This window comes from Delphinus delphis, chromosome 2 (assembly GCF_949987515.2).
Source record: "Delphinus delphis chromosome 2, mDelDel1.2, whole genome shotgun sequence".
Classification (NCBI taxonomy): Eukaryota; Metazoa; Chordata; class Mammalia; order Artiodactyla; family Delphinidae; genus Delphinus; species Delphinus delphis.
The window spans coordinates 63,150,859-63,222,947 of NC_082684.1; the positions used below are offsets into that span (position 1 = coordinate 63,150,859).

At 37.1% G+C, this 72,089-nt stretch overlaps 1 protein-coding gene across 1 annotated transcript; it reads right to left on the reverse strand.

Moving 5' to 3' along the window:
* Nucleotides 1-14,295: 14,295 nt before the first annotated feature.
* BRMS1L (BRMS1 like transcriptional repressor) lies at nucleotides 14,296-56,629 on the reverse strand. The gene is made up of 10 exons (XM_060004670.1): nucleotides 55,907-56,629; nucleotides 49,685-49,775; nucleotides 45,760-45,887; nucleotides 43,894-43,973; nucleotides 24,906-25,002; nucleotides 23,767-23,850; nucleotides 22,797-22,861; nucleotides 21,689-21,728; nucleotides 19,458-19,584; nucleotides 14,296-18,075 (listed from the first exon to the last, which is right to left on the reverse strand). The coding sequence occupies exons 1-10, from the start codon at nucleotides 56,046-56,048 to the stop codon at nucleotides 17,958-17,960; spliced, it is 972 nt and encodes a 323-aa protein (XP_059860653.1). The 5' UTR covers nucleotides 56,049-56,629; the 3' UTR covers nucleotides 14,296-17,957.
* Nucleotides 56,630-72,089: the final 15,460 nt, after the last annotated feature.

Sequence of the window (72,089 nt, forward strand, 5' to 3'; positions counted from 1 at the left end):
ATTCTATCAAACACTTAGAGAAGAGCTAACACCTGTGCTTCTCAAACTTTTCCAAAATATAGCAGAGGGAGGAACACTCCCAAACTCATTCTACAAGACCACCTTCACCCTTATACCAAAAGTAGACAAAGATGTCACAAAGAAAGAAAACTACAAGCCAATATCACTGATGAACATAGATGAAAAAAACCTCAACAAAATACTACCAAACAGAATCCAACAGCACATTAAAAGGATCATACACCATGATAAAGGGGGGTTTATCTCAGTAATGCAAGCATTCTTCAATATACGCAAATCAATCAATGTGATAAACCACATAACAAATTGAAAGAGAAAAACCATATGATCATCTCAATAGATGCAGAAAAAGCTTTTGACAAAATTCAACACCCATTTATGATAAAAACCCTCCAGAGAGTAGGCATCAAGGGAACTTACCACAACATAATAAAGGTCATATATGACAAACCCACAGCAAACATCGTTCTCAATGGTGAAAAACAAACCATTCTCCCTAAGATCAGGAACAAGACAAGGTTTTCCACTTTCACCACTATTATTCAACATACTTTTGGAAGTTTTAACCACAGCAATCAGAGAAGAAAAAGAAATAAAAGGAATCCAAATCGGAAAAGAAGAAGTAAAGATGTCACTGTTTGCAGCTGACATGATACTATATATAGAGAATCCTAAAGATGCTACTAGAAAACTACTAGAGCTAATCAATGCATTTGGTAAAGTTGCAGGATACAAAATTAATGCACAGAAATCTCTGGCATTCCTATACACTAATGATGATAAATCTGAAAGAGAAATTAAGGAAACACTCCCATTTACCACTGCAACAAAAAGAAAAAAATACCAAGGAATAAACCTACCTAAGGAGACAAAAGACCTATATGCAGAAAACTATAAGACACTGATGAAAGAAATTACAGATGATACAAACAGATGGAGAGATATACCATGTTCATGGACTGGAAGAATCAACATTGCGAAAATGACTCTACTACCCAAAGCAATCTACAGATTCAAGGCAATCCCTATCAAACTACGATTGGCATTTTTCACAGAACTAGAACAAAAAATTTCACAATTTGCATGGAAACACAAAAGACTCCGAATAGTCAAAGCAATCTTGAGAACGAAAAACGGAGCTGGAGGAATCAGGCTCCCTGACTTCAAACTATACTACAAAGCTATAGTAACCATGACAGTACAGTAGTGGCACAAAAACAGAAATATTGATCAATGCAACAGGATAGAAAGCCCAGAGATAAACCCACACACATATCGTCACCCTATTTTTGATAAAGGAGGCAAGAATATGCAATGGAGAAAAGACAGCCTCTTCAATAAGTGGTGCTGGGAAAACTGGACAGCTACGTGTAAAAGAATGAAATTAGAACACTCCCTAACACCATACGCACAAAAATAAACTCAAAATGGATTAAAGACCTAAATGTACAGCAGACACTATAAAACTCTTAGAGGAAAACATAGGGAGAACACTCTTTGACATAAATCAAAGCAAGATCCTTTTTGACCCACCTCCTAGAGAAATGGAAATGAAAACAAAAATAAACAAATGGGACCTAATGAAACTTAAAAGCTTTTGCACAGCAAAGGAAAACATAAACAAGACCAAAAGACAACCCTCAGAATGGGAGAAAATATTTGCAAATGAAGCAACTGACAAAGGATTAATCTCCAAAATTTACAAGCAGCTCATGCAGCTCAATATCAAAAAAAAACACAACCGAATCCAAAAATGGGCAGTAGACCTAAATAGACATTTCTCCAAAGAAGATATACAGATTGCCAACAAACACATGAAAGGATGCTCAACATAACTAATCATTAGAGAAATATAAATCAAAACAACAATGAGGTATCACCTCACACCAGTCAGAAATGCCATCATCAAAAAATCTATGAACAATAAATGCTGGAGAGGGTGTGTAGAAAAGGAACCCTCTTGCACTGCTGGTGGGAACGTAAATTGATACAGCCACTATGGAGAACAGTATGGAGGTTCCTTAAAAAACTAAAAATAGAACTACCATATGACCCAGCAATCCCACTACTGGGCATATACCCTGAGAAAACCATAATTCAAAAAGAGTCATGTACCACAATGTTCATTGCAGCTCTATTTACAATAACCAGGACATGGAGACAACCTAAGTGTCCATCGACAGATGAATGGATAAAGAAGATGTGACACCTATATACAGTGGAATATTATTCAGCCATAAAAAGAAATGAAATGGAGTTATTTGTAGTGAGGACGATGGACCTAGAGTCTGTCATACAGAGTGAAATCAGAAAGAGAAAAACAAATAATGGATGCTAATACATATATATGGAATCTAAAAAAAAAAAATGGTTCTGAAGAACCTAGGGGCAGGACAGGAATAAAGACGCAGAGGTAGAGAATGGACTTGAGGACACAAGGAGTGGGAAGGGTAAGCTGGGAAGAAGTGAGAGAGTGGCATGGACATATATACACTACCGAATGTAAAATAGATAGCTAGTGGGAAGCAGCCACACAGCACAGGGAGATCAGTTCGGTGCTTTGTGTCCACCTACAGCGGTGGGATAGGGTGAGTGGGAGGGAGACACAAGAGGGAAGAGATATGGGGACATATGTATATTTATAGTTGATTCACTTTGATATAAAGCAGAAACTAACACACCATTGTAAAGTAATTATACTCCAATAATGATGTTTAAAAAAATAGAATAATGCTTTAATAATGCTACCTACTAATCCAACTAAATTCTATAGTCTATCAGGCTTAAAGAATTATATTGGGCTTTTAAAGCTCCTTTCTGCTGAGAAACTCAGGCTGCTTTTTTTATAAAAAATAAATTTATTTATTTATTTATTATTTATTTGTGGCTGCGTTGGGTCTTTGTTGCCGCACATGGGCTTCCCTAGTTGCACCGAACAGGGGATACTCTTCGTTGTGGTGTGCGAGCTTCTCACTGCGGTGGCTTTTTTTGTTGCAGAGCATGGTCTCTAGGCATGCAGACTTCAGTAATTGTGGCGCGTGGGCTCAGTAGTTGTGGTGCAAGGGCTGAGTTGCTCCGCGGCACGTGGGATCTTCCTGGACCAGGGCTCTAACCCACGTCCCCTGCGTTGACAGGCAGATTCTTAACCACTGCACCACCTGGGAAATCACCTCAGACTGCTTTTATATATAATGGCTTTAAATGTCACAATGGTGCCATAAATTTCATCAAAAGACCGTAGTATTCCCAAATAAAGCCAATTCCCCACCCCCCACCCCCAAATGTTAACATCTACTGGAATCAGGCAAACTCCTTGCTTTGTAACTAAAGAAACCCTGTGGATATTTTTTCAGTAAATAAGGTTTAAAGGTTAAGAGAGGGTGTTCAGCTGTGCAGATATAAAACAACTGAATTTTGGCAGAGGAGGTTCATAATTTCCAGATAATTTAAGGTAAACTATTTCCACAAAAAACACACACAACTTTTTAAACTTTTAAAAACTCACATGTGTTCATTTTCAAAAAATTAAAAGAAATAGACAAGAATATGAACCCATAATCCCACTGTCCAGGATAACCTCTGTTAACATATTGCTGTACACCTGTTGATCTGGGTATTTTCTGATTGCCCCTCAGGATCCATTCTCAATCCTGCCCACCCTGCTCTGTGCTATATAGGCTGATCTACATGGACTGCATCAAAGGACCCCTTTGCAGTCTGACTTCTGGTTGAGCTCAGTGAATGAAGGACACTAGTAAGAGAGTAGAGGGAGGAAGGAAAAAGAGGCCAAGATATTCATTTTCCAGGAACCACACTGTCGAGTTGCTATGGGAAGACTACATCCCTTTAGGAAAAGTCACAAATCCTGTCAAAAGGCCATCTCCACCGAACAGCCCCTTCCTCTGGCTCTTTTAGGCAGGCCTGGAGGTGGTAAGAACATCCCACCCTCCATACCCTTATAAGTTCCAGGTTCTGTACTATTGTTCATTGTTTCTCTATGTTCTGCCTACACCTTGTAAATAACCCCTATACTGAACTCTGCTCAAATTACTCAAATTCAGTGTGCCATCTGTGTCCTGCTGCTACCTTAACTAAAACCCCTGTCCAGGTTTTTAGGTATCAATTATATACAAACACACACATACAAATACACATTCATGTTTTTATAAAATACCTGCATAATTCGCCAGTGACAGTATAGCTCTATCAAAATCTATATGAATTACTATTATTCAAATTTTACATTGTTTCCATTTTTCTATCTGAACATTGATGCAATAAATATCTATGTACTTACATATATCTTGACCCTTTATTATCCTAAGATACATTCTTAGCAGCAGTATTTCTGGGACAAAGGGTATGTGCATATTTAAGGCTTTTGATATTACCAAATAGTCCATCATACAGGCCATAATGATATTCACCTGCCCATGCAGCATACAAGAAGCCCAAATGCCCATTATCTCACCCACTCACTAACACTCTACCAAAACATTCTTGCAGAAAGAAAATTAACCTCTTCAATTCTATTGTATTCATACCACTTAGTACTGTGCGATGAAGCTATACCCAAAGCCACCAAGTTGCTAGCTGGATAACAATTCAAACATCGGCTCTAAATTCCAATTTCAGAAATCATAAAATACTGTTTTCTGACTTCTCCTCTTTTTCCTGCATGCCCCTCCATCACCCAGGTTTAAATCTTTTTTATTGTAAAGTAAAATGTGAAGACAGAAAAAGCACATATACACAATATACAATGCACATATATAACTCAAGAAATTATTATAAGGCAAACATACCTTAGTCGAGAAGTAGAATCTTTCCAGCAGCTCCAGAAGCTTCTTCCACGTGTCCCATCCCAGTCACCACTCTTCTTCGTCCCACATGAATAACGACCATTTAGCTTTTATAATAATCACTTCTTTGCTTTTTAAATATAGTTTTGTCAACACACCATCAGTTATTCTTGCCTAGTTTTAATAAAATTGTATGTCTTTTAAGTATGTCTTATTCGATAAGTTCTCCCTCTATCCCTTTCATTTCCTTACACTTTTTCAGTTGAAGAAACTGGGCCATTTGGCTGGAGAGTCTCCCACAGACTGAATTTTGCTGATTGCATATTCTTGGTACAATCCAAAATTTTCTTCTGTTCTCTGAATTTCTGCAAATTGTCAGTTGCATCCAGAAACTGGATCAGACTCAGGTTCAAGACTATAAGAGGCATGTGATTTCTGATTATCTCATTATTTTGTGATCTTAGCAGCCAATGATGTTTAATGCTTATAGCCATTCATTAGAAATTGCCAAATGGCAATATTCAAATTCTATTACTTTAATTTAATTGTTAGATTACCTTTATAATAATCTACTCTGTTGTTACCAAGTAGTGCAGTTCATACAGGAAAGGCAAGGTAAATGTTGTTGTCTTTCTCTTTATTCACCAGTTTTCAAGATAATGAATTGCTTCCTTATTCTCCAAAGGTTAAACACACACATGCACACACAAAATCATTATGAGCTTTTCAATGTAAACATTTTTATGGGCTTCAGTCCATTGTAATTATTATCATATTTGAGCTCAAATTGTCCCATTTTTTACCACTAGGAGCCCTTTAAAGCCAGCCCCTGAATCCTTTTGATGTGACTCTAGCAGTATTTGATAGTTTTCTCTCTCTGGTAATATAGGATGTTCTAGGCTTCTCTTGTTTATTTCTTGCCAAGTCCTCGATTTGACCATTTCTCCCAAAAGCCCTGGTTTCTTTTAATGAGAAACTGTAATGAGAATTATACATTGTATCACAATCTAAGCACAAAGGATGCACCCTGTTTCTGGGTTGATCATTGTTTTTAGGCTGTTCGGTGGACAGAACTAGGAAATATATGTGAAATATTTGTTGCATCCATATTGATAATTCCAATTCCACCTCAAGGTTTTATGTAACCTCTTTCCTATTGTATCTCCTTTCTTCCAGATGAGAATTCTGGTTCTCAAGAATGCAGAGGATGATAGAATTAATATATTCCCCAATTACTCAGTTTATCTCATACTACACACACAACAGTCTCAGAATAATAATATTAATATTACCACCAATATAACTACTTGAAAACATTTTAAAAATTCATATACTCTTCTTATTCTTAAAACAGTTATACTCTACTTTGTCAGGCCATTACATACTACACACACTCTCTCCCTCTTATCCAGTGCTGGGGACACCTCATATCAGCTCAGCAGAGCCAGTTGTTAAATTTTCAGGAACTTTGTAAGCTGGATGTTAAACATATCCATTATTAAAAATTAAACTATATAAACTTACAATTAAATCATACTGAGAGAAAAGGTAGAAAATAAACAAAACTCATCATCTCCTAATTATTTTACTACATGTCATTACTACCTATGCTTTTAAGGTTATTTACATGGATTACATCTGCATGGTGGAAACACCATATTACTCTATCATGGTGAGAGGCTGCACAACTCTTCTCAACCCCGCCTTCAGTGACATCACATTTGGTAGCCTGAAGTCGACCATGGTGGGAGTATGTACGTCACAGAGATTGACAAATCCTATAAACTAGGGCTTTATTGTTTTTTACAATTGTCTAGACTTAAGAAACTGAAGGAGGAAATGGTAATAATGCAAATTAAACTTAAAAGTGTATTGCGTCTATAGCCATTACGTTTTTGAATAGCACCCCAAAAATGAGAAAATACTTGAAAACTATTATCCAGTTCATCGAAGAGGTCACTTGCATCATTGACAAATGAGTGAACTCATGATACACATCTTCATTGTTTCACATTTGTCTTACTCCTTAATATAAAATTTTACAGAGTTCCCTCTTGAGTTGTTTCCATGTGATGCTCAAAAATATGGTGGCTTGTTTTCTGAGATTTTCTTGGTTTTGTTACCACACACCACCTCGGTCTGAACCTTCTCTTTCCTTCATCTCTATCGTTTCCATGCTGCTCATCTTTGATTATATTCCCAGAAGTTTCTCCTCAGTGGGATCCCTGACCCAAAAGGGCTCCTGTCAGGTCTGTTTGGAGAGTTCATGGGGCGGGGCTTCTCCAGCTCCTTCAGTCCGTCTTCCTTCAGGGCCCTTGGTATTGGAGAGAGCAGAACCTCAGCAAGTGTCAGCTGCTCTCCTCAAAGTGGCCCACGTTGCTTTCCAGTGAATACCTGTTGGCTACTTTAAGGGTCTCCTCTTCCCTGTTGCTTCCTTCTTCCTCCTACACAGATGCTGTTTGTGTTTTGTGGCTGATGGTGGTTTGGCCTCACCTACCTATAGTTTGGGGTCCGTAAGGAAACTTCTCCATTTAGTTTTGTCGTAAATGGAGTCCATGAGTTTTTAGTTTTGCTATCTGGTTCCTCTGAACGCTTTTATGTGGAGAATAAAAGACATTGAAAAACCATGCTGCTGTCATCATCATCTCTCCAGAATTTTCCATCTAAAATTAATTTTTGTATTAATGTAGAAGTTCAACTTCCATATTTTCCCATATGGGTAACTATTTTTCCACAGCCACTATTGAAAAGTCCACCCTTTCTTCATGGCTCTGCAATCCTCCCTCAGTCATGTATTAAGCATTCATAGATGTCCAAGTGGGATGAGTGTGCTCCTACACTCTGCGTTTTGTTCCCCTGATCTCATCGTCTATTCCTGTGCTGATACCTCACTGTTTAATGACAAAATCTTTATTAAAATTCTAGTATCTGGTGAGAAGATAACTCAGCTTATTCTTCTTTGGAAGTGTTTTGGGTGCTATTGTCCTTTGTTCTTCCATATCCATTTCCAAATCAAGTTTGTCAGGTTCCTTGAAAAACCCCGTTATTTTCTACATTTCATTTAAGTATTTAAAAATTTAAATGCCTCTTTCATACATTATAAGGGTAAATGTTGCTTCAAGATACTTTTGTTTTAGGTGCATGTGTGTGGTATGTGTGTGCGTACACGTGTATGTATTAGGACATGTGTCCCTGTCAAAAGGAAAGCCACTGCCCTGGGTCATCCAGAAGGTTACCTTGGCACTGGTTCCCGCTCAGGCTTCCTCTTTTCCATTAGGTGTTGATGGCCTTCTTATCCCTTGCCAGACAGTCTGGGAGTTTTTAAATTGAGACAGGAAATCATAGGAAATAAAGAAATGTTAGTAATGTCTTTACTCTTAGGAAAACAGTTTGAAGACAAACAGTCTGAACTCTTGGGCCGCCCAAATCTTGGAATTCTAACAGGGACACCTCAAAGCGCCCTCTGCTGGCAGCCAGTATTAATCACCGCTAGAGTCAATAATTACAAATAATTACTAATGCAGACTTTACTTGTACATAACTACATTTTAAACTCGTGATCACATATAAGGAGTTATATTTATATTTACTATGATGTTCTCCAACTGACAAAATGGAATTCAAGCATATAAGCTAAAATAGCTCTAACTTATACAGAATCTACAGTTAAAAGACATTCTTTTTGAATGACACAGATAGATCCTTAAAAATAATGTCCTTAAAGACAATACACACACACACACACACACACACACATATACACACACACACACATACACACACACACAGAGCACAATTAGTGCCTCTCTCTGAGGGGTAAGGTTACAGGTATCTCACTATCTAAGTTAGATATATTCTATAATGGAAGTGCAAAAAAGAGACATTTTTTTCTTTACAAGTTTTCAAGTATTACAAACAAATCTAAATGCTACTTGAAAATGAAATGAACTAGTCATCTAAAATTATTGAGAATAACTGTTAGTTAAAAATTACTATTTTTGAAATTCTCTATTATGAACAGCTATCAGGAATAAATGTATACGTCAGAAATCTGTGCTTCTAACTTTACATTTTTCCCTGGTCAAAAATAAACAACCCATGACTAATCTCTTTCATTCTTCATGTAAAATTTCTGAGTGCCTAAGAGAGATGGCGATAACAAATGATAAAAATAAATTCTATGTAATTATGAAAATTAAAGTTGTATTTACTGTGGTTGATAAAGTCATTTATTAGTATACTACAATCTTAAAAATAGAGTTGAATAGTTTAAAATAGTTAATAAAATTAAGTGGAGAGATAAAATTATATCTTAAAATTCAGGTCATCCATATTAATAATTTCTAAACTGATAATTACTCCTGTGTCAGCATGGTATTGGAAGATATTTAAAATATCATTTATCTTGCTCAAAAAACTTAACTATTTTGTGTATTTACCCACTAATACATACAGTACCTGTTTATTTTAACTTTAATCTAGAAAGATTATAGAAAGTCTATGCTTCCCAATTTTCAAAGCTCTAATAATCGTATGCCTATATACTGAGGTCACTAAAACATCACCCTAACTTTGGGTATAACTCAATGTTTCAATGACAATGTTTATACCCTAAGAGAAGGAACTATGAAGCAATCTAGTTCTAGATCTTTATATAAAAGATCAGTGAAGTAATTCATTTTCCAGTGTGAATATTTATTAATTTGCTATTTATAAATATTCTTTATTGAATTATCAGCTAGGCCATTCCTGATTAATAACAGTCTAGAGATTCTATTGATTATAAGTAGATTATTGGGTAAAACACAACCATACAAAACTATTTTAAGAATGCTGAGGATAAAATTGGAGAAGTGGGGAGCAAAGCTTACAACAGGGTTATTGATTTAACAGACAAACTATTTACTGCCACATCCCTTCAGAGCACTTCGATCTGTACAAAAAGTTCTGTTTCCTTTTTTTAATTCCACACTCTGTTTCTGTAGTAACTCTAAAGCATATAATCCGTTGCAATGTTCCTAAGCCTTTTACATGGTGAATTCTTTTCAGTCAATAAACAGTAATAACAATATAATGCTTGTTTCGAACTTTATCTTCTTCCTGAATATCCCTTAATTAGTACGCAACAGAATTAAATGTGACTGCAGTCTCACTATACGATTTTGAATAATTAAAAGAAAAAATACAAATTCCAAACTAAGCACCTAAGTCTTGTAAGAATTTACTGCCACCTTCAGGTTTTAATCAAAATGCAATCGTAGTACAGCTTTTACATTTCCAGGAGACAGTCCCTGGTTAATGTAGTTAAAATATTAACATTATTTTCTGGTTTGGGAAGCAAAGTGCTATCTAAGTTAGACTGCAGTACAAATGTCTTTCATGAAATACCCTTTCACCTTGTCTTTCATGATTCTTCTACAATGTAATTGAAAATGAAAGCCTACAGTATTTTATCAGTCACTATAATTACATACAGGGAGCTCCCAGAACACTGTCCAGAATATACCTAGGTATCTTCAGACTAAATCTAATTTAAAAAGCTCTTCAAGCAAAACAGTTTTAAAGGTTCCATGTGTCAGTGCCCTCCAGCCAAAGACGACCAGGAACACACCTATAGTTAAACAAGTTGGGTTTCTTGCTCACTGCAACGAGGGAGCGCACACACCATGGGGGCTGTGGGTGTCTGAGAAAGAAGGTGTGAGAAAGGACTTAGAAGATTTGGACTTATAGTGGGAGATGTGGGGTTGTGTTCATGGAAGTGGGGCTTGGCTCTGGATGGGATACTGTCAGGAACTGGGGGCACTTCTGTGATTGGGCACTTTAATAAATCTTATTTATAAGGCAGGAGGAATGAAACAAGGCCAAAGCCACCATGGATAAAACAGCAGCAGCTGTTCATATTAGCCAGGATAGGGGAAGCTTTCAGATTTTTGTGGTTGGCAGGCTGACCTTGGTTTTGTCTATACTTACACAAGATTATGAGGGGGAGCAGGGTCTTGGTTTTTTCGTCTCACTTCATCGCGGGCACAGAGTGGCCTTGTTTGATGTTGATGTTCTATGCGATTGTTTATGCTCAACAGAACACAAAGGCCAGTGCCAGACAGTTCCCAGTTGTCAGGGGCTGCTTTTCTTTCTCAGGGGAACGTTTGCAATTCTACCAATACCTTTAGTGTTATTCCTTGAATTTGTGGTGAAACCATAAAAGTTTATTATGTTTTTTTAAGATGGAAATCAATAGAATTTGAAGCCCTGGTGTTCATGATACATGTTGTAAGCTAAAAAAAAAAAAAATTAGGAGGGTATTTATTAGAAGACTCATGTAACATGAGGAAGATTGGGTGCAGGTGGACTGTGGGTTAGCTGGAAGCAGGAAGTTAAATGCCAAGAACAGTCTCTCATCTCTTCAGCTCTCCATGTCATCTTTCTCCACAGGGCAGGAAACTTAATTGCCTATTGCTTAATTGTCTTCCCACTTACATTTAAAAAGGGAGACTGACTCTCTTTCCACAGATATAATTTGAAAGATCCCAGGGGAGGGTTCCAGCTGGGGCAGCCTGAGTTACAGACCCACCTAATCTAAACAACTGTGACCAAGAACGGCAGAGCATGAGAGAGATGGATGCTCCCATTGGAACCACATGGTTGGGGAAGAAACAGTTTCTGGAAAAAGTAGAACTGGAGTGCTGGGCAAAAGAGCTGAAGTTCAGCCAGGAGTGAAAAAATCAGTTCTGGGTTTTAGAAATAAAATACCTGCTATAGGCAGTACTCTTTACAATAGTCAAGACATGGAAGCAACCTAAATGTCCATCGACAGATGACTGTATAAAGAAGATATGGTACATATATACAATGGAATATTACTCAGCCATAAAAAAGAACAAAATAATGCCATTTGCAGCAACATGGATGGACCCAGAGAGTATCATACTAAGTGAAGTAAGTCAGACAGAGAAAGACAAATATCATATATCACTTATATGTGGAATCTTAAAAAAAAAAGATACAAATGAACTCATTTACAAAACAGAAATAGACTCACAGACATAGAAAACAAACTTATGGTTACCAAAGGGGAAAATGGGGAGAGGGGGATAAATTAGGAGTTTGGGATTAACAGATACACACTACTATGTATAAAATAAACAACAAGGACCTACTGTATAGCACAGAGAACAATACTCAGTATCTTGTAATAACCTGTAATGGAAAAGAATCTGAAAAAGAATATATATATATTTTTTAATTTTTAAAGGTGATTAATAAAAAGTCTTGACATTAAAGAAAAAGACAAGCACAGAAGAGTACGTATAATATTCCTTTAATGTAAATAATGGGTCCTGCTTTGCCCTATTTTATTTACCTAGCAGAAAAACAACCAATATAAGTCATGGAATCTTCTAAAGCTCAAAATGGAGAGAGAAAAAGAGGAAGTCCAGAGAACTAGGAGAGGACACAGGAGGCATCTTGCAGGCAGTGGACAGACCAGCATCCTCTCCTTCTTTGGTCTTCCTTCACCTCGGCAGCCTCGCAGAGAGTGGACTTGGGCCATGACCATGACTGGTGCTAAGAACTCCCTTGAGCAGTCACACCAGGAGGAGGGAGAGGAGAGCTCTACAGGAGGGGAAGGGGAACGAGCAGACACAACCCTTGGGCTCCCCTGACTATGAGAAGCCTGAAACCTCCCAAAAGACCCTTGGGCATGAGGGACGGTACAGCTCAAGGGTGTATAGGAAAGGCCCAAACCAATTTGGCCCTGACATAGTGGGTACTGTCATTATTTATACATATATAAGTATATTGATAAAATACGTATAGGTTAACACCATGGAGGGTAAGCTTCAAATCAAAAACTGCTATAGTGGTGGGGGAGTTGGGGGGGGGAAGAACTGGGAGATTGGGACTGATATATACACACTACTATGTACAAAATAGAGAACTAATGAGAACCTGCTGTACAGCACAGGGAACTCCACTTCGCTGTACAGTAGAAACTAACACAACATTGCAAAACAACTATACCCCAATAAAAAAAAATTGCTGTAGCCAATGAATAATTTAAACAGTACCTGAAGTTTTTTTTAAATCGTCTTTCCTTAATAAGTGCAATTACCCATAAATGTACTTAAACATAATACACTGAAATCATAAATTTATCTTCAAAGAAGTGAAAACACTTCACTATTTTTGCCATTACCAATAACATTTTCATATTTGCTCAATAATAAGCGAAATATATTTCTTTCAACATCCCACTAATAGCAGGTATCATTTAGCCTCTGCCTGAGGATCTGGTTTCCTAAGCCGTTTAACATAAATTATAATCTTTACTAGCAGAGATGAAATGCTACCATGTGGCCTGCTTCTGGACTAGAATTATAGCTCTTCTCTCTTCAAGAGAATGCAACAGTCTCCTGGCAAGTTCACCCACTTCAGACTTCTGTTAGATACAGAAAAATGGAAAAGGAAAGGAAAAATGAACTCTAAAGATTGTTACTACATAACTTTTCCCCTTGACCTTCTTTAATAAATTGTGTCTTTGAAAGAGAATATATTAACTTCAAGTTTAGGAACAAAGAAATTTTAGACTTATAGTTGCTTTCTAGTTATAGATAGATGCTAGAAAGAAGATAGATGATAGATAACGTATATAACATATATATATTTTTCAGGAAGATCAGCAACTTGAGATAATCAACTAAGTTTAAGACCATTCAAAATATAAGTTCTGCCACAATCTTTTGCCTTGCATACCTTGAGGAAAAAAACCCCAGAAATTCCTAATATATGGTAAATTTATAAAGTAAGCATATCAGAATTCTGACATTTATGTTCATTTTGTTTCCAACATGAAAAATATTAAATAATGACTTTCTGTTTATATACTAAACATAGTTCCTGGCACATGGCAGGCATTCGAATTACCAGTATTATTATCACTGGCTGTCCATGAGCCAGGGGCCACACTGGTCCAATAAACTGGGCAGAGTAGCAAAGTACATAATATAGAAAGAACTTAGAGGGGGCCTGTGGACCAGGCCTGCACAGTGAGATCCTGGTCAGCAGAGCACCAGGAAAAAATAAAATCAAAAATAAGATACTAAAAATAGAGTTGCCATGATCCAGCAATCCCATTCCTGGGCATATATCCAGACAAAACTATAATTCAAAAAGATACATGCACCCCTATGTTCATAGCAGCACTATTCACAATAGCCAAGGCATGGAAACAACCTAAATGTACATCAACAGATGAATGGATAAAGAAGATATGGCATACGTATACAATGGAATATTAACCATAAAAAAGAATGAAATAATGCCATTTGCAGCAACGTGGATGGACCTAGAGATTAACATACTAAGCGAAGTAAGTCAGAGAGAGAAATACAGATACCATATGATATCACTTATACGTGAAATCTAAAATATGACACAAATGAACATATCTACAAACCAGAAACAGACTCACAGACACAGAAAACAGACTTGGGGTTGCCAAGGGGGAAGTGGGGCTGGGGAAGCATGCGTTCAAAGTTTGGGACTAGCAGATGCAAACTATTATATATAGAATGGATAAACAACAAGGTCCTACTGTATAGTACAGGGAACTATATACAATATCCTGAGATAACCCATAATGGAAAAGAATATGAATATATATATGTATAACAATCATTTTGCTGTATATCAGAAATTAACATGACACTGTAAATCAACTATACTTCAATAAAATTTTTTTAAAAATAAGATGATAACAATGTGTCTGGCACAATACCAGGAAGGGGCTATCTCACAAGAGGACAGGTGACCCCTTCAAGTTTCGACAAAACCATCTTTTGATTCCAAGTTTGCTTTCACACAGATTTTCCTAGAAGGAAAAAATATGCCAAGTAGTTGACTTGAGGAGTCTGGTCTCCTTCTCAGTGAAAATTATTAAACTGACACTCGGCTGTCACTTCAATCCACTGTGAATGGGTCGGTCTAACTCCCCCAGAGCTGTCAACTCAGGCATGTTATTAGTTTGATAGAGCTGCCATAACAAAATACCACAGACTGCGTGGCTTAAACAACAGAAATGTATTTTCTCACAGTTCTGGAGGTTAAAAGTCCAAGATTGAGGTGTTGGCAGGTTCGGTTTCTCCTGAAGCCTCTCTCCTTGGCTTGCAAGTGGTGGACTTCTCACTGTCTTCACATGGTCCTTCCTCTGTGTTCACGTATCTGCTGTCCAAATTTCTCTGTGTCCAAATTTCCTTTTATAAGGACATCAGTCAGACTGGACGAGGGCCCAACCTAACACCCATTTTAACTTAATCACCTCTTTAAATGCCCCATCTCCAAATACAGTCACATTCTGAGGTAATGGGTGTGATGGCTTCAAAATATGCATTGGAGGGGCGGGGGAGATACAATTCAGCCCACACCAGGGCATATGAATAAAGTTTAAGTTTCTGGGCCTATGAAGTAAGGGGCAAGACTCTGAGCCACAGTGACCAATGAGGGAAACCGCCTCAATTAATCCCACCTGACATATCAGGCACACTTCCAGTAGTTCATCTATGAAGACAATAGAAGGAACATACATTTTCCCTAACCTCATTCTGAGCTTTTGTGTTCTTTGAAAAATACTTTACATTTCCTTACATTTAGCAATTAAAATCATTTATATTCCAACTTGGCAAGAGACTACATAAATCCTAACTAGTGTATTCATTCATCCTACAACCATTTTCCTTATCAATTCATTTTAGTTCAGTTTTAGTGTACTGGACTTACTGGATCCAAAAACAAAATCAGAAATAACCAACGTCCCTGTTCTTCTTTTTAAATAATTATCAAGTATTTAAGATTGTACATTGTTCTGTCAGTGGTGTTTGAGTTCTGAGTAACAACACACATATCAAAACAACTTTTACGTGAAGAAGTTTGCAATGAAAAGTACTCAGTGTCCACTGAGAAGAAGGGACAGAATGAGGAATGTACATTAGTGTTTGCTAATAATTATTAGTGATGAATTGGATTACTGATGATTAGATTCTTTTAATGGGAAATGTCGAGAAGGGATAGACCAAACATGAAATCCTGGAAGCTGTGACAGTTAAGGTCCATATATTGATACTAAGACAGAGTCTGATCGTAAACAAAGTACCAGCAGCTGCTAGATCACATTTTGCAGATTCTAACAGTTCCCCTAAACTAGACCGTTTTTGACCAGAAGTCAAATGGCAAACTGCCAACAACGAAATATATTTTATAGTATTTCAATCATAGACAAGCATACACTTACCTGAATCAGTATCAATATTATGGAAAAGTTACATATGATATAAACATTGAAGTTCTGAAAGTAAATGTACTAAATCATAGTCAGTTTTTAAAATAAAGACTTTCTACTTAAAATTTCAGAACTTACACGGTACAGTTTTATTAAAGTAGAACATATATGCATATATTTAAATTAAATATAACTTAGCTGCCTTAAATATCTAAATATACGCCAATAGAGGTTGAATTGTGGTTTAGGGATGCAGAAACATTTGTTCAACACTCCGACACTCCATATCTATTAATGTAAATTGCCTTAAATCCTTCTTAGAAGTAGACAGGTTATAAATAATAAAAGTGCACAAGTCATTCAAGACACTACGAATGACACGCAAACACATCTTTTTATTATATACTAAATTTAAAAATCCAAATATTATTAAAAATGCTTATGAAACATTGTATACATAAGTACTGTCAAATACTATCAGATTATGACATTATGTACATTTGCTAAGGTTAATTAGAAACAGAACAACGTACATAACTGCTGATAATTAACTTCAGAAGTCAAATATTTTAACATTTGGCAACTGTGAAGTAGTGATCTGCACAGGAAGATGTTTGCAGAGGTAAAATAGCGAGAAAACAAATGGAACAATGCAGATATTCCTGCCCTAAGTGTTAATAAGTAGATCTCTTCCTCATCCTCTTAAGTCTCAATATAACAGAAATTAAAGTGCACAAGACCACCAGGAATACCTGATTTGGTTGTACCCTAATATATACTACAGCCAATTGTGCTGCCATATTGAGGGTTTCAATTCCCTGTACTGTTCCTGAGGTTTTAGAAGTTAATTTTGAATGTGACTAGGGGAAGAGAGGCCAATGCTTTCTAAATTGCACCAAGTGGCCTTAAAGTGTAGAAACACCAAAGATAAAAATATTAATTTGGGAATAGATTCAAGGAGATCATCCCTGTCTATTTTGCCCTAGGAATAAAATTAGGATACGAATCTAGTTTTACCTCTGGAAAATGCTTACTAAAAATCTGTTTCAAAAGATCAGACATGTACAGCAAGCACCACAATACTGTCAGTTACTGTCCACCGCTTACATACTGCATCATAAATACCAGGCATATATACCTGCCCTCGAAAGGTTCACAAGAAATAAAGGTAGAAGCATGTTATTACTTGACACTAATATTTCTAATCAACATGAAGTATAATTTGTAAAAATAGGTCACCTCCATACAATCAAGGAAAAGGAGAAGGAAAGCTCCTAGTCTACAAAAGTGCTCCTTTTAGCTTTCAAACCCAATAGCTTAATTTCGGGTAAAACAAGATTGCAAAGTAAGGCCATCAGTTCTAAATAAGCTGATGATGCCATCTATACATACTCACGTATATATGTTTAAATTTCAATTCTGATTTGACACAAATGTACTATTACAAACCATTTATAGGAAACATTTTATAGGGCTTATTTACAAATATATGATCAGTGACAAAGACACTGAAAATCAAGAAAACTGCAGATAAATGTAGCCATTGCTAACATAGTTCGCTAAAGGTAAGACAGATTTACATAAAAACCAAAGAAAAAAGTTTAGTAAGAAACCCCTACCATATATACCTATTGGTCACTGGGCCAAAAAGGCAAATAAATGTAATGATCATGATTAAACTTTTATCACTGTCTCTTTCAATAACATATCAACATGAGGTCTATTTAGAGTACTACCTACAAATACACAGTCTCTCATGATTCGATGAGAATATTAAGTTACTGAATATATTTTTTTATTCCCATGGCACATCATACTTGGTAACACTAATAAGGTAGATTTAGATAACACTTAAATCATGATTACGAATGTTTAATTGAATATTTTCCTTTCTGTAGCTGTGAAATGTAAAGCTTAGATTTGCTTCCATCAGGCCTCTTAAACCAAACTTCATCATGGTTAATTGTTGTAATTACAGCACTAAAAAGAAAAAAAATACGAATGAATGAATTACAATATGCCTTCTCCACTCATTTTAGAGCACAAACTATAAAACCACAATAGCTGGACTATAAGAGTAGATTCAGGTATGTAATTGTCATTTATCGGAATGCTATCAGCAGGGCATGCTGTCAAAAATATCACATTCAGCAACACTTAATAGATAATCTCCTTTCTTTTCTTAATAGAGTTGGTAAAACTTACTACTAGAACTATTAAAAGCACATTGTCCCTAACTCCATTCCCACCCCACCTCCAAAAGAAGAAAAAGTGGAGCTAACACCACTCCTTATGTAGTATTACACCTCCAACTCATATCAGCCTTGGCAGTAGGAAATCTTTCAAATGCCAAACTTAATTCCCAGTGTCAAGCATCTGTGGTACTTGTACAGATTTTTTTTAACACTACTAATCTTTACATAGACATCTTTCTAAAAATATATGTGTTTAATCCTCTTTTATGCTATTTCATCTCCTTTTTAACCACATTTATGCTAAGTAGTAGTAGTTAAATGTCTCAAAAGCAATAAGATAAAGCAAAGAATCCATGGGTATCATGTATAACCTAGTAATTAATTAGCTCAATGAGCTTCTATGAGAAAAGTTACTATACACACTGATCCTGAAATGAGTATTCTATACTAAACGCGAACACTTTATTTACTACTGATGCCTAGAAAAAGATAGTTTCTTACTGTAGAAGGTTACTACTCTGAGGATTAAATCCTAAACTACTAAAGGAATTAAAGCAGCAATGGGCAATAATATTTTCCAAAGGCCACACCAGATAAAACTTATAAGGCTCTATAAATAATTATATAAACTCTATTTAAGCCTAGACAGATTGAGTTTTTTAAAAGGCAATTTTCAGTTTTCAAGTTATACTTTAATTCCCACTACTCTAAGTTTTTGTTAATTTTCAATTCCTTTCCCATTCTAATTGAAGCAAATTTTTAATCTAAAATACTGTAATAGACCCCAAAAAGTTAAGGATTAATAGAGCCACACTGTGGCAGCATACTGTCAAATTCATAACAGTCTGGATTAAAGGTCATAATATTAGGATCATAGCAAGTCATCTATTATAAGAATTAATAAATGGGATTTCTTACCTGGCTAAATAATTCCAACATTTCCATTTGTGTTAATGCTTGTGTCCATGAACTTAATATGTAACTCTGGTGTATAAAATTAATACTGGTGTGTAAACATGCTAATCAAATCATATGTCAAGAGAAAAAAAGAATCCATAGGGAATTAATAATGTATTATGAATGCACTATGGAAGCAGCAAATATTTACTGACAACAATGTGGTAAACTCTAATACTGAGTAGCACTGAAATGATAAAGGCTTTTTACCTTGTAGGACATTCATCTTTTTTGTCAATACATATTGTCTGTCCACGTATATACCATTCACCATCATAATACAATCTTCCCTCTTCGGATCTAGCACTGTGCAGGTGTTTTTCCAGTTTCACAGGTGCTAAAGGGATCAGTTCAAAAACTGTTATATTAATGAGACATTGTCAGAAGAAAAGTGCAGAACATTAAGTATTAACACCAACCCATGCATATATGTGAAAAAACACTAACAATATTTCTTAGATAACAAACCTAAATCTAATGAAAACAAGAGAATTTCATTTCTTACATTTTTATATAATTCATTCAGTTTTTAATATAGCTATTTAATAAAGCTAAACAATATATAATAAATCAATTAACTAGACAAGTGTAAGAAGGAGAAGCAGATATATTATCAATTACTAGTGCCAACTTCAAGTGAGATTTAAAATCTGAATTGTCATATTTCTACTGAAAATTATATTTTTCATATTTTCTCCCCTGCAGCTGACACTTCCAAAAAAGCAAAGTTTAATAAATATTCCAAGAGTTCCCCAGGACTTTGATTCTAAAAAGGAAATGTCCTCAAGTAGAACTTCCATTTTGAAATCCTAGAAATGGTTTGAGATTCACCAGATAAACTCATGCAGAGAAAAAAAATGTTCTTTATAGAAACACACTGTCAAAAGCATACCATGAAATACACACCTCTGCATCATTCAAATGTCACCACCTCAGAAAGGTCTTCCCCAACCACTCTACCCACTCCTCAGTTAATCTTCATCACAGCTTTAATTTCCTTCATAGCAATTATTACAATTTGTCAGTATCTGTTAGTTATCTATTTACATATACATTATTATTCTGCTTCCCCCCAAGGAAGTTCTAGGAGGTCCATCTGTTGCACCATTGTATTCCCAGAACCTCAAATAGTGCCTCCTATATAGAAGGTGTTCAATAAGTATTCACTCATTCATTCGTTCAACAAATGTTTTCTGAGCACTGCGACTAAAAGAGAGATGTTTCTGACCTTTGTGGAGCTTACGATTCTCTCAGGAGACAGGTAAACATGTAAACGATCAATAAAAAATTACAAATTGTGTTAAGTGCCATGAAGAAAACAAATAGTACACATGCTAAAGATAACATAACAGGGGTCGGGGAGGAGACCCACTCAACCGTGTAGTGAGACTCTTAAAGGAATCCATGACTCAAAAATGTTCAGAATATAGGTAGTTGCCCTTCCACCTAATTCCCAAGGGAAGCAGTTTAGTACAATATTGCTAACAATTTCCTGACATCATATAACGTTTAAAAGAATCCTTGGGTTAAATATAAAATAGAAATTGATCTCTTATAGATTATCTGTTGGGATACGACTCTTCGTATGTAAAACATGTTTTATTTAAAATTCTTGCTTCATTGTTCTTAGGATTAGGAAACCTCATATACAGTGAAAGTAGGCAGAAACAGAGAAAGTTACCCTAGACAATAATGCCCATCACTATCTTGGCAGTGATTTCAGACTTTCCAAAAAATTGTGAATAGTATAATTTGATATAAATTTTACTAAGGCATATCAGAATGTGTAAATCTTAGTGGTGTGTAAATTTTCTTGATGAATCCCACTGCCAGCACTCTAATCTCTCGCCTAGAAAACACAGGCACAGAAGAAATTTTGCCCACAATTCCAGAGGATTCACAGGCTCCCTGAAGGCCATCCACGGACTCCTAAAACCTCCCCTACACAATTACTGAACCCATAAAAAACACTAAGTACATACTTTTAAAATTACTGATCCATTATCAGCAATTGAAATGTAGTTGAAACACTAAAAGAAGAAATACATTCCATTCAGAAATCTTGAAACTTTTACATGAGACAAAGACTCCAGAAGAATTCCTCATAATTCTGGGGATAGTGTTCACTGATGAAGTGAAACCAGTGATAGGGGACTGACTTAAAAAGTCTCCACAGGGCTTCCCTGGTGGCGCAGTGGTTGAGAGTCCGCCTGCTGATGCAGGGGACACGGGTTCGTGCCCCGGTCCGGGAAGATCCCACATGCCGCAGAGCGGCTGGGCCCGTGAGCCATGGCCACTGAGCCTGCGCGTCCGGAGCCTGTGCTCCACAATGGGAGAGGCTGCAACAATGAGAGGCCCGCGTACCGCAAAAAAAAAAAAAAAAAAAAAAAAAAAAAAAGTCTCCATAGCGAAGATTTCTGAACTCAGACTAAATGACTTACGTTCTGTTTTCACTCTGTGTGGACCCAGTGTAGCCATTGCCTTAATTAAAAAAAAAAAAAAAGAAGAAGAAAGATGTCTGAGTTCATAGGCAAAGTATATTTTAGTTTCTATTTAATATATACAACACTACTGATAAGCCCAATAACAAAAACAGTGAAATACGATCTTTAGCTGCTTCAATAAATTGGTAATATCTAAGACCATAGGAATATATAAAAAGAATAACAATTTCTCCTAGAGGTGTTATCAATATCCGAAATAATCTCAAATTCTCAACTAAGAAGCTTCTGAAAATAGAAAAATTTAATAAGAAAACAAGTCTCCACTTTCAAACAAGCACAGAAAATCCTATAATGCTTGAATGTTTACAGACAGGATGCAAGACATATGATAAGGGTTCAAATATTCACTTTCGTTTATTCAACAAATATTTATTGAGTGTATTCCATGAGCCATTATCAGGCTAAGAACTAGGCACAGAATGGTAATTTATTATTATTTTGGGGTAACCTAAATAAATGCTTTTCTGCACTTTTGCATGAATTATTAATTACATTATCACAGGAAAATACAGTCAAACAGCTGACATGCATCTCTTAAGATACTCTTGCAGGGACTTCACTGGTGGCTCAGTGGTTAAGAATCCTCCTGCCAATGCAGGGGACACAGATTTGAGCCCTGGTCTGGGAAGATCCCACATGCCGCGGAACAACTAAGCCCGTGCACCACAACTACTGAGCCTGCATGCCACAACTACTGAAGCCCGTGCGCCTAGAGCCCATGGTCCGCAACAAGAGAAGCCAATGCAGTGAGAAGCTTGTGCACCGCAACAAAGAGTAGCCCCCTGCTCGCCATAACTAGGGAAAGCCCACGCGCAGCAACGAGCACCTAACGCAGCCAAAGATAAACAAACAAATAAATAAATAAATTTATTTTAAAAACTCTTGCAATTCACTATTATCTGTATTAGTATTAACTGTCTTAGAGAGACTGTTGCAAAGTAAAGCATATTTACAATAATATTTTGATGTATTAGTGAAAAATCATAGACTCTTAAAAAGTAGACTATAAAAAATATACTTGCATTCCATTGCTCTTTAATCATACCTTCCTTATTGTTGTCCAGTCTTCAAGAATATCAAGATCTTGTAGCATATAAACTATATACGGACGTTGAAAAGTCAAGGTCAATTTAGCTGTAAGAATTTCACATTTTGAATTATACTTCCAAACTTCTGTTTTTCAGAGAATGGAACAATGACCTCTGGACAAAAACCTTCAGCATGCTGAATTCTGACTTCAAATTATTCTTCAAAAAACTTAGTACCAGGATAAATATGTTCCAGTACTTCAGATGTTATAACCATATTCCCTTAGTCCTATGGTATCAAGGATAGCAAGATATACCACCAACCTAATCACTGGTTTGAGGTGGGGGGAAAAAGGCAGGAGCGAGAGGAGGGTACCAAAGGGAATGCCAAGACTGAATGCACATACTAATTTAATTTAAAGACACTCCACTTTCAGAGACATTAAAAATGTTAAAAAGTACACATGAGGGCTTCCCTGGTGGCACAGTGGTTGAGAGTCCGCCTGCCGATGCAGGGAACGCGGGTTCGTGCCCCGGTCCGGGAAGATCCCACATGCCGCGGAGCGGCTGGGCCCGTGAGCCATGGCCGCTGAGCCAGCACGTCCAGAGCCTGTGCTCTGCAACGGAAGAGGCCGCAACAGTGAGAGGCCCGCGTACCGCAAAAAAAAAAAAAAAAGTACACATGAGAATTAAGCAATCATGCTACATACTAAACAGCTGCTTCATATCAAAGCCCTTGTGATCTACAAAGCCATATTAATTTCAAAGTTGGGATCGTTACTAAATTTCTACTCCTTCCGTACTCCTCTTAATCTAAACTATACCCTTGTGCCTTCAATCGGTTTTATAAATCATCTTTCGCTTATTACAGGATCTTGCAAATAAAGACAATGTATACTAACAAAAGTTACAAAAATATGCACAATGCAAAAATGTACATTAAAACAAAACAAAACAAAAAAACCCAGAAAATTTGAAAAAGGATATCTGAAACCACAACTGGCTTCTTTTTGTCAGGACTGAAAGGGTCCTTCCTCTTTTTTCTTGACTGAAGCTCATCGTTCCACAGCTCTGGCAAGAAAATAAAAATTAAGTATTAGCTGATTTCTAGAGATCAAAGGAGGAAAGAAAGACTATATAATTTCATAGTAGCAAAATTTCATTGGTGTCTATGTTTATATACTGCATGTGTATACTATACATATATATATGACTATATATAATTTCATGAGCAGTTATATATTTTGAATTTTCCTCTGCTTTTATTAGAGCAAAATTCAACTTGGCACTTAGTGACTAATAACTGATAAACATATGTCAGGCACTGTGGTAAATATACATCACATGAATGGTCTCGACTAATCCTCAAAGCTACCTCTGAGGCAGATAGTCTCACTACTTCAATTATAGGAGGAGACTGATTTAGAAAAGCTAAAGTGACTGTCACTTGTAGTCACCCAACTACAAGTAATGCGTCATTAGAGCTCAGCTTGTCCACTCTGTCTACTCCATATCAGAGAAATAGAATTTATAACAAGTAAAATAATACATATGCAAGAACAACAGGATAACCCAGTAAATCTTCCATCCAGTGTAGAAAGCCTTTCCACGGTACCTCTGAAAAAGCCATTTCACTTTGGACTGATCTAATTAGTAGTAAGTATTTCCTTTTCCTGAGACAAAAATCTGCCTCCCTGGAAAGTCCACCCATTTGTCCTAGTTTGTGTGGGACCAAACAGAAAAGGGTTTTATTCCTTCTTCCACATGACAATCTTTCAAGGCTTAGAGGAAAGAACATATACTACAGCTGTCTTCCAATACTATTCTTATGTTTTAATAATATTCTTACTATTCTTGTAGTATACTATCTTATGCCTATAGTTCCTGTCTCGCTTCTGTTTTGTTCCCTTTCATGTGCTCCATTCTCTACGTCTTTCTGAAGTGTGAGTCCAAATCAAAGCAACGATCACAATCATATCAGATTCTTTAGCAGTCTTGCCCCTTCCTCTCTCATTAGGACACTTCATTTACATAACATATGTAAAGGAGACTACATACAGCGAGACACCTCAGTAAACCAAAGGTTTAGTGTCACTTAAACATGACAGTCACAGCATTCCCCTCACCTGAGGTAATATCAATGCTATGCCTGTCCTCTTCAAGCCTTCTTATCTTCTCCTCTAGTTCACTCTGCACTGTATCATATAACAAAAGCTTTTCACTCTGAAAAAAAAAAAGAAAGCAGATCACACATAAGTAGAAAGATAAAATCAGTCTATCTTAACTAAAAGTACCAAATAACTCACTCTTAAAGTATTTTAACATATGGCGCTTTTGTTTAATTTCAACTTAAAAATTTTAATGATAAAATGTCAAATATATGAATAAACTAACACTAGAAAATACAGAATCTAAATATAGGGACAACTATATACAATTAAATTGTTTAAGAACATCTAAATGTATATGTGATAAATAAAGAGGCAAATATTTACTTTACAAAAAAACTCATAGTAAGCTCCCATGGCCCCTTTTAAATATAAGCAGGTCCCACCTGTACCACAATGGAGACCTTGTCCTATAAAGTATATCATTATAAAATGGATCACTTTTTCTCATCAGAACAATTCCCTGTTAATATCGCAGAATCATATTAAAATAGACTAATATATCACCAGGAGAAAAATTCAAATCTAAACTTTACAATTATTTTAAACAATTCAATTATAGTCAAAATCCTAAAATTACAGATTAATTATATCCAAATCTTTCAACAAACCTACAGAAAGATTGAGTCACTTGCTAAGAGACAAGACTGTTCACTAGTAAATCAGACTAGAATCCAGGTCTACTACTTCTAGCCCACTGTATCCCTTATTTTAAAAGCCATAGAACACACATCAGTATAATATATAGATTTATTATATAAAAAGCTATGATAGATTTCCACCCATCCACCACACCCTTATCTCTAGTAAGGATATTAGCCTATTGGGCCAGATATATAGCTAGATGTGACTGTCTCATAGAGGCCACTGGAATGCAGTTAGTTATGATTTCTTGTGGATGGCATTAGCCATGCCCATTTTCAGCATTCCCAGTGTCACTTATGAAGTCCTCTCTTTTGGGTTTGAAATTTAGAGTCTACACATGCTTGAAGGTTCTCCTGAGTGGTAGAGAAAAGATGGCTTTTGTCAGGTTGAAGCAATCCAGGAGCTAGAGAGAAAGCAAAGCTGAAGAAGACTAAAACTAGATCTCATATGAAAAATTACCTCATTACATGCTACTCTCTATGCTTACTTCCTTTTACTTACCCCTCTGCCTTTGGCGAAGTCTAACAGATATTCTAGCCTTATCTACATTGTATTACAAGAATTGGGAAATGTTATGTAGCAGAGAAAAAGGGAGAGCAGGCTGTGGCCACAGTCAAGATCGTGTGACAGCTATAAATAGAGCCGGATTCTCCAACCAAAGATGACTCCGAATGCTAAGCAGGAGTGATAAGGCTTTTGCTTTTAAGAATATTTCAATTTTAAAAAAACTTTTAAGTAAAAATTAACATTAAAAAAAAGAATATGGAAGTTTAACTGCTGCATTCTCTTTGCTTTCCATTGATAAATTTGCCCTAGGCCAAGCAGAAATTCTAAAATAAATCTACCAATCATTCTTTACAATTTAAAAAAAAAAAAGCCACAATGGGACTAAAATGTTTGAAGCTATCTCTAAAAATATAATGGGTATATTTTAAAGTATACAAATAGAAGTATCTTGATTCTATCCTCACTGTTATTTCTTTGATCTTCTCTCCCTTATCCCCAACCCCTCAACAACTTTCCCTGAGAAGGAAAGTCATAATGAAGCAGCTAAAAGACACCTAGAAAAGAAAGAGGCATCCAAACTCCCTTGCTTTGGTGCCTGGAGAGGCCTCTATAGTCAATAGGTAACTTAGCTTTTTTAAAGTATTACTAATTATAATTACATGTTTGGCTTCAAAATCCCACAACCCTCCAATCTCCACACCTATACTTAGTGAACCGGCTCACTGAGCCCTTTTGCAGGCTGACACCTATGCTCCTTCTCATCAGGGCAATGCCAGGGAGCCCCAGGAAAGTGGCTCCAAGGTTCCATGTTTGTACTCGTCTCCCGCTGGCCTGGGTTCAGAACCAGCTCCCTTTCGGCAGTTCCCTGACTTAGGCACCTCACAGTTCCCAACCTGGAATGGAGTCCTCGGAGATTTTCAAAGACTAGCATTACCAGAGAGTAAACCATATTAAAAAGCTACAATCATTTTTTTTTAAAGTGGGATACACTGGAATGAAAAGATAAGCAGAACAGAATTTAAAAGCCAAGAAATAGACCCATTGGTTATGGGAAATTTTATGAAAAGGGTGACTTTTCAAATCATTTGGAAACCTGATGACAATAAATGACAACAGAAAAATAAGTTTAACTATATAGAGAAAAACTCAGGTTCTTTGCCTCATGTTATACAAAAAAATTAATGGACTAAAGAGTTAAATTTACGAAATGAAATCCAAAAGAACTAAGGGGGACGCGGGTTCAATCCCTGGTCAGGGAACTAAGATCCCACATGCCATGGGGCAACTAAGCCCACGGGCCACAACGACTGAGCTCCCGTGCCTTGACGAGAGAGCCCGCGTGCCACAAACTACAGAGCCCACGCACTCTGGAACCCACGCACCACAACTAGAGAGAGAAGACCCAGCCGCCACAACAAGAGAGAAGCCCGTACGCTGCAACGAAGAGCCCGCGCAGCACAACAAAAAGATCCTGCATGCCTCAATGAAGATCCCATGTGCCGCAACTAAGATCTGATGCAGCCAAAAAATAAAGAAAAATATCAGCTTCAAAGAACTAAAGGAAGGATGGGGACTCTTTATTTGATGTTGGGGTGAGAGAAGTCTTTCAAAGCACAAAAATTAGAAGGACAAGTTTTTTTTTAAAACTATGCACACAGAAATTAAAAACACATTAAAAGCAAATAAAAGTAAGAGGAAGGCAATAAAAAAATATTTACAACATGACAAAGGCCTAATAACCATAAGATGGAATTAAACAAGCATGGATAAGTCAGTAAGAAAAATCTAAATACTATCTATACTCACTGCCAAAATCAGCCAAAAAGAGAGACAGAAAACACAAGTGCAAATTAAAATGTGCATTATGTGATATTATTTTTCACTTGACAAAGTTGTTTCATTCTTTTCAAGTATAATAAACAATGCCAACCGATACTGAGAATATAAACCAACTCAACAATTTGGAAAGTAATTTAGAAACAAGTATTGAGGACTTCACTGATTGTATCCTTTGATCTAGTAATTACACTGAAGATTCCATCCTAAGGAAATAACAACCTCGACCAATGTTGTATGGAAAAGGATGCTCACAACAGCAATACTTGTAATGCCAAAAACTAGGAACAAAGTAAAATCCAGTAATAGAGTATTGGCTACATAAATTATTGTACATCCATACTACTACTCTGCAGACACCAAAAATTCAGAATTCAAAAAGTAGGGAGAAACTGCTAGAGTAAGATTACAAATGAACCCAGATCATAAACTCTCTCTTCCCTAAGACATAATGAAATAAACAAAAATATGTACAAAATAAATCAACAAACCACACTTGTAGTTCTCAGACAAAGGAAGGGGCACAATGTCATGCCATAATCTCTGAACGTGGTGACTAAACTGAGACAGAACCCCAAGACCTGCATTATGTACACTACACACATGTGTGCACTTCATAAAGAAAGAATGAGAGAAGGGGGAATATTCTGAAAAGTCTGAGTTATACTTCCAAATCTAGAAAGAAATGAAGGAGGGTCTGGATGAGGGAAAATACATGAAAAGCCCTAGAGACAGAAAGCCCTCTTCATCATGGTAGGCTCACCAGTGAGAAGAAAACTTCCACAGCTCAGCAGCTGACAAGCTCTGCACATAGGCAGACTGTACTGACTCACTCTTAACTATGAATGATGGCCAAAGGACTAGTTATTTGTGAAAAGCATCGAAATGAAAGACACAGAGACAAACAAACAAAAAAGAAGTATAAAGAAACAGACACAAGTCAAGACACAGAAAAAAAATTCAAAACAACTACATTTAATACCCATAGAGGAAAGCGATTACACCCATAAGGAAAGAACAGGAGTTAGAAAAAATATTAAAAAATGAGTAATCAGAGGGCATAAGTGCTCTTGGAAATTAAACACATAATAGAAATAAAATATTTAGTAAAAAGAGTGGATGAGAAAGTTGAATATGCTCTAAAAAAGAATAAAATAAGAATAAAGGGAGGGAGGGGTAGGGACTTCCCTGGTGGCATAGTGGTTAGGAATCCACCTGCCAATGCAGGGGACACGGGTTCAAGCCCTGGTCTGGGAAGATCCCACATGCTGTGGAGCAACTAAGCCCATGTGCCACAACTACTGAGCTCACGTGCCACAACTACGGAAGCCCACGCACCTAGAGCCCGTGCTCCACAACAAGATAAGCCACTGCAATGAGCAGCCCGCGCGCTGCAACGAAGAGTAGCCCTCACTTGCCGCAACTAGAGAAAGCCCGCACACAGCAATGAAGATCCAACGCAGCCAAAAATAAATAAATTTTTAAAAAAATGAAGGGAGAGGGGTGGAGGGAGGTACAATAAAAATATATAAGATCTATATAATATATAATAATTATATGAAATATAAGAAAATTCAAAGATCAATCTTGAAGGTCCAGCAGCCAACCAATAAGAGTTTCAAAAAGAGAAAACAGAAAATAATGGAGAAGAACAATATAAGGAACTTCCCAGAACTAAAGATATGAGTTTCCTGATTTAAAGGTTCCTTTGAGTATTCATAATGAATGAAAAGAGACACACAACAAGGCACATCATCTTGCTGTTCCACAGCACCAAGGATAAAGAAAAATAGGTATTCAGGAAGAAAACAGGTCACGTACAAAGGATCAGGAATCAAAATAAGAGGCTTCTCATAAGCAATACTGGGAGCTAGAAGACAATGGAAAAATCCCTTCAAAATTCTGAGGAAACATGATTACTTACCATCTAGAATTCCATACTCTGAATTGGGAGTTAAGATGTTTTTGGACACGAAAGATGTAGGGTTTTAAAACATGTCCAATAAATGTTTGACATGCCTCCCTTCAAAAGGTAGAGTCTAATTCCTCTTCCCTTGAATGTGGGTAGGACTTAGTGACTCATCTCTAATGAACAGAATGTGGCAGAAATCTAAGTTATTAAAAACCCTGTCACTTCTGTCTTGCTCTCGTGACCCGTTCACTCTGGGAGAAGACAGTCACCAGGTCATGGGGGCCCTCAGTCAGCCTGTGGAGAGGCCCATGGGACTAAGGCTTCCAACCAACAACCAGCAACAGCTTGCCAGCCTTGGAAGTCAGTCACTTGGGAAGCAGATCCTACAGCCCCCTCTCAAGCCTTCAGACAACTGCTTCCCTGGCTGACCTCTTCACTGCAACTTCATGTGATTCCCTGAGTCGGAACCACCCAACTAAGTGGCTCCCAAATTCCTGACAATGGAGACTGCGAAATAATAAATGTTGATTATTGTTTTAAGCGACTAAATTTTGGAGTAATTTATTACAAAGCAATAGATAACCAATACAAGAGGTCTCAAACAACTAACTTCTGTACACTTTTTCCCAAGAAGCTACTCTATGAAACTGAAAAAAGAAAACAAGATCTAGCAGGAAAGATGTAAAGGGAATTTCCAGGGTGATGGTGAAGAGATACACCTTAAGACAGAGATGCAGCTGGCCTAGAAAGCATCTGAAGGATGTAGCAGGAAGGAACAGGTGAACAAGGGGTCCAGGGGTGGAGAAGTTGCGCCCAGGAGGGAGGACTCCAGAAGGAAATGGGTCTCATGGATTACCTGATGCATTTGATCACGTGGAAAATGGCATTGGGGGTTTTCATAAATCTGCTGGAGTCTCTGGGAAGAATTGGTAAATGAGAGAAAACTAACAAACAATAAATGAAGCAATTAATCCCAAGGTTAAAAAAATAGTTGTAGAAAAAGGGAAGTTTAAGCAAAGTATAACTCTTGGATCAGTAAATAATATTTATAGTTACAATAAGAACAAAAATTGTGACACAACAATATTGGAAGAATGAGATGAGGGGAACTATTATGGAATCCTCAGCTTTCATAACAGGAAACCAAAAGGTAATATCTAAAACTGATATTATTTAGAAATATGAAGGTAAACTCCAGAAGCAGTAGATAAAAGATTTTGATAGACAATTGCTGCTGGGATGTAAAATGTGGAGATGGGAGAGGGACTGCTGTTTTTCATTACAAGCCTGTGCCTTCAGAAATATGTACACACATTATCCCGTAAAAACTGACTTTTAAAACGGTATTCAGGGAGGGGGAATTGGATGAAGACAATCAAAAGGTACAAACTTCCAGTTATAAGATAAACAAGTAATAGGGATGTGATGTACAACATGATTAATATAATGAACACTGCTGTATGTTATATATGAAAGCTGTTAAGAGAGCAAACCCTAAGAGTTCTCATCTCGAGGAAAAATACTTTTTTCTCTTTCTTTAATTTTGTATCTATATGAGATGATGAATGTCCATTAAACTTATTATGATGATCATTTCACAATGTATGTAAATTAAATCATTATGCTGTACACTTTAAACTTACACAGTGCTATGTCAATTATATCTCAATAAAACTAGAAGAAAAATTAATTTTTCAAAATAAAACACAAAATGACCCCCCCCAAAAAAGTATTTAGAGCCATAAGGAAACGCTCATGAAATGCTGCTTATAAAAAAGTTAGGATACAAAATACTATACATAGAGTCATATCAGCTATGTGAAAAACAATTATACAAACACACATACTTATTAACAGTAATTACTTATGCTTGGTAGATTATGGTTGCTTCTATTGTCTTCTTTAGACTTACTTCTCAAGTTTTCTCAATAGACAGTTATTAATGTTATAATCAGAAAACAAAAAATAATTAAATGAATAGACAACCAAAAAATCAGAGCTCTGAAGAGCTCTCACCAATCTTCTCAAGAACTGAAATCCTAACCCTGAACCCTAAGGGCCTGGCTGAGACCTTGCTACCACCTGCTGTCGCATCTGAAAACGCATTTGCAGCTCTGTGGGGAGGCTTAAATGAGATAACCTAAATAAAGCATCTCCACCCATCTTAGTGCCTGGCACACTGTAGTATTCTATAAATATGATTTTCTCCCTTAATTTGTCACAAACCATCTGCTGCCTAATTGTCTCTGTGGTTTTTGGCACACTCTCTATGTGCATACCTGTGTGAACCTGTCTAGTCTCTGGTCCCGGCCCCTCCTTCCTATCTGCTGCTAATCAAACTTTTATTCTGACAACTGTCAGTGTGTCTTCCTTCTTCCCACTTCCCTTGCCTCTCAGGTTATTTCTATATTAGTCAAATGTAGAACTAAGGAACAAGCAGATACAAAGCCCTGAACAACAAGTTCAGATTTAATGGTAAACTGCATGAATGACTAGAAAGATCAAAGGATTTCAATCCTGGTCTGCTGCTTATTAATTGTGTGACCCCCCAAGCAAACTATTTAACCTCTCTGAGCCTTAGTTAACCCATTCATAAAAATCAAGATAATTCCTATGCTATAAAGTTGTAAGTACTAAAATGAGAGAAAGAATGTAAAACACATAACACTCTAAATGTAAGTTCCCATTCACCCTTTATTTCCTATCTAAAATGCCCTTGAACTACTAGTGAGTATTTTCAGATTAATTATATAATTAAACAGAGTAATTATAATATTAATTATGTATTAAACATACAAAACAGCAACCCATAACTAAACCACAAGAAATTTAGGTAAATATTTAGCATCTCTATGGAGGAGGGAGGACTGTCAAAGCTGAAAAATGATGAGAGAAAGAATATCAATATAATTGTCTAAGTAAAAAACATTACTTGAAGATATCTTATTGACTTGTATTTATGGCAATATAGTAGACTACATATCCACAAAAAACAAAACAAAATAAAACTTTCACCACACCTAGACAGACATTCTAGATAAAATACCACAAAACTCTTTTTATAAGGTATAGCTAATCCCTTAAGAAAATAAGAGATTACCCCCAAAGACCAAATATAAACAAGGAGTTAAAAACCAGTATGCTAACCTGATATTAAAGCTGGGGTTTTCCAAAATATAGCAGAGGGAGGAACACTCCCAAACTCATTTTACAAGGCCACCATCACACTGATATCAAAACCAGACAAAGATGTCACAAAGAAAGAAAACTACAAGCCAACAACACTGTTGAACATAGATGCAAAAATCCTCAACAAAATACTAGCAAACAGAATTCAACAGCAAATTAAAAGGATCATACACCATGATCAAGTGGGGTTTATCCCAGGAATGCAAGAATTCTTCAATATATGCAAATCAATCAATCAATGTGATACATCAAATTAACAAATTGAAGGAGAAAAACCATATGACCATCTCAATCGATGCAGAGAAAGCTTTTGACAAAATTCAACACCGATATATGATAAAAACCCTGCAGAAAGTAGGCATAGAGGAAAATTTCCTCAACTTAATAAAGGCCATATACGACAAACCCACAGCCAACATCATTCTCAATGGTGAAAAACTGAAACCATTTCCACTAAGATCAGGAACAAGACAAGGTTGCCCACTCTAACCACTATTATCCAACATAGTTTTGGAAATCCTAGCCACAGCAATCAGAGAAGAAAAAGAAATAAAAGGAATCCAAATTGGAAAAGAAGTAAAGCTGCCACTGTTTGCAGATGACATGATACTCTACATAGAGAATCCTAAAGATGCTACCAGAAAACTATTAGAGCTAATCAATGAATTTGGTAAAGTAGCAGGATACAAAATTAATGCACAGAAACCTCTGGCATTCCTATACACTAATGATGAAAAATCAGAAAGAGAAATTAAGAAAACACTCCCAGTTATGATTACAACAAAAAGAATAAAATATCTAGGAATAAACCTACCTAAGGACACAAAAGACCTGTATGCAGAAAATTATAAGACACTGATGAAAGAAATTACAGATGATACAAACAGATGGAGAGATATACCATGTTCTTCGATTGGAAGAATCAACATTGTGAAAAGGACTCTACTACCCAAAGTAATCTACAGATTCAATGCAATCCCTATCAAACTACCACTGGCATTTTTCACAGAACTAAAACAAAAAATTTCACAATTTGTATGGAAACACAAAAGACCCCGAACAGCCAAAGCAATCTTGAGAACGAAAAACGGAGCTAGAGGAATCAGGCTCCCTGACTTCAGACTATACTACAAAGCTACAGTAATCAAGACAGTATGGGGCTTCCCTGGTGGCGCAGTGGTTGAGAGTCCGCCTGCTGATGCAGGGGATATGGGTTTGTGCCCCGGTCCGGGAAGATCCCACAAGCCGCGGAGAGGCTAGGCCCATGAGCCGTGGCCGCTGAGCCTGCGCGTCCAGAGCCTGTGCTCCGCGACGTGAGAGGCCACAACAGTGAGAGGCCCACGTACCGCAAAAACAAAAACAAAAACAAAACAAAACAAAAAAAGACAGTATGGTACTGGCACAAAAACAGAAATATAGATCAATGGAACAGGATTAAAAGCCCAGAGATAAACCCACACACATATGGTCACCTTATCTTTGATAAAGGAGGCAAGAATATACAGTGGAGAAAAGACAGCCTCTTCAATAAGTGGTGCTGGGAAAACTGGACAGGTACATGTAAAAGTATGAAATTAGAACACTCCCTAACACCATACACAAAAATAAACTCAAAATGGATTAAAGACCTAAATGTAAGGCCAGACACTACCAAACTCTTAGAGGAAAACATAGGTAGAACACTCTATGACATAAATCACAGCAAGATCCTTTTTGACCCATCTCCTAGAGAAATGGAAATAAAAACAAAAATAAACAAATGGGACCTAATGAAACTTAAAAGCTTTTGCACAGCAAAGGAAACCATAAACAAGACCAAAGGACAACCCTCAGAATGGGAGAAAATATTTGCAAATGAAACAACTGACAAAGGATTAATCTCCAAAATATATAAGCAGCTCATGCAGCTCAATATCAAGAAAACAAACAATCCAATCCAAAAATGGGCAGAAGACCTAAATAGACATTTCGCCAAAGAAGATACACAGATTGCCAACAAAAACATGAAAGAATGCTCAACATCATTAATCATTAGAAAAATGCAAATCAAAACTATAATGAGATATCACCTCAAACCGGTCAGAATGGCCATCATCAAAAAAATCTACAAACAATAAATGCTGGAAAGGGTGCGGAGAAAAGGGAACCCTCTTGCACTGTTGGTGGGAATGTAAATTGATACAGCCACTATGGAGAGCAGTATGGAGGTTCCTTAAAAAACTAAAACTAGAACTACCATACAACCCAGCAATCCCACTACTGGGCATATACCCTGAGAAAACCATAATTCAAAAAGAGTCATATACCAAAATGTTCATTGCAGCTCTGTTTACAATAGCCAGGACATGGGAGCAACCTAAGTGTCCATCAACAGATGAATGGATAAAGATGTGGCACATATATACAATGGAATATTACTCAGCCATAAAAGGAAATGAAATTGAGTTATTTGTAGTGGGGTGGATGGATCTACAGTCTATCATACAGAGTAAAGTAAGTCAGAAAGAGAAAAACAAACACCGTATGCTAACACATATATATGGAATCCAAGGGAAAAAAAAAAGGTCATGAAGAACCTAGGGGCAAGACGGGAATAAAGACACAGACCTACCAGAGAATGGACTTGAGGATATGGGGAGGGAGAAGAGTAAGCTGTGACAAAGTGAGAGAGTGGCATGGACATATATACACTACCAAATGTAAAATAGATAGCTAGTAGGAAGCAGCTGCATAGCACAGGGAGATCAGCTTGGTGCTCTGTGACCACCTAGAGGGGTGGGATAGGGAATGTGGGAGGGAGGGAGACGCAAGAGGGAAGAGATATGGGAACATATGTATATATATAACTGATTCACTTTGTTATAAAGCAGAAACTAACACACCATTGTAAAGCAATTATACTCCAATGAAGATGTTTAAAAAATAAATAAAAATAAAGCTGGGGTTTCCTTGAGGGTATTTGCTGGTTATTGAATGGAGAGGCATCACTTTTAATGGCTATTTGGTTAAAAGAGAAAGATCTTGGGGGAAACTGGGATCCCTGCATGGTCCTCAAGGGTTACTACCTTTAGTGAAAAGGGCGACTGAAAAAATCCACCTGAGGGAAATCTATCTGTCTCAGCCTAGGCAATAAGTGGGGAAAAAAGTTTTCCCTGAAAATATGTTATCTTGGGCCTGATTTCTACATCTTTGGGATTCAAATATAGACCCTGCATCTTCCAGAAAATCCAAAGCCAGAAAGCAGTCATGTGGTGCTGGCATACCAGGATGCCTGGCTGAAACAACTCAGCGGAAATAAAAGCAGACACTATCTGAAGAGCTACAGCCTGTGTCCAAGGCTCACAGAATTGCTACCAATAAAACCTCCAGCATCAGAAAATAAGGAAATAAGGTGTGAGGTTTGGCAGAAATAAAAAACAGCAGAATTAGGCTCTGAAGGATGTCAGATAATGACTTATTGAATAAAAGTATGAATTAATTATTGCAATATGGAAAACCGAATAAGGCCTTACAGATGACTAATCACAGTTCCAGAAGACAGAAGGAAAGAAAATGGAAGACAGACAATACCAGAAAAGTTAACAACTGAGAAATTTCCAGAATTAACAGAGAACAAATTCTGAGATTCAGAAAGCACAACCAATCCAAGTCAGGAGAGAAAAATAACCTCTATGGAGACACACAGTAGAGAAACTGAAGAACAACAAAGAGAAGAGTTTTTGCAGCCAGTGAGGGGAAGGAAAAATTTATCTACAAATGACTGTAACCTTCTAGCACAGACTATGGAAAGTAAGATCCTAAAAACATTAACAGGAAATAACTGTCATCCTGGAATGTTATAACCCCCTAAACTGTCCTTTCACAATTTTTACAAATAAAGCTATTTTTGAACAAATAAAAACTGAGCTTACCACTAACAGACTCTCAGTGAAGGAATGCCTAGGATGTTCTTCAAGAAGCAGAAAATAGACCTGCAAGGAAGGGTTGCAATTCGAAAACAGTGAACAAGAAACTAGTAAACTGTGGATAAACCTAAAAAGAACTAAATTTACGAGATCAAAATAACGTCTCATCTAAAGTATGAAAAACAAGATGGAACTAAAATAGTAAACAACTATACCTTGTAATTTGAGAGGGAGTAACTGGAGTTAGAGTTCTAAGGTCCTTTATAGGAGTTCTAAGGAGGAGGACAGAGTTATTAATTAATATTTAGATTCTACTAATGTAGGTATGCATGTTAAAAATTTAAGGTAATCATTAAAATATAGAAATGGAAGGTATGGAGATAATCATTAAAATAGAAATAGAGGGTATAACTTTATGATGTATTTTTAAAACTCAATAAATCACACATACCTCCCAAAAAAGGTCAGGAAAGAATAAAAAAAGGATCAAGCAGAACAAACTGAAAACACAAAACAGGTTGGAATTAAATATCAAAATACTTACCATCAATATAATTGGACTAAATTTATCAGTTAAAAGACAGAGATTGTTAAAATAGATTTTATTTTAATTCAAGGTTTATGCTATTTACGAGTAATACACCCAAAATACAAGGTCAGAAAAAAGTGAGAGGAAAAAAAAAAGGATGAAAAAACCTTTTATCAGGAAAATTCCAAGCCAAGTAAAACTAGGGTAGCTGTTTTAACTATCAGACAAAATAGACTTTAAGGCAAAAATCACTGTTACAGAGATAGAAGGGTATAAAAAAAGGATAAAATGTTACATTTATTAAAAAATAAAAATTCTAAAATATGTGAGTCTGCTAATACAGACTCTCTCTCTCTCTCTCTCTTTCTCTCTCCCTCTCTCTCTCTCTCTCTCTCTCTCTCTCTATATATATATATATAAAGCAGAAACTGATAGAATGAAAGATATGGAAAATTAAAAATCCCATTTACAAGAGTATCAAAAATAATAGAATAATTAGGAATAAACTAAAGTGAAAGACTTGTATACTGACAACGTAAAATGCTGATGAAAGAAATTAAAGAAAACACAAATAAGTGGAAAGCCCATGTTCATGGATTGAAAGACTTAATATTGTTATTAAGACTTAATATTGTTAAAATGTCCATACTACCCAAAGCAATTTACAAATTCAATGTAACCTCTATCAAAATTCCAATGACTTTTTTTTTACAGAAATAGGAAAAACAATCCTAAAATTCATACGGAAACACAAAGGACCCCAAACAGCCAAAACAATCTTGAGAAAGAACAAAGCTGGAGGCCTCACATTTCCTAATTTTAAAATATATTACAAAGCTATACAAAATATATTACAAAGCTACTGTAATTTTAAAAATATGGTACTGGCATAAACATTTAGACGAATGGAACAGAATAAAGAACCCTGAGATAAACCCATGCATATATGGTCAACTGAACTTCAATAACGGTACCAAGACTACATAATGGGGAAAGGATAGACCTTCAACAAATGGTGTTGGGAAAACTGGAAAGCCACATGCAAAAGAATAAAACTTGACCCTTATCTTACACCATACACAAAAATCAACTCAAAATGGATTAAAGATTTAAATGTAGGACCTGAAACTGTAAAACCAATAGAAGAAAATAAGGAGGATAAGCTTTATGACATTGGTCTTGGCAATGATTTATTGGATATGACACCAAAAGCACAAACAAGACAACAAAAACGAAAAGATAAGTGGGACTATATCAAAACAAGAAAGCTTCTGCACAGCAAAGGAACAACTAGAGTGAAAAAGCAACCTAACAGAATGGGAGAAAATATTTGCAAATCATGTATCTAATAGGGGGTTAATATCCAAAATATGTAAGGAACTTGATTTAAAAAATGGGCAAAGGATTTGAATAGCCATTTCTGCAAAAAAAAACATAAAAGTGGCTGATAGGTACGTGAAAAGATGCTCAACATTACTAATCATAAGAAAATGCAAATCAAAATGACAATGAGGTATCACTTAATATCTGTTAGGATGCCTATATTCAAAAACCAAAAGATAATAAGTGTTGGTGAGGATATAGAAAAATTGGAACCTTTGTGCACAGTTTGTGGAAATGTAAAATGGTGTGGTCACTGTGAAAAACAGTATGGAGGTTCCCCAAAAACACTAAAAATAGAACTACCATATGGTCCAGCAATCCTACTTCTGAGTATATACCTAAAAGAACTGAAATCAGGGTCTTGAAAAGATATTTGCACTCCTATGTTCATTGCAGCATTATTCACAATAACCAAAATGTGAAAAACAACCTAAATGTACACTGAGGATGAATGGATAAAGAAAATGTGATATATACATACAATGAAGTATTATTCATCTTTAAAAAAAAGAAGGAAACCCTGCCATATGCTACAACATGGAAGAACCTTGACGACATTATGCTAAGTGAAATAAGCCAGTCACTTAAGGACAAAGATTGCATGATACCAATTATATGAGATATATAAACTAGTCAAACACATAGAAGCAGAGAGTAGAATGGTGGTTGCCAGGGGCTATGGGGAAGGGGAAACAGGGAGTTGCTGTTCAATGGGTATAAAGTTTCAGTTATCTGTGATGGTTAAGTTCTAGAGATCTGTTGTACAACAAATGTGCCTAGAGCTAACAATACTATATTACACATTAAAATTTGTTAAGAAGGTAGATCTCATGTTAAGTGTTCTTACCCTAATTTTAAAAAGAGAGAAAAGGGCTTCCCTGGTGGCGCAGTGGTTGAGGGTCCGCCTGCCTATGCAGGGGACGCGGGTTCGTGCCCCGGTCTGGGAGGATCCCACGTGCCGCGGAGTGGCTGGGCCCGTGAGCCATGGCCGCTGGGCCTGCGCGTCCGGAGCCTGTGTTCCGCAACGGGAGAGGCCACAGCGGTGAGAGGCCCGCCTTCCGCAAAAAAAAAAAAAAAAGAGAGAAAGAAAGAGAGAGAGCGGGTTGGGGGGAGGGAGGGAGGAAGGGAGGAAGGGAAGAAGGAAGGAAAGAAGGAAGGGAGGAAGGAAGACAGAGGAAAAAAGGAAAAAAATAAAACAAAACAAAGAAAAAGATGAAAGAAATTCCATGAGAGATGTTTCAACTGGGTGCTCTGGAATCATGAGCATTACAGCGTCTCTGGGACTGTACAATCCTTTTTGACCAAAGGAACTTGAGACAGTGGACATGCATTGTGAAGCATCTCATCATTAGCACCTTTGGTCTCCAGATCTCAAATTATGAATGACTTTACTATATTGAAAAGAACAGTATGTGAATTTTCTTAGGAAATGAAAGAAAACTAATATCAAAAATAAAAGAAATAAATACAAGGAGGTATTAACAAATCCACCATCACAGAGAGAAATTCTGCTCACCTTCCTCAGTAATTGAAAGATGAAGCAGACAAAAAAAAAAAGAGTGAGGAAACAATGCATATACTTATATAAATAAATAAATGAATAAATTGAAAGTGTTACGAGGAATGAGATATTTGCAGTTTCAAAGTACTTCTCCACTAAATACTTACTAATCACAATGAGAAAAAGTTAAGTATACTTAGAAAAACCTAGAAGACATCACTTAAACCAAGTGATCAGACTGTACATAACCTATCATGGTACATATCAAAATTGTGCACTGCCTATTAGAATTCAATGAGAAGAACACAGCATCATTGCTGTGATACTCCTACCAAAGATACAAAACCTGGTTCTAATCATGAAGAAACAGCAGACCAACTCAAAATTGAGGAACATTCTATAATATAACTGGCCTGAAATTTTCAAAAATGTAAAGATCATTAAAAAACCAAGGGAAGACTGAGGTATTGTTCCACACTGAAGGAGACTAAAAAGACAAGACAATTAAATGCAGTGACAAAGATAACATGTGATTCTGAACTGCATCTCTTTGCTATAAAGACTGCTATAGGGAAAACTGCTGAAACTTAAATGGAGTCAGAAGATTAGATGGTAGTAACAATATCAATGTACATTTCCTGATTTTGATGATTTTAGTCTGGTTATGTAAGAGAACATCCCTCATTTGTTTGAAATATTCATTATAGTATTCAGGGGTTATGGAGCATCATGTTGCCAACTCATTCTCATGTTCACCAAACAAGTTCTTTTGTACCTTCTTTCAACCCTACTATGAGATTGTTTTCAAAAATGCATCATAAAGACAAGATGTACTAAGCACTCATGGAACTGAAGATTGCAATGTTAAATATATGCTTCTATAGAAGAGAAAAATATGGAATATTCCTAACTTATTTTATGCATCTTGGAATCAAACAAAGATAATATAAGAATTAAAAATTAAATCTCACTTATTAACATAGAAATGAAGCTTCTAAACAAAATATCAGCAAACTGAATCTTGTAATGCACAAGAAAAATAATCATTCCAGGAATCCAAGGACAGTTTAACATTAGAAAATACATTAATAATTTAAGTGCAAAAAAAATGACTAATTCAACAGATGCAGACAAAAGTATTTAATAAACTCTAACAATATTTATGGGAAAATTCTTAGAAAAAAAGAAATAAATTTCCTTAACTTGATAAAAAGAGTATTTATTAAAACCAAACATCAAGTATCATACTAACTGGAAAACCATTAGAAGCATTCCCTTAAAGTCAAGAACACAGTAATGACCAGCTTTCACTGCTTCTATTCCAACATGTACTAGAGGTGCTATCAGTGCCATTAAGACAAGTGAAACAAGTAAGAAGAGATCAGAGGACTTCCCTGGTGGCACAGTGGTTAAGAATCCACCTGCCATTGCAGGGGACATGGGTTTGATCCCTGGTCTGGGAAGATCCCAGACCCAGATCAACTAAGCCCGTGTGCCATAACTACTAACGCTGCACTCTAGAGCCCGAGAGCCACAACTACCGCAGCCTGTGTGCCCTAGAGTCCACACGTTGCAACTACTGAGCCCACCGTGCTGCAACTACTGAAGCCTTCATGCCTATAGCCCGTGCTCCATAAGAGAGGCCACCACAATGAGAAGCCCGCACACTGCAACAAAGAGTAGCCCCCGCTTGCCACAACTAGAGAAAGCCTGTGCGCAACAACGTAGACCCAACACAGCCAAAAATAAATAAAATTTAAAAAAAAAGAGAGATCAGAAAGGAAGAAAAAAGTTGCTATTATTCACAAATGACATTAGTATCTACATGGACAATCTAAGAATCTGTAATTAAATTATTAGAATTAAGAGAGGTAGATAAGATTGGATATAATATCCATATATAAATTACTTTTCTATGCAGCAGCAGAAAATAAAAAGCAATTTTTTAAAAGTTGTTACTAAAAAAAACAAAAAAAATTAACAATAACAACTGTAAGAAGGAAAAGAGCAAGATAAAATTATTAGGGTATTGAGTTACTAAGAATTACTAGACTGAAAGCTGTAAAAAATGATGCTGTGACACTGGTGCAGAAAGAACCAAACAGACCAATGGAACAAATGAAAAAAAGCTAAAAACAAGCCAACACATATGTGGATATTTGATATAAAAAAGATGGGAGGGCTTCCCTGGTGGCACAGTGGTTGAGAGTCCGCCTGCCGATGCAGGGGACACGGGTTCGTGCCCCGGTCTGGGAGGATCCCACATGCCGCGGAGCGGATGGGCCCGTGAGCCATGGCCGCTGAGCCTGCCGGAGCCTGTGCTCCGCAACGGGAGAGGCCACAACAGTGAGAGGCCCGCGTACCGTAAAAAAAAAAAAAAAAAAAAAAAGAGATGGGATTGCTGATTAGTGGGAAAACAATGAAGAATATAATAAATAGTGTCGAGAATTACCTATCCATATGCAAAAAAGTAAAATTAGAGCCATACTTTAACCACACATAAAAATTAATTAAAGGCAGTTTAGCAATCTGTTAAAAAGCAAAATTTCAACTTTTAAAAGAAAATACATCATTTTACCTCAAAGTGGGGAAGACACAAAAAGCATCTATCATAAAGGAAAGATGATAAATTCAACTACATTAAAATGTAAAATTTTGTTCATAAGGTCATCAGAAAAAGTGAAAAGATATTCCATTGCCTGGGTAAAAATATTTGCAAAGCAAATAACCAGCAATGCATTTGTATCCAGAGTATATAAAGAACTTCTACAGTCAACGAGGAAAAGACTAAAAGCCCAAAGTAAAGGCAAAAGATATGAACAGGCACTTCTTAGGAAAGAAAATCCAAGCAGCCAGTACACACCAAAAGACGTTTCACCTCAATTATAACCAAGAAAATGAAATAACAAGCTCCATCATTTTTATACCTATATATTCTTAGTATTTTAATGATTTATGAAGATATGGTACATTAAAGTAAGATAAGAATCATCATAGAACGCGTCCTCTTATTTTCACTAGTATATTTATGATCTTGTCTAGGTTTTATGAAAAGTTATCTGCAAAATCAGCACTATGTTTTCAAATGCTATTCAAAATAAACACAACATACAGAATTTATTTTTCCCCGTAGAGAATTTTGCCCTAAGATGTGGAAACAGATCTAGAGATTGAGAAATTAATATAGCCCAACAATCTAACTGTACTACTGGATATACATTTTTTGAGCCTTGAATATTATACTAATTATACTATTTTCAGTGATGCCAGATGACATAATCATTAAAGTCTTTTTAAGGTAACAGTTGCAAAACTTCTAAAATTATATCACTTAGTTCTTTTCTATGGTCCCTTGTTTGTGTCCTATTTCCAATACAGCTTCCAGTGCAACTGTATTTAAAAAAAAAACAAAACGTACAAGTGCTGAGCTAAAGTACTATTTAATTTTGTTTCATTTAGTTTATTTACTATTTTAACTGCTGTACTCATAAGACTTGAAGAGTTGAAATCAGCTTAAAAGTTAAGCAAAATAACAGTACCTCACAATGCTGGCGAGAAGCTTGAATTTCACATTCATATTTGTTCTTTACAGATTCTAAGCAGAGCTCTCTATAGATTCCTGCAACCAAACACAATTACTCTGATTATGTTAGCAATAAGGAGTTTCAATATCACTTCCCTACAGGAATTCTGTCCTAACTATTTTATAAGATGAATCAAGAAGAAACTGGCAAGTGAGTCTAACTTTACCTTTAAAAACTAAAAATAAAAGGCTCAGTTAAAATATATATCAAAGAAGACTAGAAAACTAATAAGAGTTTAAGTGCTAGAAAAAAACTACACTGCAATTTTTAGTTCTTACTCATTTTTCTAAAGAATACTCCTAAATGTTTGATAGAGAATGATTAAAATGAAAATAAAACTCTTCACCTATGAAAAACAATCTCTTGGGATTCATAAGGGAAACAGAGTCAATAAGCTCTGGTTTCTTAATCATATATACTCAAAGGAACAACTGGATACCATAACCATCAAAACCACTAGTTTTTAACTATTATTTATCTTCAGAGTCCAAAGCTTCCAAGAGGATTAAATGTAGAAACTAATATAACAAAATTTATAAACTGATACGAGGTTTGAGTGCTCCTAACAGGGCTTTACCTAGAGAATGGATGCTCAAGTGAGTTTAACTTAGAGGTACCAAGACAACAGCATAAAATAGGCACCATGGTCATGCAAACATGCCATCACAAAAATGGCAAATAAAGAGGTCGAGATGTATATGCTTAACTGTATGCCATAGTTGCCCCTAGAAATGTAATTCTGTTTCTTGTATAGAAAAGGCAAGGGACAGATATCTGGAACTATGCCATCAGCAACACATTCACACACACTACTTTTTGTACAATCAAAAAGTAAAGGAGGCTGCCTAACAGAAAAGTGAATAATTGACTGAAGTAATATTTCCTAAACATCCACTAAGTCTCACTTAGTGCTTTTAGAATGTCCAGGAAAATTAAGGACATGTTTACTTTTAAGGGTGTGCTAAGCCAATATGCAAAGACAGCAGATTAAGCATCACATCATCTACATACTTAATACTAAGCACTCAAGAATAAAATTTGGTTTAAGGTGGATTTAGTACAAAGATAACCTATTATCAACAATGCCTTAGGTATTATACAACAGGTACATGAGGATCAATTAGTGTCCCTCAAAAAGAAAACAATCGGCATCTCCATTAATTAAATTTCAGTTTTTAGTTTGACTATGAAAAATCATTAAGTGACCTTCAAATAGATATATCCCTTGTTATGCGTGGTAGGACACAATTCTGAGGCCAGATCCCAGTTACAAACAGAAGGCTGAAATTTAACCACACAAATATAGTACATCTTCATTTAGTCACAGCCACAAATGAGTCATCAAACTTATCAAAATAAAAACTCATGTCTAAACTGTAGGTTTGAAGGCGAATTCTCTGTTCTTTAATATCCTGATCAAACATTTAAAAAATGTTTTTACAAATAAAAAATCCTTATCACTCTTACAGATGAAAAATACTGAGGACTTAAATTGAACCTTAATAGGAAATTAAACTGCGATAGTAATAGTATCTCTTAATGAAAGTATCATGGTTTCTAATTGTTTCACATGTGTTTCACCCTCTCAACAACACTGTGAGCAATTTGAGGGCTTTTTTTCTTTTTTCAAGCCCTTACAGTAGCAGAGAAAAGCATGAGGCATTTAATAAATAACTGTGGGCTGACTGACAGTGAAATACTCTGGTCAACGTAAATACAGTTGTACTTTCATTAACAACAACCGCTCACTTGATAAACACCTTTTAAGTCTATTGAAGAGTTCATTTTCTACTATATGGAAAAGATGTTTCACTTTCCTACCTGCTACCTTTGTACGAATTTGCATATTTTCTTGTAAAGTTGCCAGTGGTTCCAAATATTCTGGTGCTTTTCCAGCTATGACTTCTTGTAGTTTTGCATCCACCTGACTTAATCGTTCTTTATAAAGTCTTAACAAAGCAAAAATTAAGATATTAATTTTAAAAGCCCAACAAAGGCTAACAATTTACCATTTCTATACATTCTCTTCTTAATATCATTCATATTCTAATAGCCTACCAAATGTATTTTTGCCTTGCTCTCAAGTGAAGAGAAGAATGCAGTTACATTATTTGGCTTTATGCACATAATCACAAAGAAATGTCTTTCTATTTTTTAGATATATCACTCTTTAATAGTTAACTTACAATACAAAAAATACAACTGAAATAACCACTTTTGGTCACTCTAGATGTTTTTGTTTTAACTGCAGAATAAATCAATTCTAAGAGAAAAGGTCAAATAAACACTGAGTTTAAAAAAAAATCATTTTGAATAATTTAGATACAGGCATTACTAGTTTTCAAAAATAAATAATTCCCTGTCTCCTCTCCGAGTTTCCTGAAAAGCAGTCAGTATTACAATATTCAGCCTACTTGATTTTTAAAAGAACAAAGAAGAAGTAGAGTGATGAAGGTAAAACGAATGGCTAGAGAACTTGTGATCTGGCATACTCAGTTCTTCTAGACTGCAAATGAAGAAGATATAACAATGAGTTGCTCAATAGATCGGGGAGTGAAAAGTGGGGCAAGGAATCCCTGTTGCTCTATTTATGAGTCCACATACAAATACTCCTAATTTACCAGCTGTCATCCCAATACCTTTAGCTTGATTATCAAAGACAGTATGTGAGACAACTCAATGTTTATTTTTAGCAATAATCCTGCAGGACAGAACTAACTCTTTTTTAACAGGAAAATGTTTAAATTGTCATTCTTTATGAAAGGCACTTCTAACCCTGGCTTTGTGGCATTTCAAGGGCATCCTAAAATTTCAAAGCAAACAATTTAAGGTCATTTTGTAAAATTTTTTTGCCATTTATTACTTCATCATAGGTGAAGAATATGTCATATACATCACAAGGATGGCATCTAGTAACTTCCAAAAGAAACCACTGCTTATGCTTGTAGGTGTTCGTATAAATAGCAGTTGGCTATTGAAAACATGATGATACCTGGCTTTCATATAAAATTCCACTCTTACCTCTTGAAAATATAAACCAATACAATTAAGGCAACTAATATTAATTGTCTACTATTGGCCATTATAATTAGCATAGAGATTTATACAATGATTCTAAAGGAATAAAGCAAATTTGAGTGTTAATACAATAACTATTCTTTTTTTCAAACAAAAAGGGAAAAATTATCTGAATTAACTGCCAAAATAATACGTTATCACATCTGGGTTAAATTTTTCTAAAACGCAACATACAATGTGTGAAGTCAGAAAAGTACAACATGATACTTATAGTTTTTGAAGTTATAAATACAACTTTAGGCAAAATGCTAAAAATCTGATAAAAAAGATGACTGCCCCTGAAAATCAAACTCATACAAAATACTGATAAGGTATCCTGAATAGGTGAACATCTTGAATGAAGAGGATATGTGAATGAACGATATTCAATTAGCTCACTTTTAAAAGAATAGATTCCTCAAAATCAGTATAATTTCTACAGCCTTGGAATCCAAGTATAAACTCATCAAAGGCAAGGATCATGAGTCCCTCAGCAGCAACCACAATACTATTCGCAGAATAGAAGCTCAATTAACGTTTGTTGGATGTTGAACGCTGAAATGAATGGAAACTTGGATGGCACAAGTTCCTCTATCTTTTTAAGGAGGTGGAAAAACTCACCTTCCACCACTTTACAAACTGCAAATTGTGGATTTTCTGCCTTAGGAATGGAGTGCTACTGTGCCCTGTAGTAGCAGAACAGGCAAAGCAGGGTATTTATTACTACTATTATTATTATTACTATTATTATTATTATATTTCCCACCTCTGCCAAAGAGGATTTGAGACAGCTTACAGAGATACACAGTATGACAAAATAAAAATAAAACACAAAGCAATGGGGCAAGACAAAAAAATAATTATAAACCTGGTGCCAAGATTTTTCTTTTCTAAAACATATTTCTAGATTCCAATTCCTTGAGAAAGAATCCTATTAAATAGTGGTAATGGGTCTACTTTTAACACTTTCAGAAATGAATAAAGCTGGTAGGGGGAACTGGCTGGTGGTCATAGTGAGCCATGAGAAAGTAATAATCAAGACAATTGCCTGCCCCAAGGTGAACAAGATTAGTCCAAATGACTCACTAGATGCAAAGTTCTCCTACGTAATATATTATACTAGCGCTTCACAGCAATTTTCATGTCTTGGATAACCATAAAAGGCACTTTAAAAGCTCAATAGGTGTATCTTAAATAATTGTTTAAGAATTATTCACTCACGGATTACTTGTGCTAAAATACAAAAATACAAATTTGCTTCCTCTTTTCCAGAATGATCCCAAATGAACTGAATGAACTCTCCATGTTGCCCAAATAATGGATTCCTGGGGATCCAAACTAATTTTAATTTCAAATTAATAATGTAAATCTTTAGAATAAGAAAATATCATGTTTTTTAAAGCCACAATTTTAAACTTTGGATTATTTTGGATTGCTTATATTAATTTGTTGCACTAGCAGGGAACATTATCTATATATTCATCTCTAATACCAGTGAAAGTTAAGACCAGAAATGGCATAAATCCAGCAGGATTCATATGGTAACCAAACCTGTCTTATTTTAGTCTGGCAATTTCAGATATTAAATGGGCTTTCATCTCTTCTTTGGGCCTCTCTAGGGAAGAAGTAGAAGAAAAGGAATAAGCAGCAAAATCACGAAGGATTCATAAACTGAAGGGCCAGCTTCTGAATAAGTTAAGGTGTCTTTCTCTCTTTCATTTACAATTCCTAAAATGTAGCTTGCCCCATAACCTTGCCAGCAAGTTCCAAACTGAAAGCTCACCTTTAAGATTTTTTTTTCATCTGCATCTGCATCTATTCTGTTCTCTCAAATCACTGGGGCCCATTCTTGCGTTACCAACTTTACATAAGAGTTCTGGCATTATAAGCAGGGGGAAAAAAATAATATCTAATAAACATGCACTACATGCCAGACAAATGGCTGAGAATTTTACAGACTGCTCATTCAATCTTTACAGTAGATAATAACGAATCTCTTATTATACCTTTGAAATCTGTCCAGAAAGCCTGGATTCAGAGCCTATGCTCTTTCTATTCCACTACAGTTCCTCCAAAGTAATGTGCCTTAGTGGAAGGGACACCACAGCACTTTCTGCACTAGGAGGCAGAAAGCCTGGCTTAATTTATCACTTTCTGAAGAACTATGAACAAATCACTTAACCTCTCTGAGCATCAATCTTCTCATGGGTAAATTAGAGATAAGACTATCTATCTCCCAACCTTACAGAGAAGCAAACTAAATAATGCGTGTGAAAACACGTAATGTATATATTACCCAATGTTAAGATATAAACAAAAATCACTATGCCATCTTTGGGAAATATCTCTCTTATTCTCACAATTTTAAAATGCTATCTTTATCCAATTATTTAACAAAGGAATAAATGAAGCAGATTAGAATCAAGGGTGCAACAACCCAGGAAAACATTTTCATTACCAACCCCACATAAAAATCTTATTATATCCCCCCCAAAAACAGCCTCAAAACCCTTGATTAGTTAATGAGGCCTTCAGCAGGCAAACAATAGCCAAAGCCTTTTTCAGATCAGTCGGTCCCATAAAACACGAAAAGGAAAATAGTTTAGAGTGAATATAATTTCTCCCATGCTACTGTACACGTGACAAGGTTAAGATTCGGTGACAATGACCTTCTGAAGTCACTACTTACTGATCCTTGAGATCGGTAAACTGTTTTTCAAGATTGGACATTTCATCTAAACATTCCATTCTTCTTCTTTCACAGTCTTCATCATCCATTTCTGTTAGTAAAAGGCAAATATCAAAGATAAAATTAATTTTATGTTCCAAATATATCTGAATGTTAATTCAAATGGTAAAAAAAAAACACTGAAATATGAAGTTAGATATGCAAGGCCTACATTCAGCCTTAAAATACATATTTACCAAAAATAATTTCCACTATAGATTTTAACCTAAAATACAGATGAATTAAAACTATAACAGTCTCTAGACCTTCTTATTTTTATTCATTTTTAAATCATTTTAAAGGGCCGACATTAAACTGTGACTATGAAGTAATTAACCCACTTTTGGTCTGTTTTCCACCAAATCACGAGAACTTAAGCACCAAGATGATTATGTCCTTTAAAGGTTAATATTGCTCAAAAACACTTATGGAATTCTTCTTTCAGCACTGCTCACAAAGATGATTTGCGATTCAAATAAAAAAGAAGACTAATCTCATTATGTTTACCACAGAATATCTTGGTCTCCTACTCTTATATTCCCATTGATCCCTCTCCCCAAATTACTGTCAGTCAGTGCGAAAGAGGAAAATGAGGAGAAAAACAAGCAAACTTTTCAAGGAAAGCAACTGTTAGTTACCAGCTCTGTCCTATATTTCATATCTTCTATTTTTACATCACATACAGTTGACAATAACAGAAGCTCAAAATGATGTGCATATTGATCATCATCAAATAAAGGTCAAACTATGAGAAAGAGTTAAATTATGTTCAGTTATCTTCCAATAGTGAGGAAGTATACAATTTTTTTTAACTCTTCTGAAACAGATTAAAATTATTTCTGGCTCCTAATAGCTTATTCCTTGGCTATTTAAAACGTGGTCCCTCAAGACGACTCACTCCCCAATATCTCTGGATAGTTTTTCTGTAGCCTTAGGACCGGCCCAGTACCAAGGCTGGAGAAGAATAAAACTGTGGAAATTTAACATGCAAGACATATGGTAGAAAAGAAATGCTTTCACAACATGCAAAACTGCAAAGTTTATTTAAATAATTTCTTTGCACTTAAAATTTTGACTTGTAGTTCACAAATTAAGTTGTTCATTATTTTCTGGGATAGAATAAAAAACAGTGAAAAATCACAAGGGTCAACATAAAAATTAGAGAGGCAGAATTTTAGTAAATAGATGTCATATTGCGAGATTCTAGCTCCCATAAAAATTAAAATTACAAAAAAAACAACACTTGAAGATAAAATGTTTTACAGATCTAGGAAATGTATTCACATATAGTATAGATGTTCTTTCTCTGTATTCCTCACTTTTGAAATCTCACCTATTTTCATGACTAGGAAGATGACTTCCAAATTATGCTTCCCATACCAGGCAGGTCCCAACGCCACATTTCTACCTATCAGTTGGGCACTCTGACTTAGGAAATACACCAACAGGACCTCAAAAACAACATGTTTGTAATACTCTATCCTCCACCTTCATCTCAAATCTTTTACTTGTCTATTTCTGTTCATGCTACCACCATTCTCCTTGTATCTGGGTTTTTCTTCTTACCTTGACTCTTAAACTTGTAGTGATCAATCCTACTATCTGCTTTTTTTGAAATCTTTCACATCTGTATCTTTTCCTTTTCTAGCTCAAATCCTTCTCCCAACCAAACTGGTTTTCTCACTTTTTTGAATAAGCCTTACGATCTGGCCTTTGCACTTTTTCTTATACTCCTCCTTCTATAGCAGGGGTCCCCAACCCCCGGGGCCATGGACTGGTACCACATTAGGAACCGGTCCCCACAGCAGGAGGTGGGCAGCAGGCGAGCAAGCAGAACTTCATCTGTCTTTATAGCCACTCCCCATCGCTCGCATTACCACCTGAGCTCCACCTCCTGTCAGATCAGCAGCGGCATTAGATTCTCATAGGACCACAAACCCTACTGTGAACTGCGCATGCAAGGGATCTAGATTACGCACTCCTTATGAGAATCTAATGCCTGATGATCTGAGGTGGAGCTGAGGCAGTGATGCTAGCACTGGGGAGCGCTGCAAATACAGATTATCATTAGCAGATAAGTTTGCACAGAGACCATAATAAATCAATTGCTTGCAGACTCATATCAAAACCCTGTCAGTGGGACTTCCCTGGTGGCACAGTGGTTAAGAACCCACCTGTCAATGCAGGGGACATGGGTTCTATCCCTGGTCCAGGAAGATCCCACATGCTGCAGAGCAACTAAGCCCATGCACCACAACTAATGAGCCTGCACGCCACAACTACTGAGCCCACACATCGCAACTACTGAAGCCCGCATGCTCTAGGTCCCACATGCCACAACTACTGAGGCCGAGTACTGCAACTACTGAAGCCCACACGCCTGGAGCCCGTGCTCAGCAACAAGAGAAGCCACTGCAATGAGAAGCCCGTGCACTGCAATAAAGAATAGCCCCCACTTGCCGCAACTAGAGAAAGCCTGCATGCAGCAACGAAGACCCAACACAGCCAAAAAATAAGTAAAATTTTAAAATTTTTTTAAAAAAACCCTATCAGTGAGTGGCAAGTGACAATTAAGCTGCATCTGATGGCAGGCTTTATAGTGGCAAGTGAGTTGATGTACTTCAATTGTACAGCTGCATCTTGTGGCAGGCTTTAAGTCAGAATCCGACACTTATTTTAGTCCGCACATGGCCCACCCATTATTTTATTTACCACTTCCATCCGTGCTTCTTTCCCCCACTGTGCACTTGTCTCAGTCACAGTTTTGGTAAGCCCACAAGCTAACCCTAGCCAAAATGAGTAAAGAACAAATATCGCTGAAGAGCTTCTTTGAAAAGGGGGAAAGACCCAATGATGAGACAGCAGAAGACTCTAAGACTACCAACAAAAAGAAAGCTGGGTTTAAAAGAAAATACCAAGAGTCCTACTTAAATTACAGGTTCGTTGCAACAGGTGATTTACATTTTCCAAGCCCACTTTGTATAACATGTGGCGACCAGCTATCCAACGAAGCCATAAAACCTTCAAAACTGCTTCACAACATGGACACCAAGCACCCTGCATTAAAAGACAAGCCTTTGGAGTTTTTCAAAAGAAAACGACGTGAACACGAAGAACAGAAGCAATTACTGAAGGCCACCACTTCATCAAATGTGCCTGCACTGAGAGCATCATTCTTAGTGGCTAAACGTATTGCTAAAACTAAGAAGCCTTTTACTATTGATGAAGAGTTGATCCTGCTTGCTGCTAAGGACGTTTGTCGTGAACTTTTAGGAGAGAATGCAGTTCAAAAGGTGGCACGTAAAAAAAAAAAAAAAAAAAAAAGGTGGCACGTGTTCCTCTTCCGGCTAGCACCGTAACTAGATGAACTGATGAAATAGCACAGGATATCAAGGCACAATTATTAGAGAGGATTAATGAGTCACCGTGGTACACAATCCAGGTTGATGAATCTACCAATATTGACAACAAGGCAACAATGCTTGTTTTTGTGCAATACATTTTTCAGGAGGATGTGCATGAGGATATGTTATGTGCACTTTTGTTGCCAACCAATACCACAGCTGCAGGACTATTCAAGTCTTTGAATGATAACAGGAAAACTGAATTGGTCATTTTGTGTCAGTATATGCATAGACAGAGCGGCTGCCATGACTGGACGGCTTTCTGGTTTCACTACTCGGGTCAAAGAGGTTGCTTTTGAATGTGAGTCTACGCACTGTGTCATCCATAGAGAAATGCTGGCTAGCCAAAAAATGTCACCTGAACTTAACAACATTTTTCAGGATATGATTAAAATTATCAACCACATTAAAGTACATGTCCTTAACTCATGTCTGTTCACGCAGCTCTGTGAGGAGACGGACACACGTCTTCTCTTATACACAGAAGTGAGATGGCTTTCTAAAGGTAGATCACTGGCCAGAGTTTTTGAGTTATGAGAGCCGCTCCAGAGATTCCTTTTAGAAAAACATTCACCAATGGCAGCACATTTCAGTGACACAGAATGGGTCGCAAAACTTACTTGGTGTGACATATTCAACCTGCTCAACGAACTCAACCTGTCACTTCAGGGGAGAACGACAACTGTGTTCGAGTCAGCAGATAAAGTGGCTGCATTCAGAGCCAAACTGGAATTATGGGGGCGACGAGTGAACACTGGGATTTCTGACATGTTTCAAACATTAGCAGAGATTTTGAAAGAGACTGAGGCAGGGCCTTCTTTCTCCCAGCTGGTGCATGATCACCTATCTCAGCTTTCTAAAGAGTTGAACATTACTTTCCAACCACAAAAGACCCCAAAACTGGGAAGAAATGGATCCGCGACCCATTTGTGAATAAGCCAGGTGAAATCGACTTTGTCAATGCTAGAAGAGGATCAACTGCTTGAGATCGCAAATGACGGTGGCCTTAAAAGTATGTTTGAGACAACTTCAAATCTCCATAGGTTCTGGATTGAAGTCAAGGCGGAATATCCTGAAATTGTCACAAAAGCACTGAAAAGCCTGCTTCCATTTCCAACTCTTATCTTCATGAAGCAGGGTTTTCTGCAGTGACAGCAGCCAAAACAAGATCACGGAGTAGACTGGACATAAGCAACACACTACAGGTGTCACTGTCTCCCATCACCCCCAGGTGGGACCATCTAGTTGCAGGAAAACAAGCTCAGGGCTCCCAGTGACTCTGCATTACGGTGAGTTGTATAATTATTTCATTATATATTACAATGTAATAATAACAGAAATAAAGTGCACAATAAATGTAATGGGCTTGAATCATCCCTAAACCATCCCCCCCTCCCCGGTCCGTGGAAAAATTATCTTCCACGAAACCAGTCCCTAGTTCCAAAAAGCTTGGGGACCGCTGTTCTATAGAAACACCTGAACATTACCACTCCAATCCAAGTTCTACCCATTCTTTGAGGTAATTTAGGTAACCCCACCTTCTTCATCTAGCCTTTGCTGACCACCCTATACTGAAAAGATTTCCTCTGCCTCAATTCCTACAGTATTGTTTATAGTTAAGCATTTGTTTGGCAATTTAATCAAGTGGTGACCTATGACAGCTCTTTAATTGCAGTCAGATTATAACTATTTATAGCTCACAATGAGTAGAACCCAGTACTGCACAAGGAAGTCACTCAGAAATACTTATTTTGGGGTGGTTGATTTATTGACTGAAATTACATACTTCCATGGAGGTTTCCTTTGAAAGGCAAACCTGAAAAGAGGGTGTCAGGGTGCTGACAGACTGTCATCAACTTGTCATCAATCCTTGCTTCACATGGCCAAAATCAGGACAAGACAAAGAAATAAGTCTCATCTTCATCATATGGATAAAAGGAAAAGAATCCAGGTAATCACAAATTCCATGTTTTTTAAATAACCATTACTAAAAGTTTGCAAAAATTCACTTGTGGTGTTAACCTGCCCTCCTCTACCCCACCCCACCTTCCCCCCCGAAAAAACAAAACTAAAATAGCCCAAAGTTAGAAAAGATTGCAGGAAAGAAAAGATTTGGAGAATTTCAAAGTTGCCAAAAATCAGCCAATTTATAAGCATATGAAGATCCCCAATCACCCCTGATGTTAGGCTCTTCTTAGTCTTGACAAGTGCAGAGATATGCTGTAAACGGTCCAGCTCCCACGTCAGCCCCTCGAAAGAGCACTAATATCAAGTGCTGACACGCTGACTTGGAAGCTGAGATTAAAAAATTCTAAGCCAGCCAAGAGCCAATACAAATCTACCCTCGGCTCCGACAACCCACCCACGTTGACAAGTAAGGGTTGCAAAGGTGCAAAATAAGAAGTCGGTGGTCTGGGGAGAGGAGGCATTTGCAGGGTCTCCCAGACAAGATGCGGCACATTCCTCGCTCCGGATAGCCCCGGGCACTACCCAGAGATTCCCAAGGGCGGGGCGGACCGCGAGCAGGACCGCGCAGCGTACGGGAGCTGGGCGAGTCCAGGCCCGGGCCCTGCCCCGCCCCGCCAACCGGGACCCGCCAGGAGCCGGGCAGCGCCCAGCGAACAGTCCGGGTGCCAGGGAGAGCTGGGAGCCAGTCTCCGCCCCTTCCCTCTCTCTCCTCCCCGTTCTCCCAGCAGGACGCAGCTGCCCGGCGTGCGGAGAGCGGCCTGTCGCTAGCCTGGCGCGAGGACTCGGGGTCCCAGCCCGCTGGGTCGCGTACCTGAGCTATCTCCATCCTCGGAGACCGACGAGCTCTCGGTGTCCTCGTCCTCGGAGCTGCTCCCCTCGTTTTCGGCGTAGTCCACCTCCATCTCATCGTGATGGTTCGTCTCCTTCTTATCCCCTCGGGAATGGACTGGCATTTTCCAGCCGCGCCGTCGCTTCCCACTCCCGGCGCCCAGCCCGGCCACCGCCGCTTCAGAGAAGGGCGCGCCGAACGCCCCGACCCACCCAGCGGCCGAGCTTTTTCTGACCCCCCTCGGCTCCTCCCCGCCCCCGCCGGAGCCTCACAACCTAACCCACAGGCTTTGCGCTGGGAGCTCTGCCATTGGTGGAGGCAGTCCTCCGAGCCTGGGGCTGGAGCTTGTCCTGCTCGGGTCCGGTTGGTTGCCGGTAATTACGGTGCGGCCTCGCGGTATGTGTCGGGAGTTGTAGTCCTTACTGCTCAGACCTGTAGGGGCCGCCAGCTTCCAAGCTTCAACAGTCCTGATCACTTCTCCCCTCTGGACTTCAAGTCCCACAAGGCACGAAAGCTGCCAGAGTCGATCGCAGTTTATAAACTAAACAGAAACAGATTGTGAGAATTTGGTCTGTATTGATTCTTTTCCCGCCAAGTGATTGAGCTCCCAGGCCGTCCAAGATGTTTCTGTCAGACGAAAAGATCTTTTGCCTGAGGTTTTTTCCTCCTCTTTGAGGATACGGGAACTGGAGAAATGTCTCTTTACCTAAGCACTTTTATTTACTACTAATAAACTATTATTTAATTAATTTCTGCAGGCAACTTGCACTTTCTATGTTGCACAAAAGTCTTTAAATTGTTATTGAAACTTTTGCAATCCATAATATGGAAGGAAAGGAAGTTTTATCTTGGCACTTTTCTCTAGTATGTTTTGCATTATTTTTTACCATTTGCAGCCTGAAAATGCTACCAATCTTAACTTCAGTTTTCAAAGAAAAATACATATTTGACTTAATGAAATGTTATATTTTATCAATGGTAGGGATGATAGACAAGGAAAACTCATTAAATATAATCATAATAACATACTAATTGACCACTTTTACTCTATATCAGGTACCCTGGTAAGTTCTTTAAATGAGTTATATTGAGTTAAATTCTCAATTTAATAGCCCTGAGGTAGTTGCTATTATTATACCCATTTTACAGATGAGGAAACTTTACTTGCAGACAAACCTAAAAACGGTATTTTATCAATTATAAAGACAGGGCTTCTTCCTGAAGTGGCAATTTGCTATTGACAGAGATTTCATAGAATATTGTGGGTTGTACAGCATTTCTCAAACACAAGGCCCAAAGACATTTGACAGAGAATGATAAGAGTATCCAAGCATAAATTTATTAAAGTTAGATTTGGAATTTAATGACAGAAAACATTTCAAGGGCTATCCATCTCTTGGCTTAGATCCAAATTATGGGGCTTTTATTATCTAGTGTCAGCCTACTTGTCAGCCTACTCTTCTTACTGTAGTCTCCAAAACTGAACTCCTCAATTGATAAACACACAAATTGTTTCCCATTTCAATGTTTCTGCATATCCTATTCTCTCTGCAACCCTCTTCCACTCCTTTTTTTCAAAGCCACTTTCCTGACAACGTTCATCACCAGCAGCACCTCCACCATTCAGTACACACTCCTGTGCCTTCAGGTTGCTACTGTACTTTGTACTTTGCAACTTTGTACTTGTTTCTGTCCAACTGTATTGTGAATTGTTTAGCAGATGCATCTCACCTATTGGATTGTGAATTCCTTGAGAACAGGGACTGTCTTATTCTGGGATGCAATTTCGGAGGCAAGCATGTGAGTACATGCACGTACATTATGTGAGTGGTGTGGACTAAAGCGGGGCAGCTGCTTTTAGCTCCAGCCAATTGTTGCTACATCAGAATTCTGGCCTAGATGTCAAATCTTCCAGTTTTCAAGAGAAACTGGAAATTTAGATCTCTATGTGAAATAACCAGATTTGTAAACATTATCTCAAGTGCATTTTTTTTTTTTTTTGCTGTTGTTTTGGTTTGGTTTGGTTTATTAAACTCCAGACCAAACAAAAACAGCTGTGGATAAAATCCCTGGCCTCTGTTAATCTCTGTTATATCAGCAGCTAGCAGAGTATGTGCTAAATAGTAACAATCACTTAGATTTCTGGTCACTATGTGCCAAGCACTGTTACATGCTTTAAGTACATTAATTCATTTAATCCCTATAACAACTCTATGAAGTAGATATAAAATTATGCCTTCTATTTTGTAGATATGGAAACTGAAGCTCAGAGCAGTTAGGTTACTTGGCCAAGGCCACACAGCTAATAAATAGCAGATTTAAGATTTGAATTTGAGTAGTCTGACATCAGAGCCTGCACTCAACTACCAGTATACAGTGCCCCTGTAACAGGTGCTTTCTATGTTTCTGCTGTTTAAAGGAAAACAGAAGGAAGTTGGGAGAGGAGGCATAGATTCTAGCCCTGGTTCTGCTAGTAATCAACAATTCAATTTGGCAAATCACACGATCTCTGGTCACTTGTAAAATGAGAAGTTTGTATTAATGTTATCTTTAAGTTCTCTTCTGGGGCTTCCCTGGTGGTGCAGTGGTTAAGAATCCGCCTGCCAATTCAGGGGACACAGGTTCTAGCCCTGGTCCGGGAAGATCCCACATGCCTTGGAGCAACTAAGCCTGTGCGCCACAACTACTGAGCCCACACGCCACAACTATTGAAGCCCACCTGCTCTAGGGCCTGCATGCTGCAACTACTGAGTCTGCAAGCCACAACTACTGAAGCCCACATGCCTAGAGCCTGTGCTCTGCTCCACAACAAGAGAAGCCACCGCAATGAGAAGCCCGCGCACCACAACAAAGAGTAACCCCCACTCGCCTCAACTAAAGAAAGCCCGCATGCAGAAACAAAGACCCAATGCAGCCATAAATAAATAAATAAATAAATAAATAAATAAATAAATAAAATAATAAGTTATCTTCCAGCTCTAAAATTCCTGTCACCATTATATTTATGTTTAAGGCAGACAAAATAATGGAAGATTATACAATTAGAGTTGCATGATGGTGTTTTGCTTAAAAGGGTAATTTCTCTCTCCTCTCCCCAAACAGATTTTAGAAAAGATGCCTAGGGAGTGTAAGAGGAACCATAAGGGGAAAAAAATGAATAAGGCTGGAAAAGAATGTTGTCAATTTAGAAAGTACAAATTAATGTGAAGAAAACCATGAACACAGAATGAAGTTTCCTCAATCGAGGCATATTAATAGATAGGAATGATGCCTTCCATTTATGTAGCACTTTACATTTCATGTAGGGCTTACACAATCATTAGATACATTTTAAATCTCACTTTTCATTGATCCATCCATACGCACTCATTTATTGAAAGCCTTCTAAAACTCATGGTCGGTCATCAGCAAAATCTACTATATCATCACCTCTTCTCTGAAATGTTCCCTTAACTTTCTTGTTCTAAAGGGAACATTGCTCTCCCCTAGGACTCTGCTTCCTTTGCACCCCTACTCCCACTGAGCCTTGTCATGGAGTAGGTATGTTCCATGTCCCCCTTGTTCCTTCTAGATGATCATTCCCCCCCCCCAAAAAACCCAGCTTGTTATCAGCGTATACCACATAGTATCTCTACTTGTGGCTGTCATGTACATACTGCCCAGACTCATTCCCCCTCATTTTTTGAAGGTTTTAGCTCTTGGTTCATTCTCTCCCGTGGTATGCCTATCATAATCCTTGGTCATTTTAGTATTCATGTAAATAATCCTATACCACTCCATTTCCTACTCGGTTTGCTCTGGTACAGAGTAGACATAAAATAATTCTGGCTTTTTCTTTCTAGTTTTCCTCCCATACCTTCTTTGGGGTAACTTTTTTCAATCTGTCTTATTAAATATTTTAATATTACATGATAATTTAAACACATAGAAAGGTATTCAGAATATTTTATGTATATATATATATATATATATATATATATATATAAACAGTATTGCTCTCTAAGCTTTGTCAAATCTTAGAATTTTACCACATTTGCTCCAGACCCCTCTTCAGTCCCAGTTTTTTCCTTCCCTCTCCAGAGTAACCATTATTCTGACTTCAGTGTTTTTGATTGCCGTGCATGTGTACATACCATTTTTGTATATTATGTATCCATAAATAATAGAAAGGATTGTCTAACATGTTTTAAAGTAGTCTCATACACTACATATCATGCTACAACTTCCTTTTTCCTCAACAATTTTTTAATATGTATTTATTTATTTATTTGGCTGCACTGGGTCTTAGTTGCAGCACGCAGGATCTTTAGTTGCAGCATGCCGGATCTAGTTCCCTGACCAGGGGTCAAATCCGGGCCCCCTGTGTTGGGAGCGTGGAGTCTTAACTACTGAACCACCAGTCCCTCAGCAATGTTTTTGAGATGTATCTATTATGATACAGGTAGCTCTAAATCCAGTTATTTTAACCTGCTCTAAGGTAGTCCCTTGAGTACATATATTCCATTGAATGAATATTAAAAACTTTACTCACTTACCTGTTAATGGACAGTTAGGTTGCTTCCAATTTTTTCATTATTAAAAACAGTTGCCTCAATGAATATTCTTGTATTTATCTTTCGGGGCATGTGTGTGAGGATTTCTCTAGGTTAGTGGTCTCCAAAGTGGGGCATGTGAATCCAGGGAGTATATCCTAGGGGACAGGAAGAAAAGATTAAAATTTCTGTGTATATAATTTTCAATTTCATCTTTGTCTGGAATAAAGTAGATGTAGGAAGGAAGCTGTACGCCCATTTTTTACTCTGAGTTACACTCATTATATATCCTGTGCTTACTTGTTTTTAATCAGCAGATCCTGCCCCTAAAGGGAAGCAAACTTAATTTCAACCATTACCACGTGGTGGAGCTGAGACATCAGCTCTACAGCCACAAACCTTGCTGCTGATTGACCCAGGCCAGATGCTGATAACTTGAAAAACAAACGCAGGAGACCAGAGGCAGCGACTAATGGCTAATATTCAAATCAGTGTAAACATTTTAATCATTCAAACTAAATCTAGGTCTTTAGAGATCTACATTGACAACTAAATGAGACCAATTTATTATCAATGCTATGAGACCATGATTTCAATTGCTTAAGAACGAAACCATCTAAAGGTGCTTGAAATAGCCTGTTGACTGGTACAGGGCCCAGCCTTGTATTAATTGTCTATTTGCAGAAATTAGTTCTTGGATTAATTCAATTATAAATTTTATAACATTCCTATTAGCATGTTTATATTATTATTCCACTGTTTCATAGCTCAAATTATCATGTGCTTTTCTGTAGTCAATACTGATTTTTTTTTTTTTAGTAGAGAAATTTTCCTTTTCTCTTAAGATTTTTCTCAAGGGCAAGTATTTTATATGCAGTTTTATTTTTAATGTGTATTTTTCCTCTTCAGATAATTTTTCTGTATAGTTAAAGTGGGTATCTTTTATCCTCCTCAGTATCTATCCCCTTTTTGAAGCAATAGCTCCTTGATTTTCCCTTCAAGAGCCCCCTCTGCTCCATTCATCCCATATGGTTCAGGTGACCAATCAGAATATTATATTCTCCTGGTTCAGGGATGGAGATGTGGACTAACCTAGGCCATGATGCGCATTGCCAGAACTTTTATTGGCTCTATCAGGAAGAAGTTTCCGTCTTTTGAAGTTAAAATTTCGATTAAGCCTATGAGCCTAGCTTTACTAGGGCCATTTCTCCCTCCATATATGACTGGGGGAAACAGGGAGGCAGGCATGGGAACCAACAGAAAGAAGAAACAAAGCTAAAATAGAAGATTCCTGATGACATTGTTTAAGCACCTGCATCCACGTGTGTTCAATGTTAATCCTTAGACTTTCAGTTACATGAACCAATGAATTCCTTTTCTTTGTTGAGTCTTAACCATTGGACCTCCAGGGAAGTCCCTGAATTCCTCTTCTTATTGAAGAGGTTTTGATTGGTTATTTGTTCCTTTCGGTTGAAAGAGTTCTGACTACAACAGACAGTTAATTTTCTTGTCTTTAAAATGTGTGTGTTTTTTTAAAGGAAGCAGTGAATGAAATATTTTTAAATCTCCCATCATAATTTCTTATCTATTCTTGTCAAAAGTCCCCTTCATATTCACTTATATATTACTATATTCACTTATATATTCACTTATATATTACTATATTCACTTATATATTCACTTATATATTACTATATATATTCACTTATATATTCACTTATATATTATTCACTTATATATTCACTTATATATTCACTTATATATTACTATAATATTTATTGAATGTATATTATATGTCAGGTACTGTGGTTTCAAGAGATTCATCAACGAACAAAACAGATACAGCCTCTGCTTTTACAGAGTTTAGAGAAACGTAAAGAGATAAATATTAAAAAGTTAACTATACAAGTTAAGGTGTGCTCTCTGCTGGTGTTATGAGAGTATAACACAGAGACCTGTAGGAGTGGGTGTCAGGTAAGACCTCTCCAAAGTAGTAATATTTCAGCTAATACCTGAGAGATAGGTTGGAATTAGCCCATCTAGAAGGGAGGGAAGGGGGAATATTATAAACTGAGGGAACGGCATATGTAAAAGTCCTGATGTAGAAAAGAGCTTTCTCATGTTCATGTTTGAGGAATTAAGAGATCACTATGGACAGTCAGTATATAAGGGTGAAAGGGGTACAAGGTGAGGTTGGTAAGTTAGGGAAAGGCCACATCTCACAGGGCCTGGTAGATTACAATAAGGATATATGGTTTTTATTTATTTTTGATCCTAAATGCAGTGGGTTTCCCTTAGGAAGTTTATAGGACTGGATTATATGATTAGACTAGTGGTAAGATTACATTAATTTAAGATCAGATCTTCAGAAAAAAAAAAAGTTTGTAAGAAGGGATTATACGATTAGACTAGTGGTAAGATTACATTAATTTAAGATCAGATCTTTAGGAAAAAAAAGTTTGTAAGAAGGGATTATACGATTGGACTAGTGGTAAGATTACATTAATTTAAGATCAGATCACTGGTTGCTTATTGGAAAATGGACTGGATAGGAACAGGGAAAGGAATAAGTCAATCAGATGTTGAGGTAAGATAATGGTGGCTTGGACAGGAGTAGAGGCTGTGTGGAGAAAAGAAATGGACAAATTTGAGATACTGGGAGATAAAAATCAACAAAACTTAATAGTGGATTAAATATGGGGCATGAGAAAGAGGATATACAACATAGTTTACTTATCTCCCTTCTCTTTGAATTCGATTTATTTCCTTATGCTAATAAATAATGTCAGCAGCCTTTGCGTCAACAAATCTCATGAAAAATATATTTCACTTAAGAAGTTCTATACTCACTGTATATTATTTTCAGCGCTCTCTGTCCTTAACCAATCACAAAATCTCTTCCAGTGCTTCTTTTTTTCTTCCAGTTTCATTGAGATATACTTGACAACACTGCAAAAGTTTAAGGTATTCATCATAATGATTTGATTTACAAGAAGTGATTATCACAATAAGTTTAGGGAACATCCATCATCTCATATAGGTACAAAATTAAAGAAATACAAAAATATATTTTTCCTTGCGATGAGAACTCTTTAGAATTTACACTCAACTTTCATACATAACATACAGCAGTGTTAATTATATTTATCACGTTGTGTATTACATTCTTAGTTCTTCTAATGCTTCTTGACTTGTGTGTGAATGTTACCTGTTTTCTCTAAAAATTCAATCATAATCTGTGAAATTAAACAGAAAGAAATTACAAAATGTTTTGACATTGGAACCGATGATGCAAACGCAATGATAGGTAAAATGGTTGGCACAATAGCGTGAAGGCAGTGGTACCAAACCATACTAATATTCATTGTATTCTTCATTGCCGGTTTCACTTATGAATGTCCTTGATGAAGCAGGAAAAGTTACTCTTTATGAGATCCCAGGCACTGAGTACATCTTTTTAATATTTTCTCTGGCAAAACCTACATACTGAAGTACAATGGTGGTCTTCAGGAAAAGCACTTGTGCGACTGAGTTGTGAGCTAACCTAGCAACTTGATTCAAGGAATGGCAGTTTTACTTGAAAGAGCTGACAAACCAGTTATTCAGACTTGGTTATCTGACAAATATTTTCACAAAAAATCAAATAAACAAAGTGAGCCTGTCACTTTTAGTAAAACAAGTGATGGTATTTGTTACGAAAGATAAAATTCAAGCTTCCAAATGATAATTAGGAATTTGGAAAACTTTTATTCACCATAGTGATCATGACAACCTTTTAATACTTAAAGGATTTTCTGATGTATATGCTTTTTAAAATACTTATATTGTTTAATGAAATGTATTAACATTTGGAATATCTGTATATCAGTGAACAATTATTTTCCAAATGGCAAATGTATAATGTTACAAAATTATGCATGGGTAAAAGATCCATTTAAAGTGCAAGATTTTAATGTAAAGAATACAAAAAGTTTACCGATATGCTTTCATAATCCACATTACAACTAATCTTTAAGAAAGCACCAATCGTTGAGTTTTAGTTTAGGTTAGTTTTAGCATAGTGACCACAATTATCCGAAAAAAAAAAATTAAAATATTCCCCCTTTGGGGACTTCCCTGGTGGTCCAGCGGTTAAGACTCCGCACTCCCGATGCAGGGGACCCGGGTTTGATCCCTGGTCAGGGAGCTACATCCCGCATGCCGCAACTAAAAAAACGAAAAAAGGTCCCGCATGCCGCGAATAAAAACATCCCGTGTGCCGCAATGAAGATCCCGCGTGCCTCAAATAAGACCCTGGGCAGCCAAATAAATAAATAAGAGTGCAATAGAGTTTTAAAAAAAAAATTTCCCTTTCTCCACTGTAAAGTTACTCCCCCTGCCCCTTCCATACTGTACTCTTTGGAAGAAACTCGTTATGTGCAGACCAGACCTAAGAAGTAGGGAGTTATTCTCCATCTCCTTGGGTATCTACATAAATTCTTTGGAATTCTTTTTGCATGGGAGATTTGTCTCTTCTCCCTCATTTATTTTTTATTCAGTCATTATTTATATCAGTATGGACTCATGGATGTTTATTTTATATTTTGTGTTATAATCTAATACTACTTTATTTATTTTGTTGTTCACATTGTCTCAACTTTGACCATTAGGTGCTCTTTCAGTTGATGTACTCCTATAATTTGTGCGTGTGTGTGTATATGTGTGTGTGTGTAGCATTTCCTTATTTCTGTCACTACAAAATGTTCCAGGCTCATCTTGTATATGAGACCTAGAATCAGCTCCAGGCCTAGAACCATACATTATTCCAAAGAGCCTTGTTTCTTTTTTTTTTTTCATTGGATAATGGTACTAAAAAAACCAGCATCTGGGTGTTAGGTGTGCTTGCTGCTACTAGGGTGTCATTGCTTCTAAGCCCTCTCAGCTGATGAGCAAGGAAATATACATGTGTTTACTAATCCATCTATATTCCTGTCTATAAATATTTCTATATGTAACTATCTACATTAAGCTAAACATGAGTTCCTGATAATGTCTCCAACTCAAATCCACTACCACATGGATGATTCTACCCTCCTCCCTGGGCTTATCTGAAAAATTCCCACTCCAACAAGAAGAAGCTTGGGTCCTGCCATCGGCCATCCACTTACATAATTATTTAATTCCAATATACATGTATACCAGTATCAAAATTCTTAAGCCATACCCCCATGGGGGTAAAGACTTAATCAACTAGAGTACAGTGTTTATGTACATTTTCTTTAGTCCTCAGTCTTACAGATTCCTCTCATTTTCAAATGAGTATGTTTTCCCTACCTTCTTCAGTGAAGCTGTTGCATACATTGTAATACAGTTACTTTGTCACATTCTGTGTTCCAACCTGGGATCCTCTGACCTTCTAATTGATTTTTTAAATTTGCATACATTACGGTTCATTCTATGTTCTATAAGGTTCTACGAGTACTGATAAATGCACAGAGTCAAGTATCCACAATTACAATATCATACAGAATTATTTCACCACTCTAAAAAATCCCCACTTCTTCACCTATTCACCCCTCTTTCCTCTTCTCCAAGCCTCTGGCAACCACTGATTTTTACTGTTGCTATAATATTGTCTTTTCCAGAATGTCATATAATTAAAATCATAAAGTATGTGGCCTTTTCAGACTGGCTTCTTTCACTTAGTAATAAGCACTTAAGATTCATTCCTGTGTTTTCATGGCTTGATTTTTTTTCGTTGATGAATAGTATCCCATTGTATGGGTGTAACAGTTTTTTTATTCACTCACCTATTAAAGGACATCTTGGTTCTTCCAATTTTTGGAGTTATGAATAAAGATAATACAAATATTTGTGTGCAAATTTTGGTGAGGTCATATTTTCAAATCAATTGGGTAAATATCTTGGAGTGTAATTGCTGGATCATATTGTAAGAATATGTTTAACTTTACAAGAAACTGCCAATCTGTCTTCCAAAGCAGGCTGTACCGTTTTACAGTCCCACAAGCAATGAATAAGAGTTCCTGGGCTTCCCTGGTGGCGCAGTGGTTGAGAATCTGCCTGCTAATGCAGGGGACACGGGTTTGAGCCCTGGTCTGGGAAGATCCTACATGCCGCGGAGCAACTAGGCCCGTGAGCCACAACTACTGAGCCTGCGCATCTGGAGCCTGTGCTCCGCAACAAGAGAGGCCACGATAGTGAGAGGCCCGCACACCGTGATGAAGAGTGGCCCCCGCTTGCCACAACTGGAGGAAGCCCTTGCACAGAAACAAAGACCCAACACAGCAAAAATAAATAAATAAAATTAATTTTAAAAAGGGCAGAATAGGTGATAGTGTGCCCCAAGCACACTATTTAAAAAAAAAAAAAAAAAAGAGTTCCTGTGCTCTGCATTCCCACCAGCATTTGATGCAGCATTTGTTTTGAATTTTGGTCATTCTAATATGTGTGCAATAGTATCTTACTGTTGCTTTAATTTGTGATTCCCTAATGATAAATGATATTGAGGATCTTTTCATATGCTTATTTGCCATCTGTATATCTTCTTTGGTAAGGTGTCTATCCAGTCTTTTGCCCATTTTTTAATTGGGTCACTTGTTTTCTTGATAGGTCGCTGTATTGGGTTGGCCAAAATATTCCTTCAGTTTTTAGGTAAAAACAAAAGACACATTTTTCATTTTCACCAAGAACTTTATTGAACAACATAGTCACCCTTTTGTTCCACTACCTTCTGCCATTTTTCTGGCAACTTCACAATTCCATCTTCCCAAAATTTTTTATCTTTTTGAGCAAAGAACTGTTCCAGGTACCTTTGACGGTCTTCCAGGGAATTGAACTTTTTTGCATTAAGAGAATTTTGTAAAGACCTAAATAAATGGAAATCCAAAGGTGCAATGTCTAGTGAATACAGCAGATGAATCAGAACTTCCCAGCCAAGCTGTAACAATTTTTGCCTGGTCATCAAAGAAACATGCTGTCTTCCATTATCCTGATGGAAGATTATGCATTTTCTGTTGACTAATTCTGGAGGCTTTTCGTCAAGGGCTGCTTTCAGTTGGTCTAATTGGGAGCAGTACTTGTTGGAATTAATCGTTTGGTTTTCCAGAAGGAGCTCATAATAGAGGACTCCCTTCCAATCCCACCATATACACAACATCACCTTCTTTGGATGAAGACCAGCTTTTGGTGTGGTTGGTGGTGGTTCATTTCGCTTGCCCCATGATCTTTTCCATTCGACATTATTGTACAGTAGCCACTTTTCATCACCCATCACATTTTGTTTTAAAAACGGAACATTTTCATTATGTTTCAGTAGAGACTTGCACGTGGAAATATGGTCAAGAAGGTTTTTTTTGCTTAACTTATGTGGAACCCAAACATCAAAGCAATGAACATAACCAAGCTGGTGCAAATGATTTTCTATGCTTGATTTGGATATTTTGGGTATAACGGCTATCTCCCGCATGGTATAACGTTGATTGTTCTCAGTTAACGTCTCAATTTGATCACTATCAACTTCAACTGTTCTAAACGAGCCTGGAGCATTGTCCAGCGGGAAATCTCCAGCATGAAACTTCACAAATCACTTTGACATGTTCGATCAGTCACAGCACCTTATCCATACACTGAACAAATCTTTTTTGTGTTTCAGTTGCTTTTTTACCTTTCTCAAAAGGCATAATATGCCAAAAATGTTGCTTTTTTCTTCCATCTTCAATATTAAAATGATTACACAAAAATTCACCAATTTCGATAAGTTTTTTTTAAATGCACACTGATATAACAGCTGTCACAATACAATCTAACAAAATTGTTTCGAATGAAGTTAAAGACAGCTAAGTGCTACTAGAGCCATCTTGCAGAAAAAAACGAACGAAACTTTTGGCCAACCCAACATGTTTTAAACAAGTCTTTTTTTAGATATGAGTTTTGGAAAGATTTGTGTTTGCAAGGCTATGGCTTTTTTGCAAAGATTTGTGTTCTGCAAGTCTATGGCTTATCTTGTGATTCCCTTAACCGTGTCTTTCCCACAGCAGAAACTTTAATTTTAATAAAATCTAACATCAATTTTTTTCTGTCATGGGTTATGCTTTTGGTGCTATACCTAAAACCTCATCACCAAATGAAAGCTCACCTAGATTTTCTGTTTTCTTTTAGTAGTTTTACAGTTTTGCACTTTACTTTTATGTATCCTCCGTTTTGAGTTAACTTTTGTGAAAGGTGTAAGGTCTGTGTCTAGGCTTATTTTTTTGCATGTGGATGTCACTCGTTTCAGCACATTTGTTGAAAAGATTATCTTTTCTCCATTGAATTGCCTTTGCTCCTTTGTCAAATGCCAGTTGACTATATTTGTGTGGTCTATTTCTGGGCTCCGTATTCTGTTCCATTGATTGCTGTGTCTATTCTTTCACCAGTACCACACTCTCTTGATTACTATAGTTGTATAGTGAGTTTTGAAATCAGGTTGTAGCAACTTTATTCTTTTTCAGTGTTGTGTTATCTATTCTGGATCTTTTGCCTTTCCACATAAACTTTAATTTTTTTTTATTATTTATTTATCTGGCCACACTGCACGGCATGCGGGATCTTAGTTCCCCGACCAGGGATTGAACACGCCCCCTGCAATGGAAGCTTGGAATCTTAACCACTCGACCACCAGGGAAGTCCCTCCACATAAATTTTAGAATCAGTGTGTTGATACCTACAAAATAGCTTCCTGGAATTTTGATTTGTATTGTGTTCACTCTATAGATCAAGTTGGGAAGAATTGACATCTTTAAAAGATTGAATGCTCCGTTCCATGAACATGAAATATCTCTCCACTTATTTATATAGTTGATTTCTTTCATCCGGATTTTGTAGTTTCCTCAGGTTTAATTTTTAATAATGTAATAAATTAACAAAAGCTCTTTGGGGGTCGTCAATAATTTCGATCCTGAGACAAAGAGCTTTGAGAACTGCTGGTCTCTCTCTTGATCACTTCTTTTGGTTCTTAATTTTCTAACTGCTAACTTCAGTTCCTTGCCATTCGTGTCTCATTAGGATTCAGTTGGTAAGCATTCTCCTGTTACTATTGCAACACAGTTGGAATTTCAACCTTCTCATTCACAAGTAATGAAACTAAAGCAGATACCATGTCTAAAGTACTGGAAGTAAATGTACAGCTTTTATAATAAATGTAATCAGCTAATAATGACTGCACACAGTGATTTCCCTCCAAAGAGTATGGTATGGAAAAGCCAAAAACAAAACAAAACAAAACACTTTACATTAAAGAAACCTGACAATACTTCCGTCAGGTGATCTAGGTCAACATCAACAGTGGAGGTCAGGATGATAGCATGTACCATTGATATGATGTGAGGAAAATGGTACTTTACCTCCATGATCTTCCTCCCCCAAAACCAAAACCTTAGTCTAATCATGAGAAAAACACCTGACAAATTTCAGTAGAAGGGCATCCTTCAATAAACCTGACCAGTACTCCTCAGAACTCTTAAGGTCATCAAAACGAAGGAAAATATGAGAAATTATCACAGCCAAAGGGAGCCTAAGGAGAAATAATAACTAAATGTAATAAGGTATCCTAGATAAGATCATGGAACAGAAAAAGGACATTAGATAAAAATAAAACTATGGAATTTAATTAATAATAACATATCATTACTGGTTTTTTAAATGTAATAAATATACCATACTAATATCAGATGTTAATAATAGGGGAAACTGCAGCAGTTGGGCAAATGGGCACTCTTCATACTATTGACCCAATTTTCCTGTACATTTTAAATTGTTTTAAAAAATAAGTCTGTTCAGTAAAAAGATCAGTGGTTGCCAGGGGTTAGAGGGAGGGATGAATAGGTGGAGCACAAAGGATATTTAGGGCTATGAAAATACTCTGTATGATGCTATAATAGTGGACACATGTCATTATACATTTGTCCAAACCCATAAAATGGGTATCACCAAAAGCAAACCCTAATGTAAACTATGGTTTTTGGGTGACAATGATATGTCAATGTAGGTTCACCAACTGTAACAAATGTACCACTCTCGTGGGGAATGTTGCTAAGTGAGGGAGGCTGTGTATGTGTGGGGGGAGGGAGCATACAGGAAATCTCTGCATCTTCCTCTCACTGTGAACCTAAAACTAAACTACAGAAATAAAGTCTATTTAAAAATCTATTCATTTTTAAAAATCTCTTAAATTTGAATAAACCTGACTTTATAATAAATAGTAATGTAACACTCACATTTGGGAGATTGATGATGACATATTTTTCTTGGGATGTTCATGATTGTAAACTTAAGTTTGAATTCTAGTTTCCACAAGCAATATTTCAAAGAGAATTTTCTGAGTTTTTCTTTTCAAAATAAATATGTCTCCAGTGGGGAGAGCTTATACTTTTATAGAGAAAATCAGGCAGTGGGCTGGGCATGCTATCTCTAAATTACATTAATACCACTTTGTTTTGCAATAGTGTTGCCTTTTTTCCTCAGGTGAGCCAGCCATATAATTATTATTAATGATATGTTACAATTTTTATTTTCTAAAATTATTTCATTCATTTACTAAACATTTACTGAGTGCCTTGCAAGAGAAAGGGAGGGGAACTGACAATCATTCTTCCATACAACAGATATTTATTGAGGGCTTTTTTTTTTCTTTAAATAAATAAATTTATTTATTTTTCGCTGCACTGGGTCTTCGTTGCTGCGTACGGGCTTTCTCTAGTTGTGGTGAGTGGGGGCTACTCTTCATTGTGGTGCCTGGGCTTCGCATTGCAGTGCTTGTTGCAGAGCACGGGCTCTAGGTGCACACGTTTCAGTAGTTGTGGCACACAGGCTCAATACTTGTGGAGCACAGGCTTAGTTGCTCCACGGCATGTGGGATCTTCCTGGACCAGGGTTCGAACCCGTGTCCCCTGCACTGGCAGGTGGATTCTTAACCACTGTGCCACCAGGGAAGCCCTACTGAGGGCATTTTGTACAGAGTATTTTGCAAGAAGATGGGATACAAGATAGTGGGAGAGCAAATTTTTAAACAATTACACAAATTGCTCCGTTAAAATTCTATGAAGGGAGTTTCCACAGTGGAAGCTACTTCAAGTAGGCAGCCCTGAGAGAGCACTGTGGTGTTGAAACCATCAAAACACAGTACACATGACTCAAGGCAGCTGTGTGACTGACAGGGTCTTGGTGCTCCGGCCCGGTGTCAGACCTGAGCCTCTGAGGTGGGAGAGCTGAGTTCAGGACATTGGACCACCAGAGACCTCCTGGCCCCACGTAATATCAGTCGGCGAGAGCTCTCCCAGAGATCTCTGTCTCAATGCTAAGACCCAGCTCCACCCAAAGCCAGCAAGCTCCAGTGCTGGACGCCCCATGCCAAACAACTAGCAAGACAGGAACACAACCCCGCCCATTAGCAGAGAGGATGCCTAAAATCATACTAAGTTCACAGACACCCAAAAACACACCAATGGACGCAGCCCTGCCCACCAGAAAGACAAAATCCAGCCCCACCCACCAGAACACAGGCAGCAGTCCCCTCCACCAGGAAGCCTGCACAAGCCACTGAGCCAACCTTGCCCACTGGGGGCAGACACCAAAAACAAGAACAAACCTGCAGCCTG

Coding starts and splice junctions, on each gene's coding strand:
- BRMS1L (XM_060004670.1), bottom strand. CDS start 56,048: ATGCCAGTCCATTCCCGAGGGGATAAGAAGGAGACGAACCATCACGAT. Junction 49,776..55,906: donor CGAGGATGGAGATAGCTCAG/GTACGCGACCCA, acceptor TTTTACTAACAG/AAATGGATGATGAAGACTGT. Junction 23,851..24,905: donor TAGCATTGATATTACCTCAG/GTGAGGGGAATG, acceptor TTTTCTTGCCAG/AGCTGTGGAACGATGAGCTT.